The following is a 72,089-nucleotide window of genomic DNA, read 5'->3' on the forward strand; positions in this document are numbered from 1 at the left end:
AATCAATGGAACAATCTACTCTATTTGATTGGGCCAAGCCCAATGGAAGGTCCATAGGCAGAGCTTGGATCATGTGCTACTCAAGTTGGGTTGGGCTTGATACGGAGTTTGATACCAACTTTCTATTAGTATACGAGACATAATTTGATCATGGCAGCCCAATAAGATATTTATTTTCCTTATTTTGCGCTTTTATAATTTTTTTAATGTTTATAGTAATTAATTATACTATAACCATATCAATTATAACTATTTTTGTTATTAAATTTTTTGTCCCACTATTTCAGTATTTCTAATTTTATTTGATAAATTAATTCTTCTTTATCATCTATAAAATCTTTACTTAAACTTATTTTATTATAAGTTAATTTATCTATTTTTCTTCCTGTTTATTCTTAAAACTTTTGTGTCCTTATTTATGTTTTCCATAAATATAATAATAATTTAAACAAAAAAAAATTTTACTTGGAGATATACCAAACAAAACATACACTTTTTCAATGAAAAAGTGACACAAAATTAAAATATAAATTCTAAATAATTAAACTAAATTAAAATAAATTTAGAAAAAAATAATTGATACCAATGACTAATAGTTAAACCACTTAGATAATTTTTTGATAAATTTTATTTTATTTAGCTATTAAAATAAAATGAGAGTTTATCCCTTATTCTTTGATAATATATGAAAAATTATTTATATAATAATGAAAAAAACTTTGGGACATTTTCTTAGTTCTTTTATAAAAAAAAATGTATTGAAAATTATTAAGGTAATAATGAAAACTACAAATTATCATTCTTTCTTCTTCTTCTTCTTTACACTGCTGCAAGTTTTCTATCTTCATATCTAATAACTCAATTCTTTTGAAGGTTTTTCCTTGCATTTGACAGACTTTAAATTCTTTTGCAATGAGCAATGTGGAATGGGCTAGATGTGGGAAGAAGTTATGACTTTCTCAACTAAGCTTCATCTTTATGGAAAAGTAGGTAATGTATTTCCTGAAAGGGGAAAGAAATTTTTTTGGTTTTGTCTTTCTTCACTGACCATAAAGGCCACCAAATTGAAAAATGAAGCACTGTCTTTGATGATGGGTCATATTGAGGCCTTTTTGAAATGTAAAGGTTTGTAGGAAAAAGATAATGGGGAATTAAGTTAAATTTATCAAAACTTATATTCAAAGCTTAAATCCCGATCTTCCTATGATCAAATAATGTTTAAGGAAAACAATTTTCTTATATTTGATTTCATTATAAAAAAATATATGAAAAAAAATCAAATTTAATTAAAATTAATTTAAAAATTATTATATAATTTTAAGTTATTTAATCATTACATAAAAAAGAAAAATATGTAAAATTAATTTGAAGTAACACATAAATAGAATTTATTAACTTTAAATCTATTTTTTTTTCTTATATTTTATTTTTCTTCATTTTTTTTTCATCTGTTCTCTCAATTTTTCTAAGAAATTAATTTTTTCATCTGCTGCAGAAGTGAGGCAAAAATGAAAGCTGAAGCCCCAGAAGCAGGTAATCTTGCAAATCTGACATGGAAAGATTGCTGGACTCTGGAAGTGCTGATGGTGCAGGAATACGGCATATCTACCACGGACACGTATTCTCCGACTATTGCATAAGAGTATGTTGGTGATGAGGAAGAGGAATAGCCTGTCGTGTTGCATGGAATAATAGGAATGTAGTTGTGGTCGCTGATTGACTGCTCACAGTTCATCGAAAGTATTGTATAGAATATCCGTCCAGAACCCGAAAACCATAATAAAAAGTTTTCCATGCGTAAGGCAAATAAGATCGAAATCCATTCATCCTGTAATATCCACCAACGGAATGAAGAGGACTGGAGATCAAACAGTTGCCCTTCTTTAGCCCAGGATCCACTATTCTGGTATTTGATATCTGCAACGGAGTATTTCCCACCGTACAGGTTTATCATAGTACGATTGTTTTCACAAATCAATTGTGATCGAAAAGAGTAGGTAATGTTCCAAATATCACCGTACAGGTTTATTTGCTCTGTAGGAATTCTTCAATGCTATCATCTGATGATAGATGTCTCTTGTGGAACTCGTAAACCAAATAGGCAAATAGGCACAATATCCCGACTAAACACAAATCAATTGTCAAAGCAATGAATATTTTCAAAAAAGAAACAAGATATCACAAATAAAGTTAAATCCATCATATACAAGTGGTAGGAAAAATTCATTCTACCTTCGTACCAAGTAAAACATGTGGTAGTGTTGTTAGAGAGCCAAGTGAAGTAACTACTTTAACAATCACTTAATTCACCTAAAACGGATTTTTCACCAAGCTTTTACAGCGTATTATTGCTTGGGGAGCAATTTGATGGAATTACTAGTGGATTGAGTGGCAGAAAAAAATAATATGTTGTTGAATGCATAGGACTGGGGCCTTGGATAATAAGACCCCAATTTCAATTCAATTATTTTGACTTCTTTAGATGTTAGTGGAGTTGAATTACACTTAAATTAAGTTCATCCTAGTCAATATATAAAAACAGTTTTGAAGCAGAATTTGAATTTACAAATTTAAAAATTGAATTCACATTCAAATTAATTTGTACGGTCAAACAAAGCAAATTTAATTTAGAGATCACTGAACATCCTTTGAATGAAAGAATTCCAAGAATTTTCATATCAACTCTTTATAATATTACTTCATGGAAAATTAGTAGTGGAATTTGGTAGCCTTACCAATAATACGCAGTAAGCAGCCTCCTAGCAAGGAAGAAATGCAGCAAATTAAAAAGTGGGCCAGTATAAGTGAGCGAGACAAATAACAGTAACTTTTTATATGCATTTTGTCTATTAAATTTATTTTTTAAAAAATAAAATTTATTAATTAAACTTTATAAGAAAAAGTTATATTTATAAGGGTATGAAATTTAAAATTAATGATGATTTAGTATATTTATATATCAAGGAATAAAATTAATTCTTTGAAAATTATTAAGACTGGTAAATTCTTTCAAAAAATAAAAATAATTTTTAAAAACTATTGTATGATGTTTTGTAAAATAAAAATTTATTTGAGAATTTAAAATATTTTTAATGTTTTATAAATAAATTTTATCTATAATATTTTTATTTTTATTATTTTTTTATATTTATATAATTATTTTATAAAATGGTCATAAAAGACAAGTGATTTAAAAAATATCTTAAGACTTATTTGATAACTATTTTTTAGAACAATTTCTATACTTTTAAACAAAAATATTTAAAAAAAAATCGTATTTGACAACAAAAAATTATTTCATGTTTTATGTTCTTAGGAGGTAATTTTAGATAATATTTTTTAATTATTTTCTATTATTTATTTATGATTATTTTAAAAAAATAATTATATAAATATGTGAAATAATTAAAAAAAATGTTATACATAAAAATTATTTTTAAAACATAATTAAAAATATTTTAAATTTTTAAACAAATTTTTATTCTATAAAAATTAAAAAATAATTTTCAAAAACGTTCCCTTATTTTTTTAGTTCTAAAAAGGGAATTGTTTTTTTTTTCTCAACTCCTTATCAAACTCTTTTTTTTTTTTTTTTGTGTTTTTTATTGTCAAAATCAAAAACGTTTTAAACATATTTCAAGTCCGATAGTACAACACGTGTCGATGGATAACAAAGTGGGTAAGATAAGAGGGTTATATTGTGATGTGACACAAAGATTCCCCTCTCTAAAAGCACTACCATCATGAAGAGAGACATTTGTATGCATGGTTTGGTTTAGTTTGGTTGATAATGCTGCCAACTATAGTATTGTATATGAAGGAAATGCCACTGAGGTGGTCGTATTTCTTTCAATTCCTTCTTTAATATACTCGAGTCACAAAGCTTCAGTCCAAAGTTGTATGTTTTTGCAAATCAGCAGAACATTGTATAATGTTTTTGGGATAATATCATTAACTTACTTCCACCAGGAACACTTATTTTAGTGTCATAAATTAAACTAGGTTGTGAAAAGTTGTTTTACAGAATAGATGTTACAAAACTGTATCAGAAGAAATGAGCTTATTCTACCTAAAGCGATTGACAATGGAGAGGAAGTAAATAATAAATATCATTCCGTTCTATTTTTTACTGGCATGTTTATTATTGAAAATATTCTTAAATTTAACTATTTTGACAAATTTTAATAAACACGTGTATAAGGTTTTTTTTTAATTGAAATAATTTGATGGTTTAAGAGGCTTTTATAATGCCATAATATATATATTTATTTAATTATTTATATAACATAAAAATAACTAAACTTACAAAATTAAATAATTCATAAAAATATTCAAAAATTAAAGACACGATTAAATAAAAAGAGTTAAAAATTCAAGAGTGACGTAAAGAAAAAAAATGTTAAAATATTTATCAAAAGTATAATAAAAAGGTAAAAACTATTGACAGTATTTTTACTTGATAGCTTTTTATTTTTTATATTTTATTATTATTATTATTTTATTTTTTATTATATATATATATATCTCTATATATCTATATTAGTAAATCAAAAATTTTAATTAATTAATGACATAATTTAGAATAATTACGTCAAATATTTTTGTTTGAAATAATTTCTTCAAAATAACCCTCCTTTTGTTTGATTACTTTTTGCTTATTAATATCATACAATTGTTGAATTTCTAACTGCAAGTCTTTTTTCCTTTCCTTCGACACGTAATAGCAATGCGTCATGTAAGATGTAGCAAAATAAAAATAAAAATAAAAATAAACATGATTATTTTGTGCTTGTTAAATTCTTTATAAACCATCTATTTATGATAAATATTTAATATGTAAAGATTATTCTAGAATTATCATAAAAAAATTAATTGTCTTTATTAAAACGAAAATTATCATATAGTTTAACATTAATATAAAAAATATTGAATCAATAAATAATTTAAATATAGATTATATAAAATTTTAAAATTAAAGTATTTATTAAATTTGTGAAATCGAAACCGGAGCATTGATTGAAAATTGGACCGGCCCATGTGCAGCCTCTAACAATTCGAGTTAGAAATCAGCCCAGTTTCAGCCCAAATGTTCAAAATTAGGCCGCCCCATGGAGCCCATAACTTCCCCAATGAACGTAGTCCCAGTCCGATCGGCATTTGTCACTTGTCCAGGGCTCTGCGTTTCAGCACTCAATCGTCCCCTTCTCCAAACGCTGCGTCTCACGCCGCGTATCGGTCGATCTCTCGGTTCAAGGTACTGTTCCAATTTATTTTCCCAATTCAATCAGTCAATCGATTTCTGCGTTATATGCAATCGTTTGGGTGCTGAGAAAATGAAAGAAAATTTTGAATCGCAAAATTTTCATCATCCAGGGTTCGAGAATACTGAAATTTGCATTTTACCTGTAACTTATAATACACTTTGGCTGAATTTTTTAATTATTTGATTTTTTTTTTTCGGATTTTTGGCAGCAAAGAGAGTGAGAGAGATAACATAGTAAACAAAATGTGGTTTTCTTTTTTCATTTTTTTTTCTCTCCATTTTCCTGGTAACCGAACAGAGGGTCCGATTTCATTGGATATGTTGCTGGAAGTTTTCAATTCTAGGGTTTCTCTTTGAACACCTGTGTAACTATTGATAGTTTGTACTACAGCTCAGACTGAAAGTTTTGTTAGATTAATGGTCTTTGCTGGTTGGGAATGTTTTCTTCTACCAAAATATTTAGTTTAGATACAAAGAAAATATGAAAAAAGTAATTAAAATTTTGAATGCTTTTAACCTGTCAATGCCGATGAAGATTTGGAATTTTAGGATTTCATCGTGGGCAGCTCAAGCTAGAATTTAAAAAAAAAAAATCAACTTTTTTAATCAATTTATTTTATTAAAATAGGAATAGAATTTTAGGGACTTCAATGAATAGCCAACAAGGATGAATAGATTTTAGGGACTTCATGAAATTAAGAACTAGTCACTTCACGTTGTTGCAAGGCTTTCTGAAACTTCCTTGTGTTGCTTTGCTATAACGAAATGTTGTGTAAGGCTGCCTGCCAATCTGCTTCTGAGCTCTCTCCAGATTTGGCTTGTGAAGCCCCTTTTTCTACTAGACTTGATTGATGCCCAAACTTGGTTATCATTTCCAAGTTTTGATTTTCAAAACCTCTGCTCTAATTACTTGGTTTAAGAGATACTTCTGCAATCTATTAATACGAAAGGCGGCACTAGTGGACAGCCATTTATATTCCCAGTATTGATATGGTTTATGTATTGAAATTTGAAAGTGGGTCTGAGCAATTTTTGCCTTTGGGAAGGAGTGTGAAAATTGAGAGATTTTGGTATTATCATATGCTGATTAGGGTATTTTGACAAATTGGGGTTTCCTTTTAACCCAGCTTCTTGTTGACTGTTGTTTTTTTGCATCCCTTTTCTCAATGATTCAATTACTGACTTTGGATTATCTTTCCCTTGGAAAGAAGATGTTATTTGGATTTACTGTTGTAAGTTTTATTCCCAACTTTCAAAGGAATTTGCTGGTGGTGATTCCTACTTGATCCTGCAGATTGTTCATCCATTGGGCTGGATTTGGTTGCTTGGATTCCCAGAACCCTATTGTCTCTACGAAAAGCCCCACTTCCTAGGCTCCTCCTCAATAATGTGTCTTGCATGAGGAACGGGCACCAAATCCTGCGGCATACAAATGTCTCTCTTCATGATGGTAGTGCACTGGTGCTGTCTGGTTATCCAAATAACAGTAAATTAGATTTGCACAATATACAAATCACGCGCTTTTAGAGAGGGGAATCTTTGTGTCACATCACAATATAACCATCTTATCTTACCCACTTTGTTATCCATCGACACGTGTTGTACTATCGGACTTGAAATATGTTTAAAACGTTTTTGATTTTGACAATAAAAAATAAAAATAAAAAATAAGTTTGATAAGGAGTTGAGAAATAAAAAACAATTCCCTTTTTAGAACTAAAAAAATAAGGGGACGTTTTTGAAAATTATTTTTTAATTTTTATAGAATAAAAATTTGTTTAATTATGTTTTAAAAATAATTTTTATGTATAATATTTTTTTAATTATTTCACATATTTATATAATTATTTTTTAAAACAGTCATAAATAAATAATAGAAAATAATTAAAAAATATTATCTAAAATTACCTCCTAAGAACATAAAACATGAAATAATTTATAAATGAATTTTTTCAAATCTAATTATAAATATAAAGTAGGTGAGAAACAGTGCAAATTTAAAAATTAAAATAATAATAATAATAATAATAATAATAATGCTTTAATTATTAGAATTTAGTTCCTAATAAATCAACACATTTTAAAGTATTCCACCGGTGAAGAGCAAACCATCCTTTTCCTAAACGCGACATTTTCAACAAGCGGTATATACTATGATACTACTTGAAAATAAACCAAATTCACAACCTTGACCAAGTTTAAATCAAAAGGCACATTAGGTTCCCCTTTCGTGAAAGGAGTCCATTTGCTTGTTGGGCCTAGAATCATAGCCAATTGGGCCAAGTTTAAATCAACACAAACCTATCTGGGCTTGCTATATTATAGCAAGTTATCTGGACCCAATTAATGGGAGAGCCCAAATGGGTCTTTATTGCATGTCGTACTTACTCTTGAGAAGTTGCTTAAGAACCACCATCAGATCTTCAGACATCATTTTTCCATGTTCGGACAGATTTGTGCAGAAATTTTAAAAACACTATAAAGAATATTATAGTGATCACTTTTATATTAATATTTCGATTTTATTTAAGTTTGAAGTCCACCAGGTCATTTGCACAAGAAAGATGATTACAAGTAGTGTACTTGGGACTGACATTATAATTAAATATGGATATAATTTTATTTTCCAACATGCTTCTTTCCCATGAATTTATTTATTTATTTTTTTATTTTGATACCACAGGACTGACATTATAATTAAATATAAGAAATATGTCCAACATGAATATAGTGATTATTTTCTGTAATCAACAACCTTGAATATAGTAAATGTTTTGTTTTTCTACATCGATACGTAAATATTAGTCTAACAAAATAAATAATTTATTTTTTATTCTAAAAAATTGACAAATAAATAAACATGTCACATGGTGTTGTCATTGTTTTCTCTTGGGGTACATAGTTAACATGATATTTTGTTAATTGTGACTTGCGATTAGCAGAGTAGGTAACATAATATTTTATCTCCTAAAGTATGAATACAATTTTGTAAGATGGCGTATTTTTCTATGCAATTATTTTCTTGCTAGAAACAAACTACTTTTCATAGTTTTCCCTTTGGAATTCACTTCAGAAAAAAAAATAATAATAATAAGAATTTACTTCACAAATAAGAAGATGTATGATGCCTCATTAGCATTAAGCAAACTCCTCCTTGCATCTTGTTTTCTTACTTTTAGGTTCTCCCTTCCGACTCCATTTTCCCTACTCCTTTGTTGAACAGACCCAATTTCAGTTTCTTATGATGATGTCTCTAGAATTGGAATGCAGTATTATGTCGACCCATAGGCTAGCTTGGATTTAGCCTAGCCTAGCACGTTTGAGACCCAGTATCAGAGCCCAATGGGGTAGAGGAAGCAATTCTAGGCCTAACGCAAAGCTATTTGGCTTATAGCTTTTTGTTTATATGAATTGCTATTATTACTATGTCTATTTGTGTAATTAGAGATCTTGTGCGTGAGATTGATGAAGACTTGATCATTGTTGATATTGGAATATTAATTGAATTTATAGATAAAATAGAAATTTAATGTTGGGGATAATTACTTAGAGCACCTGTTCATTCTTCTCTAGGTAGTTCCATATATTGAGTAAGATTAAAATATCTGAAATTAGATAAATATTGGTTGTTGAAATCTATGCACAAAAATAAAAAGTATTTTTAGTAATTTTGTTTAATTTTAGATAAATTTTGATAATTAATTTTTTATATTTACAAATGATATTTATATTAACTCAAGAAAAAAGAACAAAATACAATACCAATGGCTATGATGTTAATTTCTTATTTTAAACTTAAAAATAATTAAAAAGACAACTTAACTCTACAACATTAAGTTATTGGAGAAATACTCAATTTAAAAAATAGCTTTCAAACAAGTCTTTCATTTTCTTGTTTTATAAAAAGCAAAATAGGGTAGTAGAGCATATGAATGAACTTTGTCAGAAAAAGTTCCATGTATGTTGTCAAATGGTAAATTGAGCAAAAAAAAAAAAAAAACAAACATTATAAATTCTGCATCATTATGGCTGAGGGAGGAATGGATCGCTACTATAAAAGCTCATATAGCTGGGAAGGAATGGGTTGCTGCTATAAAAGCTCTTAAAGAATATATGGCCCAATAGACACAACCACATGGGCTGGGTTGCTGCTATAAAAGCTCTAATAGCAATATATGGCCCAATAGGCAGAATCACATGGGCTTGTCCGCGACCATAGAGCCACATATAAGCAATATAAGCACTATTCTCCTGCCGTTTAGACTGCTGATCCACTGAGAGCGATGTCTTTTATCCTTCACTCTTCTTAGCCACCATTGAGACCATTGAACTCTTCTCCCAAAGACATAATACCCATCCTCATCACTGTATTTTCTCCGACTAGATTGTTGTCGTCACTGACATCCTCATCACTGAGGGGGCTTAGATCAATGACCAACTCGCTCAACGACCAATTTCTTTAGCCACTTCATCGCCCACATCTTCCAGGTATTCTTTTGATTCCTTCCATGGCTTCACACTGTTATTCCTTTCTTTCTTTCTTTGATTTCAAATTAGGTTTCTTTTCATCACTTCTATTTCCTCCATCTCTCTTTTTCTGGTTAGGTAGGTTAGGGTTAGGGTTAGGTTAGGGTTTGTGTTTGGATTCCTTGGTATATATTTACTAATTATTATGAGCATCAATCCCTCACCATACTTTAACATACCTCATCTCTGCACTCTTCTTCTTCTTTCCATTTTCATGTACATTGAAGCTCAACTTGGAAGCAATGATTGCTTGTGTCCCTTCTTTTTTGTGTTTTTTTGTCTTCCGTGCATAAGATGAAGTTGAAAATTTTAGTGATATGAAATTCAATGCAGTCTGCTATTATTATAGTGCCTTGTATGCATCTAATGAAATCAAAGGCTATGGAAGCTTTGGATAGAGCAAAGCTCTTCATTTTCCACCCTAATTAGGATTCTACACTTTGACTCATCTTAATCTTGTTTCCTTTTTTTTTTCATTTTATTTATCTATTTATTTATTTTTTATTTTGAATCCATCAAAGTAGTAACCCCCTTGGACTACTTTTGTTCTTCATGTAAACACTAAGAAGAAGGGGAAAAATGAATATTAAGTTTATCGAAATTAATGGGTATGGACTAGAAGCATTTTGTCAAAAATCTGAAAATTCAGATGTTGAAAATCATGTCATTTGATCATATTCATCTCATGTACAATTGCTATTCAGGAGAAACATTTGAGAGGTTTTGGGGTTTATGCAATTTTGGAGGGAAAAGGCTTCCTAATTTACCTTCCTCAATTTTCATTTCTTAGGATTCAAGTGGTAATCTTAAATGGACTTCAACATTTGTTTTTCACCAACCATTCTTTTACTTCTATACAAATCCTGTTATCTCATGTATGGGGCAAATGCAATTTAGTGATTTTCTAACTTCTTAAAAATCAGGAATTGATTTTTTAGGCTCATTTTTTCATTTTTAATTCAGCTGATTGACATAAGCTTGATATTTGTTCTTTGAGTGGAAATTTTGATGCTTACAGGAGAGACACTTTACTAATTTTATCTACTAGGTTGAAGGCATTTGCTTTTTCTTCCTGCCAATTTACTAATTATCAAATTCCTTTTCTTTCTGGTTGGTTTTTCCCTTTCCTTTTTGTTTTCATTTGAGGCCACCATATCTCAGGCAATTCATATCCTGAGAGAGTTAGCTACAAATCAAGGTATAATAGCCAAGATTGGCTTATAAATATCTGAGAATGATAATCTTACCATTCTTTCATTCTCTTTTGTTGAACACCCCTTTTCCTTAATGTAGAATATTTGAAACTCAATGGTACAAAGAGATACAAAACTCATAAGCAATTTTATATTTCACATATGTCATAGAGGTTTAATTGAAAGACCTATTGAAAGAATCAAACTTTGAATCTTAGGTGTTCAGTTATATGTTATAACATGTCTGACAGGTCTAATCCGCCTAATTTGGCAAATTAGATGTTAGCAAGATGAGGGTTAGCTTAGGAGGTCCCACAGTACAAGGCAAGCCATTTGTGAGATTAAGCATTCTGATTTGGAATACATTATTTGGCTTCACAAGTCAATACAAGGCAAAATTAAAACATTAATAATTTGATTTTAACCAAAATTGATGTCTTAACCACCATGTTTCCTTTCTAAATGAGTTAAGATGGTTCAATTTGAATGGATCCTAATTAATTGGGAGATTCAAATAAGGTCACTTGCTGTTAGAAATCGTTGCGAAGAGGAACTAACACAAACTTTTGATCAAACTTTGCCCTGCATCATGTTTGGCCCTCGAACCCATATTTCACCTAATTGATTTGGTGGAAGAGGCTTCAATGTATCTATGCTAACTATTTGGGGTTCATCTTTTTTTCTTTTGGTAGATCATTTTCTTTTTTGCTTTTTTTTTTCTTTGTTCCTTTTTGGTTTTCAAGTTACAAATCATTTAATCAAAGAAATGATAACCAAAATTTTTTTTACTTTTATTTTAATGTACCTTCATTTTTGGGTGCTAGGAATCTTGTCTAGTGTTTTTTTTTTTTTTTTTTTTTTTTTTTCCAGTTTTTCATGTTTTTGGGTTTTCTAAAAATATAATGTAACTTCAAAGTTACATCAGAGAAAAAGAAAAAAAAATTCAATCCCCATCAAAGAAACAAAGATTCATTTAATGATTTCATCTTACTAGTCCCTCTAGCCATATATCTGAAAGGGGTTTACTATTAAGCTTCTTGTTTAGCTATTTGCTAACATCAGCCAATTGCCAATTGTTTAGCAATTGGGGCTGCCATTTCTCCAACCTCATCATACAAAGGTGGACAATTTGATATCGGCTTACTGGTCTAGAAGAAACTTAATTTTTTTTTTCCCTTTTGTTCCTTTTTTTCGTTTTTGATATTGAATATGCTAAAGTTAAATGTGATTGCTATGAAAGTGCATTACTTACAATAAGCATAAGAAAATTTAAAAAATGAATTTGTTTATGAACTTAATCTGTTCTATAGAGCAATTTTATCATGCAATGATTTTTCCTTTCTTTCTTTCTTTCTTTTGATCATTGTATGAATTATTACAATAATAATAGTAATAAATAACAAGTAATAGTTTTTATAATATAAAGTTTTATGTGAAAAGAAATGCTTAAGAAATTAAGTTTTTTCTAAGAAACAAATGAAAAAAATGAGTGAAACAGAAAATACCTTTTTTTTTCTTGTATTCACATAATTGAAGTATCCTAAAATGATAATTAAGTATATAGAGCATCTTCTTGAGTCAATTTTGGTCTTCAAATATTGAACTTATGAATTTACTTGCTGGCTTTGTATTTAGACTGCCCTGAACTCAATGATTTGAATTCGAAATCCTGTTCAAATTTCCATGTAGGTAGTAGTCTGATGCATTTCTCTGAGGTTATGATCTTTCCAAAATCCTCCCTAGTTAGATCATAAGTAGAATGAAAATTTTAGAGTCCTAAGGATGGCCTTTCTAAGGTTCTCTTTTAAAATACAAGTTAATAGGTTCATTATGTTGCATCACTAGTTTGTTATCTCTTAAATTCTATTATTATTATGCCCGCATTCCCTATTTTGACAAATTGAAAAATACCAGTAGACATTGCTTTATATTTTTATTATAAAGCAACCAAATTTTTTATTATACTAAAAACAATCTTTATATTTTGGTTTTTTAAATTAGGTGTTTATTACATGTTCCAGGCCTAAGCAGTTCAGTAATTTATTCTTTAAAGATGGTTTGTACTTATAAGTAGTTATCCAAGTCAAATAATCAGCAAATTAAGCTTAAGGTGAAAATTTTCAAATTACGAAAATTTTACATTTGTCAAAAGAAATGAAAAAAACCAAGTTCTTATGTGGAATGTTTATTTTTATTGATCTTAAAGGCTAAGTTCTTGGCCTGACTGCTGAAGAAGTTGATGGACGGGTCTAAGTAGGTGAAGTTTGAAGCATTTAAAATAAATTAGAAGACCTGTAGAATGATAATTATTTGCTAGTAATAATAGTTGTAGCCTCAACCTTCTTTTGTTTATGATATTAAGACAATCAGTTTTTGTTGATCAATAAAAACTTCAAACTTAATTTACAAATTTAAGGATTGGCCAAAATCTTTGGGAAAGTAATAATACACTTGGAGACTTAGTTATCTCCTTACAAGGGCTGTAAATGAACTAATTATCATTCTTAGTCTATTTCATGCTTCATTGCAGATCTGAATTTTTCTTACTTGCTCTATTGTTGCCCAAATTTCTTTATCATTTTTCATTCTTTAATCATTTTGCCCAAGAATTTGAATAGAACCTCCAAATAATCATCCAAATTTTCAGCTCTTGACAAGCAACCACACTTGGACACTCATAGTTCCACTCTCCTTACAGTATAAGATTCTAAACTTAAGGAATTTTGATTTCTTGTTCAGTCTTATTGTCTACTTTGCATGTTATTGGTAAGATAATGGCAGGTCCACACAAGTGGAATGCCATGAGTAAGGTACATGTTGCTACAAGGATGAGATGGAGACCAAAAAAATACTGTCACGATTTGAATTGTTGCCCAAAGCAAGTTCTCTCATTGCCAGGATATAACTCTCAAATTAAGCTCATTTGTAATGTATGGGAAAATTATATGCTAATAATGTCCGAAAGCTGATGGCTAGTGAGGTTTGTGTCTATATGAATGTGCTTTTGAGTTTTGAACCTTAATTTACAATCTAGAGATTAAATATGGAATCTTGTGTTTTCTACAAATGTTGGAGATGTTACAATATTAGAACTGTTGATTTTCTATGATGCCTTGATGTCTTTTGATAAACTTAGAATGAATTGTGGACTTGGGAAGGGAGGATTTCATCAATAAGCATGTAAGAAAACACCATTAGCATATGTCAGCATGAAAATTACTAAACTGGGGCATGAATACCAAAAAATGTAAACCTTGTACCTATAGTAGAATAATGGATGTTCAAACTCTAGAAATCATGTGTTTTTCCTTTTTAAACTGATCCATGCATGGAAACATGAAAAAGATTGTTGAGGTTGTGGCCATTTACAATATATCCCTAGAGGGATAAAGCAGCATCATAAAGAGAAAATTTGGAAAAGGTACACCCTTGGGCTAACCTAGAACTACAAGCTAGGACAAGAATTGGTCACAACCATGTACCTACAAAATCTACTTATAATTTCTAGGGAACTTCAAAGTGCATACACATGTGTGTGTATACATGCTTGGATGTATATATATGTTTACAAGATAAAAACAGAACCTTGTACTAGATGTAGGCAAAGGTATTCACTAGATACAAAAATTTCCTTGTGTCACTTGTTGAGACCAGAGAAATACCTATTTGGATGTGGTGATTAGATTTCAACATAGCCTTCTTGATGGTTTGGTTCTTGAATTATGAGGCGGTGGTGTCTGTTGTACCCTTAAATTTTACTCCGTATCAAGTAATTACTAATTTATGGAGCCAAAAATTCCTTGTATCATGAAAGGAATAACAGTTTCTTGTTGATACTATTTTGTTTGGATGTTGGGTTCCTATATTGTTCAAAATGTGATTTTGATTGCCTGATTGTTGCAACTCACATTTCATCTGTTGTTTGTATTATGCTTGTAGGGTAATATGATACTATTGGATATTGGACTTGCTGAGAAACGAATATATCATTCTACTCTCAATGGTAATAATAGCCTGCCTAGTGTAACATGATTGATAATATCATGGCCTCATCCCCTAGTCCCAGTTGGTTTCTTTAGTTTTTGTCCATGAATGACACTTTATTCAAATAAGCATTGGTGTGCTGTTACTCGTGTAATCTTTTTTCTTATTCATAGAAAAAGTAACTATTTAAATATGTTGTTCTATGTACTCATGGATCTCTATTAACAAAACATCAAATCTCAAAGCTTCTTGGCCTTTCTTTTCGAGTGTCAAGTCATTTTCTCAATATGTTGATCTAAAAAATCTCTTTTGTGTTCCTGCAGGTTTGTTTTGTAGATGCTAATTGGGACTCACCATCTGTATATATCCATTGTATGATTCTATTATTTTTTGGCTGGAAAAAAGGTTTATAATGGATATCATGTTCAGGGGAAGGATTTTTGTTGACCTATGAGTTTTGTATTTCTCCAAATTTTGGAATATTACCATGAAACTTTTGTGTCAATCTTGAAGGGGTTAGCCCTTTCTTTTTTCTGTTTACCCAATCTACACTTGCTATTGGTGTTGAAAGGGATCTAGAAAAAATTGCCATTCAGTTATGAGGTGGTTAGGATAAGGTCAAGCTGCTATTGTAGCATGAAATTGAATGTAATATCAAAAGAAAGATTATGCTTAACTCAAATTCTCAGAAGAAAAATGTTTTTGATCCACACCATTTTTATAGTGTTTTGAAGGATTTAATAGGGAACCTCACAAATGAGCCTCACAAAAAATTAATAACGATAACCTATAGCTGTGACCAATTCCAAAATGCGACTATATGCCTTTTAGCGGGGGCCAAAAACAAGATGCAGCTGTAAGAACCATTTGTTGCACTTTACTGTGGTTGCTACTATTACTTTAACTTGTGTTTACTGTCACCTTCACAACTGCAACTATAAGAAGTAGTTGCACCACCTATGGCTACACCATGTGGTGGTCAGCTTGGTGTGCAACCATAATTTGCAGCCATACCATTTCTAACCTCTAATGAGGGTCACTAGCCGTTGCTATAAGACATTATTCCTGTAGTGCTCCCTCTTACTATTTGGCCTTGGTTAATATCCTACAAGTTTGAAAATTTTGGGTATATGGTTTCTAGAGATGCATTTGAAGTTCATTTGTTAGAGAATATTTGAATTTTGGGAGTTGGTAGTGGAGTATTAATTTTCCAAGGTTGAGATTTGTTGGTTTTTGGTGTAAGTAGTATTCGTTAGTTTAGGGATTCCTTATCCCACATGGATTATGAATTGGTTTGGTCAATGCTTGGAGGCTTATATATAAGCCCATGTCCTTTTAGCTATCTTAGTGGCTTTAACCAATATTAGTATAAAGAAAGCTCTTTGCCAAGTAAGAGCCTCCTAGTTCGATATTCTTCCAATTTTGTAATTTTCTAATTTAAAAGTTAATGAATTGATTGCTATTTCCCAAGGACATAGGTAAGACACTCTTATGGTACATCATAAATATTGTGTCCTTTCTTTTATCTTTATTAATCTTGTTGCTTTTCTTTCTACTTAGAGTTAGTTTACTTTGTTTTCTATTATATATATTTGGTGTTATTTAAGTCATGTGAGACTATGCAATACGACAATAATCATTTGAGTCCTATGGTGTGCATTAAAGCAATAATCAGTTGAGTACTATGGAACTAGGCCTTAAAACATTAATTGGTATTCTTGTTTGGTGCTATTTGAATCATATAGGACATAGGTAATAATTATTACATGTTTATATGTTTGTTGCTAGGGTACCATGCCAATGCCTCAAGACAATATTACATTATATGGACCTTGCAAGAGGAGTTATAACCCATACATCTAATCCAAATTACAAACATATGATATCATAGGAGATAGCATGCATGTGGAAAAATGCTACACTACCTTCCATCTAATGTAATTGTACCCAGGGAATTGCACAAGGAAATTGGTGCTTCTATTGGATTGCTCATATGATCCTCAACTAACATTTCCTCAGAGTATAGAGTAGGCTTCGGAGGCATTTCTAATAACTCAACCTCTCCTTCCAACATCTCCAAGGCTTTGCTCATTGAAGGACGGTTTATGGGCTTCATCTGTATACACCATAGTGCAACTATCACCATTTTCCTAACCAACTTCTTTTCATCTTCAGTGGCATCTCCCAAGTCTATGTTATCCCCTTGATCATATCTGTCATAAATCCATGATGGAAAATATATTTGACTCGAGTGCTCTGCATTTGCATTCACATTCTTTCTTCTCCCCACCATCTCCATTAACAACATTCCAAAACTATAAACATCAGCTTTGTAGGAGACACCTCCAATATTTTTATAGAATAATTCTGGAGCAATATATCCCAGTGTTCCTCGTGCGGCAGTGAGAGACACCATACTTTCATCTGTTGAATACAATTTTGCAAGGCCAAAATCTGAAACTTTTGGTGTAAAGTCTTCATCAAGAAGAATATTGTGTGGCTTGATATCAAAATGTAGAATTTGCATGTCACAACCTTGATGTAAGTATTCAATCCCACGCCCCACCCAAGTGCAACCTTATACAACCTTCCCAGCTCAAAAAAGTGTTATTTTCTTCTTTAAGAAAAATAAACTTATCAAGAGAACCATTGGGCATGAAGTCATATATAAGTGCCGATTTTGATCCCTGTACACAAAATCCTACAAGTCTCATCACATTAACATGATGAATTCTTCCTATTGTTGCAACCTCATTGATGAAATCTTGTCCATTAGCTTTTGACATGACCAACACTTTCACAGCTACAATGCGACCACTTCGAAGTTTTCCTTTATATACATAGCCAAAGCCTCCTTGACCTAATTTATTCGCAAAGTTATTAGTCATCTTCTTTATGTTTGAATACGAGTACTTGATTGGTTGGAGATTTTTGTGACTCCGTAAGAATTCTTCAATATTATCATCAAATGATAGATGTCTCCGGTGGAACTTGTAAATCAAATAGGCAAATAGGCACAACATCCCGAGCATAGTCCTTCCTATGACTAAACACAAATCAAATGTAAAAAAAAAATGAATATTTTAAGAAAAAAGAACAAGATATAAAAAACAAAGTTAAATCTAACAAATACAGATGGTAGGAAAACTATTCTACCTTCATATCAAGTAAAACACTAAGTTGTTGTGTTTTTAGAGAGCCATATGAAATAGCTACTTTAACAATCACTCTATAGTGTACTGTTGCTTGGGGAGCAATTTGACGGAAGTATTGGGGCCTTGGATAAGAAGACCTCAGTTTCAATTCATTGTTTTGACTTCTTTATATGTTAGTGGAGTTGAATTACATTTAAAATTGGGAGAAAATTTTGAATTACATCTAAATTGATTTTGCTTTGTACAGTCAAACAAAGCAAAATCAATTTGAAGTTCACTATACAACCTTCAAATGCAAGAATTCCAAGATTTTTCAATCAACTCTTTACAATATTGTTTTTGCAAAAAATTAGTAGTTGAATTTAGGAGGCTTACCATAATACGCAGTATCCAGCCACCTAGTAAGGAAGAGATGTAACAAATTAAAAATATGGACTAATATAAGTGAGAGACATAAATAAACTAGAAAAGGAGACATGTAAGTGAAGAAAGCCTTACCAATCATCGAGGTTTTGCAGGGATAGTGATTTTCGCAATGATCAAATAATTCTTCTTGAAGTCCTATATCAAACCATCCGTGCCATGTTAGTCACAAGGAAGAATGCCCTTGATCACCTGAATTTTAAATTTTTTGAGAAGCAAGAAATGGAGAGATTTATTAAGATGAAAGAACTCTAAATAAATCTTTTGTCTTATTCTCATGAGAAAATAATAATTGCAAGTAGCAACCTTACCTTGGAATTTTAAGTGTAGGGAGAAAGTAACCCCCCTGTTAACAATGAAAGTTTGATTTGTAAAAAATTAGGAAAAATGACAAAAATAAAGATTTTATTTGAAAGAAACTTCTAATTGAAGCCTTACTAATAAAGGGAAGCAATAAATCATTGGTTTTAAGCTTCCAAAGCCCTGCAAGATTAAACCAAACCAGCGAAATTAGGGATAAAAATTGAAGATCACTTCTGCAAGGAAGATGGTTAGTATAAAATCACATTTCCATGAAAGCATGCACTGTAATCCCAACTCCAAAGATCAAGTATGAAAGCAGGCACTATAAGATTATAAGATGGTTATCTTATAATTTCTTTACTCACAATTTTTCTCTGAAGTGTCCGGACTATATTCGTTCCTTGACTCCTGGCATTTAAAGCCGGCATTCCCAAAGAAATGTTCATAGCGGCAATATAGCCCTTCCATTTTGCATTGGTGGTCGCAGAAGTGAGACAAAAATGAAAGCTGAAGCCCCAGAAGCAGGTAATCTTGCAAATCTGACATTGAAAGGTTGCTGGGCTCTGGAAGTGCCTTCAATGGTTGAATAATCATATATGTGCCGATGGTGCATGAATACGGAATATCTCCCAGGAACACATTGTATCCGACTACTGCATAAGCGTATGTTGGTGATGAGGAAGAGGAATAGCCTGTAGTGTTGCATGGAATTATAGGAATATAGTTATCGTGGGTGTTTGACTGCTCACAGTTCATCAAAACTATTGTATAGGATATTGGTTCAGAAGGCGAAGGAGAATAAACAGCTCTCCATTTAAAAGGCCAATAATATGGAGATTCATAGTTATACTCAGTGTAATATGCACCAATGGAATGAAGAGGATGGGGATCAAACAGTTGTCCTTCTTTCGCCCAGGATCCACTACCCGAATTGTATAATTATGGTAGTTGATCTGGGTAACTAAGTATTTCCCTCCGTACAGGTTTATCATAGTACGATTGTTTTCACAAATCAATTCATACTCAGGGTAACCGCAGCTGGGGGGATCGTCTTGTAATCGAAAAGGGTAGGAAATGTTCCTCATATCTCCGCAGGAAGAGGGGCTGCATCTCTGGTACTTGTGATGCTTAGCAACACAAACTGAAAGGAAGCAGGCATGGATGACTACTGTCATGAGGCCTACTCCCACGAGTTGTGCCTCCCTTAACATTATCAACTTAGAGAGAGAGAGAGAGAGAGAGAGAGATGCTCTGTTTTGGGTTGTGAGTTCCAGAGAGAGTGAAATACTCTGTTTTAATTGCAGCTTTCTTCAACATATTACTCTTCCTTCAACATGGACCACACTTTCATCCAGCCAACTGTGAGCTTCCCATTATTTAGAATCACTCTATTAAATATTCGAATTGTTTATGTTTTAAATATTACATAATTTTTAGGTTTCAACGATGGGAAAAGGATAAAGAAGTATCATTTTTATCACTTACCTTCTTTCTTTACTCATACGGCCTGTTAGTAAATACTGATAGACCAATTTTCTACAATTTGTTCAAGTAAATTTTAAATTCTGAGATAAAACTAAACTTTTATTGTAGCAGTCCTCCATCTTTTTTGTATCCCCTAAAAGCACCTGCTTCCCAAACAAACAAAGTTCTTCTCCCTTTGTACAAAATTTTCAAATCTAGTTACATATATATAAAGTAGGTGAGAAGCAGGGCAGATTAAAACTATAGAGATAAGCAGTCGCTTAAAAATGGGCATCTCTTTATTCTTCTTCTTCTTGTTTATGGATTGTTTGCAGAGATTAATGGAAGGAGCCAAGATGAAGAGTGCAAGGCGTCAAGGTGCAGTCACCATGGTCCAGTCATCCGGTTCCGTTCCGGCTAAAACACCAGTCAGACCACTGTGGATATCCGGTGTTTGAGTTATCATGCTCAGAATAAGCAGACCATACTAGAGCCCCCATATTCATTAAAACTCTCCGTGGAGAAGATAAATTACACTTCTCAGGAAATTATAGGCCGACCCGATTATTGCCATCGCAGGAAGTTTCAAAACTTTAATTTATCTGCCTCTCCCTTCCAGTTCACGAAGTCCTACTTAAGGAGCTTCTCCTTTTTCAGTTGTTCAGAAAATAAAGCAAAGTCATATGGGCTTAAGTCTATCCCTTGCAGTTTTCTCTCAAGTGACCCAGTTTATGCCATTGAGTCCAGCTCTTCTCTCGATTACACCAACTTATCCTCTTGCCGGAAGGTTTTCAAGGCTACACTCCCACATTATATATTTTATGGGGAAAACCATATTTCTATGAACTGGTCAATCCCAATGTGCGGAAATTGTGAAGCAAAAGGAAAGAAGTGTCAGCGGAAGAAGAGTAATAGCACAGAACCCGAAATCGAATGCATTGATAAACCAGCAAAAGGTAATAAACCCTGCTTCTTCATCATTTTCGCCTTTCAAGCCCGTTCATATCTCCTACTATGATTTTAATAGACTTGTTTTAGGGATTATGCTTGTTATAGATCTACCATATGCAAAGGATATTTTATTTGGTATTTCTTATGTATGCTCTGTTTGTACCATATTTGGTATTATTTATTCACTACAAGCTAGCTACAACAGTTAGGCTTGGCTAAAACAATTGAACCTCCAGAAAGGATTGCAAAGCCTAAGGCTAAAATCCAAAAACACCAACAAAAATTAATGTTACCTCATGATCATCATACAATCTATTGTGATTTTATTAATTAAAAAAAAATATAAGCTAATGAGTTTATCATCTTTTACAGGTGCTCCGATAGATTATAAAATGGTCCTTACAGGTGATTTTCTATTCACCTATATATATTCATCTTTTTGTCACGATGAGGGTGACATTATGATTCTTAATTTGTTTCTTCTTTTTTCATTTGCTTACAAATAACCATTTTTCCTACTTGCAGAAGTAATCCTTGGTTTCCTTCACCTCTCGTTGGGAATATTTATAATCTTTATTGTCTATCGCTCCAATAAATTAAAAAGAGAGCATAAAATAAATATTCAAAGGTTTTTGGAAGATTATAAAGCGCTCAAGCCCTCAAGGTATTCTTATGCTGATATTAAGAAGATCACAAATAATTTCAAGGACAAATTAGGTCAAGGAGGTTACGGAACTGTTTATAAAGGAAGACTCTCAAATGAAGTTTTTGTTGCAGTAAAGATTCTTAATGATTTCAAAGGGAATGGGGAAGAGTTCATTAATGAAGTGAGAACAATGGGTACTATTCATCATGTTAATGTGGTTCGTTTGGTCGGGTTTTGTGCAGATGGATATAAACGAGCTTTAATTTGTGAATTCTTACCAAATGACTCATTAGAAAAGTTCATATTTTCAACATTTGGTAACAATCGTTCACTTGGTTGGTGTAAGCTTCATGATATTGCTATAGGCATAGCTAAAGGAATTGAGTATCTTCACCAAGGTTGTGATCAAAGAATCCTCCATTTTGATATCAAACCTCATAATATTTTGCTTGATCACAACTTTAATCCGAAGATCTCTGATTTTGGTTTGGCCAAATTATGTTCTAAGGAGCAAAGCACAGTATCTGTGACAGCAACAAAGGGGACCATGGGCTATATTGCACCAGAAATGTTATCCAGAAATTTTGGGAGTGTGTCTTATAAGTCAGATGTTTATAGTTTTGGTATGTTATTGCTTGAAATGGTAGGAGGAAGGAAGAATATTGATGTTACGGTAGAAAACATTAGTCAAGCATACTTCCCGGAATAGCTCTATAATCATTTGGATCAAGAGCAAGAGGTACACATCCGAATTGAGGAAGAAAATGATACTAAAATAGCAAAGAAGCTAAGTATCATAGGACTTTGGTGTATTCAATGGTATCCATCAGATCGCCCTTCGATGAAGGTTGTGGTTAGAATGTTGGAAAGAGAAGAAGACAATTTAGTCATGCCTCCTAATCCTTTTGCATCTATGGGACAAACAAGCACAAGTGTTAAAAGACGCAAAGCATCTGTCCAACCAAGGTTGACAATCATATCAGAAATAGAATAAAAAATTGTCGATTATATGTGTGTAATTTAGGGAATAATCATGTTGTAATAAAGAGTTGTAATGTTCACCATTTTCCTTACATACCTTTTTTCATCCTCAGTGGCATCTCCCATTTTCATGTCCTCTTCTTGATCATATCTATTATAAATCCATGATGGGAAATATATTTGACTAGAATGTTCTGCAAATGCATTCACATTCTTCCTTTTCCCCACCATTTCCAATAACAACATTCCAAAACTATAAACATCGGCCTTAAATGATACACCTCCAATGTTTTTGTAGAACAATTCAGGAGCAATGTAGCCCAAGGTTCCTCTAGCAGCAGTGATGGATACAATACTATCATTTGTTGAATATAATTTGGCAAGACCAAAATCTGAAACTTTTGGTGTGAAGTCTTCATCAAGAAGAATGTTGTGTGGCTTGATATCAAAATGGAGAATTTGCATGTCACATCCCTGATGTAAGTATTCAATCCCACGTCCCACTCCAAGTGCAATCTTGTATAATCTTTCCCAATTCAAGGGAATGTTGTTTCCTTGGTCAAGAAAAACAAACTTATCAAGAGACCCATTCGGCATGAAGTCATATACAAGAGCCCATTTTGATCTCTGTATACAAAATCCAACAAGTCTCACAACATTAACATGATGAATCCTTCCGATTGTAGCAACTTCATTGATGAAATCTTGCCCATTAGCTTTTGACATAACTAACATTTTTACAGCTACAATGCGACCACTTTGGAGTTTTCCTTTATACACAAAGCCAAAACCTCCTTGACCTAATTTATTCTTAAAATTATGAGTCATCTTTTTTAGCTCCGAATATGAGTATTTGATTGGTTGAAGATTTTTATGGCTATGTAGAAATTCTTCAATACCATCATCCAATGATAAGTGTCTTCGTCGAAACTTGTAGATTAAATAGACAAGCAAACACAAAATACCAAGTATGGCCCTCCCGATGATGATCATGCCTATAAATTCAATGGAAGTGCGTTTTCTTTGAAGTGGCCGAAATCAATATGTGGAAGCTGCCTACGAGGAGGACACATATGCAGACTGAAGAAGAGGGAACCAGAAACTGAATGTATTAAAGGTACTATATGTATCTCAATTCCCTATTCATCTTCTTTTCATCTTTCATTCCCGCCTCATATCCTCTACAATGATCTAATAAACAAATACTCCATTTTGGAATTAAAAAGCCATTGCAAAGGATATGAGCTGATAAATTCTACTGATCGAGTTTCTAAGCTATGGAAAGTAGAACTAAAATCTTGGATGGAATTTACTTTTTATTGGGATTCTGAAAGTCTGAAAGATAAAAAATAAAAAATAAAAAAAGAAAAAAAGATCAATTTGATTACAACCAATCGAAGTACTATATGTTTACTTACTATTTACATGAGGATTTTTTTTAAGTTCTAATCATTTTGCCTCTTTCACCGAAATATTTTTGTCTATATTAGGTCATAATTTGAAATAATAATTAATTAGTGAAAATAATTTTATACATTTTTAAATTATTGTCTTTATGCAAAAATGGTAACAAGAGTAAAGAAATCATCAATCATGAATTTTTGGGCTAAAGTTTTATATTGTTTCTTTTCTTTCTTCAAATTTTTAGAGCCCTGAAAAGTTATAAGGAAATAATTGGACAAAGAGCTAAATGTTTATTTTGGAGTTAATTTTTTGAAAAATTAAAGAAATATAACAACAATGTTAAAAGTTCTTTTGTAATGGATTCTTTTCTAACTACTTATGATAAGTACTTTTTTTTCATTTCTCCATACTTTTCCAACGATGTGAATGTAAAAATGCAAAGTAATATAATTGATATTCAAGTATTCATTTTGGATTTTGGAGATGTTTAAGGAACTAAAAGAAAATTACTAAAGATTGTTTAAAATAGATTATTTTCTCATTTATTGTTTCATATCCAAGTAGAGAATACTAACCTCCCAGGTAATCCATCTTTGTTGCAACTCCCAATAATCACAGTTGTGTAAAAAATTTCATAAATATCATTTTCCTAATTTTAATGGGTATCCACATGCATGGATACCTTTGCCCTCTTATCTAACATGAGAAGTTATATGTTAATGGTCAATCAAATTGCCAAGTGTCAATTCACCAATTGGAATCTCACTATATATAATGTCATAGGATAAGGATAGAGATTTGTTTGAGATAGAGTTTTATTTTTATTTTAGTTTTTGTAATAAAATAGGGTGAATTAGTGTTGAGGGCTTCATTATGACAGTAGGTTATTATGAAACATAATAGTCTAACTAAGATGCATAATAGAGATTAGAAGGGTAAGTTTTAACTACAAGTTGGAATGGAGTCACCAGTAGAATTGGTACTAGCTAAACAATGAACATGTAGAGTACAAGAAAGAGACCCAAAAAGATAGGGTTGAAGTCTAGAATAAAATTAAATTAAAATCATATCATATGCATGTAATTTAGCATGATTTTGTTAATTCCAAGAGCACAACAAGCTAATTATTATTATTTTTTAATATTTTACAAGTGTATCAAAGCAAACAATGGTAACAGGTAATATTTTATTTATGCATTTTTATTATAGAAATAAGGATTCTTAACTTGGTTATTCTATCTATTTATTTAAATAAAAAAAGTTTAAGTTTTCTTCTTTTTATGTGTGCAGGCACAATCTTTGGTTTCTTTCTACTTATGTTAGTAATTGCTATGTTTTATCGTCTTTATAGCTCAAATAAATCAGAAAGAGAGAATAGAATAAAGGTTAAAAGGTTTTTGGAAGACTATGAAGCTCTCAAGCCCTCAAGATACTCCTATGCTGATATTAAAAGGATTACAAATCAATTCAAAGATGCATTAGGCCAAGGAGGTTATGGAACCGTGTACAAGGGAAAGCTTTCAAATGAAGTTTTTGTTGCAGTAAAAATCCTTAATAATTCTCAGGGAAATGGGGAAGAGTTCATTAATGAAGTGGCAACAATGGGTACAATCCACCATGTTAATATAGTTCGCTTAGTTGGATTTTGTGCTGATAGATTTAAACGAGCTCTAATTTATGAGCACTTACCAAATGAGTCATTAGAGAAGTTCATATTTTCAAGAGTTGTTAAGAACTATTCACTTAGTTGGAAGAAACTTCAAGAAATTGCTATAGGTATAGCGAAAGGAATTGAGTATCTTCATCAAGGTTGTGATCAAAGAATCCTCCATTTTGATATCAAACCTCATAATATTTTACTTGATCACAATTTTAATCCAAAGATTTCTGACTTTGGTTTAGCCAAATTGTGCTCTAAGGAACAAAGTGCAGTTTCTATGATAGTTGCAAGGGGAACAATAGGCTACATTGCTCCAGAAGTGTTGTCTAGGAATTTTGGGAATGTGTCTTATAAGTCAGATGTTTATATTTTTGGAATGTTGTTACTTGAAATGGTTGGAGGGAGGAAGAACATTGATGTTAGTGTGGAGAGTACTAGCCAAGTATACTTCCCAGAATGGATTTATAATCATTTGGATATAGGGGAAGAATTGTATATTCGGATTGAAGAAAAAGGAGATGTTGAGATTGTAAAGAAATTAGCAATTGTGGGACTCTCATGTATTCAATGGTATCCAATGGATCGTCCTTCCATGAAAATTGTAGCTCAAATGTTGGAAGGTAAAGGAGGCAAGTTAACCATACCTCCTAATCCTTTTGCTTCAACAACTCCAACAAAGACAAACTTGAGCAAGCCAAGAAGTGCTTTTCAACAAGAGTTGGCAATCATTTCAGAAGTAGAGTAAAATAATTGTCTATATGTTCAAATTATCATGAATGTGTAAATTTGATACAAATTCATATTGTAGTTGTTCATCATCATAGCATTTTTATTTATATTTCTGTTAATTGAACAAATGATTGTACACAATCATTATACCAATTGCTCATTTGATGTTAGATTCTAGAAGTTCTTGTTCCCATGTAATGTATTTCTCATGCATGATAATTTAATGATATGTCCAAGAATATTCTCACAACCCAATTTATAGTTTAGCTACACAACTCTAGAGATTACCTTTCAATCAAGTAAGAGTAACTAATGTCCATCACATTCAAGATAGAGAGTATTGCACAAAATAGCAATAGAATAGATCTAGGGAACTTGAAAATAAGAGTCTCATCCACTAAGCCTATATAGAGTTTCTTTTGTTTTTTCTTCTTTTTTTTTTTCTTTTTTGCCTTTACCACTTTTTTATTGGATTGAGAAGTAAGATGAATTAGTTATGTATTGACTAAATTAAGTTGCTCCTTAAGCTAGATCATATTACCCAATAACTCGATAAAGTATATAATCTTTTGCTTTGCACTAAGAAGCAAGCAAGAGTTTTCAAATAAAAACTTGGCCTTTAATTTATGACTACAATTTTTAAAAAATTAAGCTTAATTCTCTACCATCCTTTCCTTACAAACCAAGTGGCTTTACCTTTAGAAAGGTCTCATATGGATGCATTACCAAAGACAAAATTCATTAATATTGAAATTTTTGGGGAGGGTTGGTCATCTCCTTACGCCTATCACATTTCTAATGCGAATGGATTATCCTCGGAAGGCAAAGGATCAACCTCTTTTTAATGCTAAGAAAATTTATTTAGTGGTTATTTAAAATGAGATATTTAGCCAATACAAATTACGAATGGATCATGTGTACGATAGACCATGAAAAATATTAAATTGTGGGAGAAATTAACCAATGAGAAGAAAAAAAAATGGACTCAATAGATTATGTAATAATAATAATAATAATGGACTCAAACTCTCTCAATATATGGTATATATTGTTTAACCCAAACAATAAAAAGTTCAGTGGCTTAGGACGTTGATGCAAACAAGCTTGTCTTAGCCGAGGGGTTTGAGGGTTCCTCCATGTGTTTAAGATCAACTGCATTTAGGCCAGAACATCAAATCAATGGAACAATCTACTCTATTTGATTGGGCCAAGCCCAATGGAAGGTCCATAGGCGGAGCTTGGATCATGTGCTACTCAGGCTGGGTTGGGCTTGATATGGAGTTTGATACCAACTTTCTATTAGTATACAGGACATAATTTGATCATGGCAGCCTAATAAGATATTTATTTTCCTTATTTTGTGCTTTTATAATTTTTTTTTTAATGTTTATAGTAATTAATTATACTATAATCATATCAATCATTATAACTATTTTTGTTATTAAATTTTTGTCCCACTATTTCAGTATTTCTAATTTTATTTGATAAATTAATTCTTCTTTATCATCTATAAAATCTTTACTTAAACTTATTTTATTATAAGTTTATTTATCTATTTTTCTTCCTGTTTATTCTTTAAAAAAAAATTACTTGGAGATATACCAAACAAAACATACACTTCTTCAATGAAAAAGTGACACAAAATTAAAATATAAATTCTAAATAATTAAAATAAATTTAGAAAAAAATAATTGATACCAATGACTAATAGTTAAACCACTTAGATAATTTTTTGATAAATTTTATTTTATTTAGCTATTAAAATAAAATGAGAGTTTATCCCTTATTCTTTGATAATATATGAAAAATTATTTATATAATAATGAAAAAAACTTTGGGACATTTTTTTAGTTCTTTTAAAAAAAAATTATTGAAAATTATTAAGGTAATAATGAAAACTATAAATTATCATTTTTTTTTTCTTCTTCTTCTTCTTTACCCTGCTGTAAGTTCCTATCTTCATATCCAATAAGTCAATTCTTTTGAAGGTTTTTCCTTGCATTTGACGCACTTTAAATTCTTTTGCAATGATCAATGTGGAATGGGCTAGATGCGGGAAGAGGTCATGAGTTTCTCAACTAAGCTTCATTTGTATGGAAAAGTAGGTAATGTATTTCCTGAAAGGGAGAAGGAAATTTTTTTGGTTTTGTCTTTCTTCCCTGACCATAAAGGCCACCAAATTGAAAAATGAAGTACTATCTTTGATGATGGTTCATATTGAGGCCTTTTTTTAAATGTAAAGCTTTGTAGGAAAAGGATAGAGGGGAATTAAGTTAAGTTTATCAAAAATTATATTCAAAGCTTAAATCTGGATCTTCCAATAATCAAATAATGTTTAAGGAAAACAATTTTCTTATATTTGATTTCATTATAAAAAAATATATGAAAAAAATCAAATTTAATTAAAATTAATTTAAAAATTATTATATAATTTTAAGTTATTTAATCATTTCATAAAAAAAAGAAAAATATGTAAAATTAATTTGAAATAACACAAAAATAGAATTCATTAACTTTAAATCTATTTTTTTTTTCTTATATTTTATTTTTCTTCATTTTTTTTCATCTGTTCTCTCAATTTTTCGAAGAAATTAATTTCCCAACATTTATTTTCTAAAACAAATCAACTGAAAAAGGTTTTCGTCAATGAAAAACTCCTAACCATTTCCATACACTCTCCACCCCTCCTACCCTTTTTGTATCTCTGCATGAGGTACGACATACACGAGCAGGAAATATAGCTCAATATTCAGACGTTATTCCCTTAAAAAATGCACTAAAACCATGATGTGGAGGTTGAGACACTCTTGCCAGTATTTAAAAATGCTTAATATTTCTGTATTGGAACCTTTGTGGGCCTTCATGTCTCTATAGTTACGCCAGCAAAAAGTAGAATAATATATTCACACCAAAAATGATCACACCAATTTGTTAACGAAACTTTCAAATAAAACATTTTATATGAAAAATTATTTAAAATCTTGAATGACTTAATTTTTCTATCAAAATGCAATAAAAATACTTTAATAAAATTAATAATTTTATGGGGTATTTTTAATTTTTTTAATAAATTAATATAAATATATTATAGGAAGCTATGATAATTTTAAATCATTTGAATTTGATAAAAAAAAACTTATATTTTCCGATAATTTGACCACATAAGGTTTTACCATTTCATGCTTTTTATATAAGGGGGTCCTTTAGGTTGTCTTATTTCCATGAAAAGACTATCAATTAAGCTAACTCATCTAACACTACCTACAAGTGACTTGGTTTGAGAATTTTCAACACAAGTACAATTTAATTAAATCTAGAGCTACGTACTTATTAATTGGACCTCCTCGTGAAATACTTAGAACTCACACTCCCCATTTGCTTGCCAAATTGTAGAATTGAGGGCTTAATAATGGATGTCTTAAGTCAAAATAGTTTTAATTAAAAATGAAAAGGTCCAACTTACAAAATGATTAAATCATTAATTACCCAAAATGAGGGGATCATTTTTAGGGTAGAAAAGAGGTCCAAAGGGCCCCCTTTCCTTAGCCTAATCCACTACTCAAAAGGCATGAAGTTAGAATCACAATTAAGAGCATAACAAAATGAGTATTAAAACCTAATTTAGGTTCCAATTCAATATCGCTTAAACCAAAGCTTATAAACAAGTATGTTCAAACACAATAAAAGAAAAGGAGTTTAGGACATTAAAAAACAATTACAAAGTCTAAAAAAAAGTAGGCAAATGAGTGTGGCAACCCAAGCTCTAGCTGCAACAAGGTTTTCTTCCCTAAAGCTCTCCCAAAGAAGAAGGAGCAACCCATGAACAACTGCAAAATAGCTTTTTATAGGTTCTCCAATGATGACCTAGGTAGTGTACCACATGGAGACATAAAAACAAAATGAGAGATCCAATGGAGGGGCTTAGGAAAGATATTACATGTTAGTGCCTCAAAACAATACTACATTATATATTGGACCTTGCAGGAGGAGTTACAGCCCATGCATACATCTATGCCAAATTACAAACATATGATATCACAGGAGAGAATGCAAGTAGGTAAAATGCTACATATCCATGGAATTGTGCAAGGAAATTGATGCTCCTATTGGATTGTTGATATGATCCTCAATTTACATTTCTTCAGAATATAGAGTAGGCTTAGGAGGCATTTCTAACAACTCAACCTTTCCTTCCAACATCTCCAAGGCTTTGCTCATTGAAGGGCAGTCTATCGACTCCATCTGTATACACCATAGTGCAACTATAACCATTTTCTTTACAAACTTATTTTCATCTTCAGTGGCATCTTCCAAGTCTATATTCTCTCCTTGATCATATATGTCATAAATCCATGATGGAAAATATATTTGACTTGAGTGATTTGCATTTGCATTCACATTCTTTCTTCTCCCTACCATTTCCAACAATAACATTTCAAAACTATAAACATCAGCTTAATTTGTACGAGACACCTCCAATGTTTTTATAGAACAATTCTAGAGCAATATATCCCAATGTTCCTCGTGCAGCAATGAGAGATACTATACTTTCATTTGTTGAATACAATTTGGCAAGGCCAAAATCTGAAACTTTTGGTGTAAAGTCTTCATCACGAAGAATATTGTGTGGCTTGATATCAAAATGCAGAATTTGCATGTCACAATCTTGATGTAAGTATTTAATCTCACGCCCCACTTCAAGTGCAATCTTATACAACCTTTCCCAGCTCAAAAGAGTGTTATTTTCTTCTTTAAGAAAAATAAATTTATCAAGAGAGCCATTGGGCATGTAATCATATATAAGTGCCCATTTTGATCCTTATACACAAAATCCAACAAGTCTCACCACATTAACATGATGAATCCTTCCTATTGTAGCAACTTCATTGATGAAATCTTGCCAATTAGCTTTTGACATGATCAACACTTTTACAGCTACAATGCGACCACTTCGAAGTTTTCTTTTATATATAGAGCCAAAGCCTCCTTGACCTAATTTATTCGCAAAATTATGAGTCATTTTCTTTATATCTGAATATGAGTACTTGATAGGTTGGAGATTTTTGTGACTCCGTAGGAATTCTTCAATGCTATCATCTGATGATAGATGTCTCCCGTGGAACTTGTAAACCAAATAGGCAAATAGGCATAATATCCCGAGTAGAGTTCTTCCTATGACTAAACACAAATCAATTGTCAAAGCATTTGATATTTTCAAAAAAGAAACAAAATATCACAAATAAAGTTAAATCCATCATATACAAGTGGTAGGAAAAATTCATTCTACCTTCGTACCAAGTAAAACATGTGGTAGTGTTGTTAGAGAGCCAAGTGAAGTAACTACTTTAACAATCACTTAATTCACCTAAAACGGATTTTTCACCAAGCTTTTACAGCGTATTATTGCTTGGGGAGCAATTTGATGGAATTACTAGTGGATTGAGTGGCAGAAAAAAATAATATGTTGTTGAATGCATAGGACTGGGGCCTTGGATAATAAGACCCCAATTTCAATTCAATTATTTTGACTTCTTTAGATGTTAGTGGAGTTGAATTACACTTAAATTAAGTTCATCCTAGTCAATATATAAAAACAGTTTTGAAGCAGAATTTGAATTTACAAATTTAAAAATTGAATTCACATTCAAATTAATTTGTACGGTCAAACAAAGCAAATTTAATTTAGAGATCACTGAACATCCTTTGAATGAAAGAATTCCAAGAATTTTCATATCAACTCTTTATAATATTACTTCATGGAAAATTAGTAGTGGAATTTGGTAGCCTTACCAATAATACGCAGTAAGCAGCCTCCTAGCAAGGAAGAAATGCAGCAAATTAAAAAGTGGGCCAGTATAAGTGAGCGAGACAAATAAGTAAATAACAGTAACTTTTTATATGCATTTTGTCTATTAAATTTATTTTTTAGAAAATAAAATTTATTAATTAAACTTTATAAGAAAAAGTTATATTTATAAGGGTATGAAATTTAAAATTAATGATGATTTAGTATATTTATATATCAAGGAATAAAATTAATTCTTTGAAAATTATTAAGACTGGTAAATTCTTTCAAAAAATAAAAATAATTTTTAAAAACTATTGTATGATGTTTTGTAAAATAAAAATTTATTTGAGAATTTAAAATATTTTTAATGTTTTATAAATAAATTTTATCTATAATATTTTTATTTTTATTATTTTTTTATATTTATATAATTATTTTATAAAATGGTCATAAAAAACAAGTGATTTAAAAAATATCTTAGGACTTATCTGATAACTATTTTTAGAACAATTTCTATACTTTTAAATAAAATATTTAAAAAAAAATCGAATTTGACAACAAAAAATTATTTCATGTTTTATGTTCTTAGGAGGTAATTTTAGATAATATTTTTTAATTATTTTCTATTATTTATTTATGATTATTTTAAAAAAATAATTATATAAATATGTGAAATAATTAAAAAAAATATTATACATAAAAATTATTTTTAAAACATAATTAAAAATATTTTAAATTTTTAAACAAATTTTTATTCTATAAAAATTAAAAAATAATTTTCAAAACGTTCCCTTATTTTTTTAGTTCTAAAAAGGGAATTGTTTTTTTTTTTCTCAACTCCTTATCAAACTCTTTTTTTTTTTTTTTTTTTTTGTGTTTTTTATTGTCAAAATCAAAAACGTTTTAAACATATTTCAAGTCCGATAGTACAACACGTGTCGATGGATAACAAAGTGGGTAAGATAAGAGGGTTATATTGTGACGTGACACAAAGATTCCCCTCTCTAAAAGCGCGTGATTTGTATATTGTGCAAATCTAATTCACTGTTATTTGGATAACCAGACAGCACCAGTGCACTACCATCATGAAGAGAGACATTTGTAAGCATGGTTTGGTTTAGTTTGGTTGATAATGCTGCCAACTATAGTTGTGAAAAGTTGTTTTACAGAATAGATGTTACAAAACTGTATCAGAAGAAATGAGCTTATTCTACCTAAAGCGATTGACAATGGAGAGGAAGTAAATAATAAATATCATTCCGTTCTATTTTTTACTGGCATGTTTATTATTGAAAATATTCTTAAATTTAACTATTTTGACAAATTTTAATAAACACGTGTATAAGGTTTTTTTTTTAATTGAAATAATTTGAAGGTTTAAGATGCTTTTATAATGCCATAATATAAATATTTATTTAATTATTTATATAACATAAAAATAACTAAACTTACAAAATTAAATAATTCATAAAAATATTCAAAAATTAAAGACACGATTAAATAAAAATAGTTAAAAATTCAAGAGTGACGTAAAGAAAAAAAAATGTTAAAATATTTATCAAAAGTATAATAAAAAGGTAAAAACTATTGACAGTATTTTTACTTGATAGCTTTTTATTTTTTATATTTTATTATTATTATTATTTTATTTTTTATTTTATATATATATATATATATATATATTAGTAAATCAAAAATTTTAATTAATTAATGACATAATTTAGAATAATTACGTCAAATATTTTTGTTTGAAATAATTTCTTCAAAATAACCCTCCTTTTGTTTGATTACTTTTTGCTTATTAATATCATACAATTGTAGAATTTCTAACTGCAAGTCTTTTTTCCTTTCCTTCGACACGTAATAGCAATGCATCATGTAAGATGTAGCAAAATAAAAATAAAAATAAAAATAAAGATGATTATTTTGTGCTTGTTAAATTCTTTATAAACCATCTATTTATGATAAATATTTAATATGTAAAGATTATTCTAGAATTATCATAAAAAAATTAATTGTCTTTATTAAAACGAAAATTATCATATAGTTTAACATTAATATAAAAAATATTGAATCAATAAATAATTTAAATATAGATTATATAAAATTTTAAAATTAAAGTATTTATTAAATTTGTGAAATCGAAACTGGAGCATTGATTGAAAATTGGACCGGCCCATGTGCAGCCTCTAACAATTCGAGTTAGAAATCAGCCCAGTTTCAGCCCAAATGTTCAAAATTAGGCCGCCCCATGGAGCCCATAACTTCCCCAATGAACGTAGTCCCAGTCCGATCGGCATTTGTCACTTATCCAGGGCTCTGCGTTTCAGCACTCAATCGTCCCCTTCTCCAAACGCTGCGTCTCACGCCGCGTATCGGTCGATCTCTCGGTTCAAGGTACTGTTCCAATTTATTTTCCCAATTCAATCAGTCAATCGATTTCTGCGTTATATGCAATCGTTTGGGTGCTGAGAAAATGAAAGAAAATTTTGAATCGCAAAATTTTCATCATCCAGGGTTCGAGAATACTGAAATTTGCATTTTACCTGTAACTTATAATACACTTTGGCATGAATTTTTTAATTATTTGATTTTTTTTTTTTTTCGGATTTTTGGCAGCAAAGAGAGTGAGAGAGATAACATAATAAATTAAAAAATAAAAACTTCACGTTGTTGCAAGGCTTTCTGAAACTTCCTTGTGTTGCTTTGCTATAACGAAATGTTGTGTAAGGCTGCCTGCCAATCTGCTTCTGAGCTCTCTCCAGATTTGGCTTTTGAAGCCCCTTTTTCTACTAGACTTGATTGATGCCCAAACTTGGTTATCATTTCCAAGTTTTGATTTTCAAAACCTCTGCTCTAATTACTTGGTTTAAGAGATACTTCTGCAATCTATTAATACGAAAGGCGGCACTAGTGGACAGCCATTTATATTCCCAGTATTGATATGGTTTATGTATTGAAATTTGAAAGTGGGTCTGAGCAATTTTTGCCTTTGGGAAGGAGTGTGAAAATTGAGAGATTTTGGTATTATCATATGCTGATTAGGGTATTTTGACAAATTGGGGTTTCCTTTTAACCCAGCTTCTTGTTGACGGTTGTTTTTTTGCATCCCTTTTCTCAATGATTCAATTACTGACTTTGGATTATCTTTCCCTTGGAAAGAAGATGTTATTTGGATTTACTGTAGTAAGTTTTATTCCCAACTTTCAAAGGAATTTGCTGGTGGTGATTCCTACTTGATCCTGCAGATTGTTCATCCATTGGGCTGGATTTGGTTGCTTGGAATTCTACTATAATGTCCAGGTTCTAAACAATTGGGCTGGATTTGGTTGCTTGGATTCCCAGAACCCTAATGTCTCTACGAAAAGCCCCACTTCCTAGGCTCCTCCTCAATAATGTGTCTTGCATGAGGAACGGGCACCAAATCCTGCGGCATACAAATGTCTCTCTTCATGATGGTAGTGCACTGGTGCTGTCTGGTTATCCAAATAACAGTAAATTAGATTTGCACAATATACAAATCACGCGCTTTTAGAGAGGGGAATCTTTGTGTCACATCACAATATAACCATCTTATCTTACCCACTTTGTTATCCATCGACACGTGTTGTACTATCGGACTTGAAATATGTTTAAAACGTTTTTGATTTTGACAATAAAAAAAAAAAAAAAAAAAAAGTTTGATAAGGAGTTGAGAAAAAAAAACAATTCCCTTTTTAGAACTAAAAAAATAAGGGGACGTTTTTGAAAATTATTTTTAAATTTTTATAGAATAAAAATTTGTTTAATTATGTTTTAAAAATAATTTTTATGTATAATATTTTTTTAATTATTTCATATATTTATATAATTATTTTTTAAAACAGTCATAAATAAATAATAGAAAATAATTAAAAAATATTATCTAAAATTACCTCCTAAGAACATAAAACATGAAATAATTTATAAATGAATTTTTTCAAATCTAATTATAAATATAAAGTAGGTGAGAAACAGTGCAAATTTAAAAATTAAAATAATAATAATAATAATAATAATAATGCTTTAATTATTAGAATTTAGTTCCTAATAAATCAACACATTTTAAAGTATTCCACCGGTGAAGAGCAAACCATCCTTTTCCTAAACCCGACATTTTCAACAAGCGGTATATACTATGATACTACTTGAAAATAAACCAAATTCACAACCTTGACCAAGTTTAAATCAAAAGGCACATTAGGTTCCCCCTTTCGTGAAAGGAGTCCATTTGCTTGTTGGGCCTAGAATCATAGCCAATTGGGCCAAGTTTAAATCAACACAAACCTATCTGGGCTTGCTATATTATAGCAAGTTATCTGGACCCAATTAATGGGAGAGCCCAAATGGATCTTTATTGCATGTCGTACTTACTCTTGAGAAGTTGCTTAAGAACCACCATCAGATCTTCAGACATCATTTTTCCATGTTCGGACAGATTTGTGCAGAAATTTTAAAAACACTATAAAGAATATTATAGTGATCACTTTTATATTAATATTTCGATTTTATTTAAGTTTGAAGTCCACCAGGTCATTTGCACAAGAAAGATGATTACAAGTAGTGTACTTGGGACTGACATTATAATTAAATATGGATATAATTTTATTTTCCAACATGCTTCTTTCCCATGAATTTATTTATTTATTTTTTTAAGTTGATACCACTAGGACTGACATTATAATTAAATATAAGAAATATGTCCAACATGAATATAGTGATTATTTTATGTAATCAACAACCTTGAATATAGTAAATGTTTTGTTTTTCTACATCGATTCGTAAATATTAGTCTAACAAAATAAATAATTTATTTTTTATTCTAAAATATTGACAAATAAATAAACATGTCACATGGTGTTGTCATTGTTTTCTCTTGAGGTACGTAGCTAACATGATATTTTGTTAATTGTGACTTGCGATTAGCAGAGTAGGTAACATAATATTTTATCTCCTAAAGTATGAATACAATTTTGTAAGATGACGTATTTTTCTATGCAAATATTTTCTTGCTAGAAACAAACTACTTTTCATAGTTTTCCCTTTGGAATTCACTTCAGAAAATAAAAATAAAAATAATAAGAATTTACTTCACAAATCAGAAGATGTATGATGCCTCATTAGCATTAAGCAAACTCCTCCCTGCATCTTGTTTTCTTACTTTCAGGTTCTCCCTTCCGACTCCATTTTCCCTACTCCTTCTTGTTGAATAGACCCAATTTTCAGTTTCTTATGATGATGTCTCTAGAATTGGAATGCAATATTATGTCGACCCATAGGCTAGCTTGGATTTAGCCTAGCCTAGCACGTTTGAGACCCAGCATCAAAGCCCAATGGGGTTGAGGAAGTAATTCTAGGCCCAACGCAAAGCTATTTGGGTTATAGCTTTTTGTTTATATGAATTGCTATTATTACTATGTTTATTTGTGTAATTAGAGATCTTGTGCGTGAGATTGATGAAGACTTGATCATTGTTGATATTGGAATATTAATTGAATTTATAGATAAAATAGAAATTTAATGTTGGGGATAATTACTTAGAGCACATGTTCATTCTTCTCTAGGTAGTTCCATATATTGAGTAAGAATTAAAATATCTGAAATTAGATAAATATTGGTTGTTGAAATCTATGCACAAAAATAAAAAGTATTTTTAGTAATTTTGTTTAATTTTAGATAAATTTTGATAATTAATGTTTTTATATTTACAAATGATAGTTATATTAACTCAAGAAAAAAGAATAAAATACAATACCAATGACTATGAATGTTAATTTCTTATTTTAAACTTAAAAATAATTAAAAAGACAACTTAACGCTACAACATTAAGTTATTGGAGAAATACTCAATTTCAAAAAATAGCTTTCAAACAAGTTTTTCATTTTCTTGTTTTATAAAAAGAAAAATAGGGTAGTAGAGCATATGAATGGAATTTTCTCAGAAAAAGTTCCATGTATGTTGTCAAATGGTAAATTGAGCAAAAAAAAAAAAAAAAAAAACATTATAAATTCCCGCATCATTATGGCTGAGGGAGGAATGGATCGCCACTATAAAAGCTCATATAGCTGGGAAAGGAATGGGTTGCTGCTATAAAACCTCTTATAGCAATGTATGGCCCAATAAGCACAACCACATGGGTTGGGTTGCTGCTATAAAAGCTCTTATAGCAATATATGGCCCAATAGGCACAATCACATGGGCTTGTCCGCGACCATAGAGCCACAATATAAGCACTATCTCTCCTGCCCAATTTAAACTGCTGAACCCACTGAGAGCCATGTCTTTTATCGTTCACTCTTCTTAGCCACCATTAGAGACCATTGAACTCTTCTCCCAAAGCCATAATACCCATCCTCATTACTGTATATTTCTCCGACTAGATTCTTGTCGTCACTGACATCCTCATCACTGAGGGGGCTTAGATCAATGACCAACTCGCTCAACGACCAACTTCTTTAGCCACTTCACCGCCCACATCTTCTAGGTATTCTTTCGATCCCTTCCACGGCTTCACACTCTGTTATTCCTTTCTTTCTTTCTTTGATTTCAAATTGGGTTTCTTTTCATCACTTTTATTTCCTCCCATCTCTCTTTTTCTGGTTAGGGTTAGGGTTAGGGTTTGTGTTTGGATTCCCTGGTATATATTTACTAATTATTATGAGCATCAATCCCTCACCATACTTTCACATACCTCATCTCTGCACTCCTATTCTTCTTTCCATTTTCATGTGCATCGAAGCTTAGCTTGGAAGCAATGATTTCTCGTGTCCCTTCTCTTTTGTGTTTTTTTGTCTTCCGTGCAAAAGATGAAGTTGAAAATTTTAGTGATATGAAATTCAATGCAGTCTGCTATTATCATAGTGCCTTGTCTACACCTAATGAAATCAAAGGCTATGGAAGCTTTGGATGGAGCAAAGCTCTTTATTTTGCACCCTAATTAGGATGCTACACTTTGACTCATCTTAATCTTGTTTCCGTTTTTTTTCATTTTATTTATCCATTTATTTATTTTTTTATTTTGAATCCATCAAAGTAGTAACCCCCGTAGACTACTTCTTTTTCTTCATGTAAACACTAGAAGTATTTTGTCAAAAATCTGAAAATTCAAACGTTTTCATGTCATTTAACCATATTTATCTCATGTATAATTGCTACTCAGGAGAAACATTTGATAGGTTTTGGGGTTTATGCAATTTTGAAGGAGGGAAAAGGCTTCCTAATTTACCTCCCTCAATTTTCATTTCTTAGGATTCAAGTGGTAATCTTAAATGGACTTCAACATCTATTTTTCACCAACCATTCTTTTAATTCTATACAAATCTTGTTATCTCATGTATGGGGCAAATGCAATTTTGTGATTTTCTAACTTCTTAAAAATCAGGAATTGACTTTTTAGGCTCATTTTTACATTTTAAATTCAGTTGATTGACATAAGCTTGATATTTGTTCTTTGAGTGGAAATTTTGATGCTTATAGGAGAGACACTTTACTAATTTTATCTACTAGGTTGAAGGCATTTGCTTTTTCTTCCTGCCAATTTACTAATTATCAAATTCCTTTTCTTTCTGGTTCATTTTTCCCTTTCCCTTCTGTTTTCATTTAAGGCCACCATATCTCAGGCAATTCACATCCTGAGAGAGTTAGCTCCAACCAAATTGGCAAGAGAGTTAGCTACAGATCAAGATATAATAGCCAAGATTGGCTTATAAATATCTGAGAATGAAAATCTTACCATTCTTTCATTCTCTTTTATTGATTACCCCTTTTCATTAATGTAGAATATTTGAAACTCAATGGTACAAAGAGATATAGAATTCAGAAGCAGTTTTATATTTCACATATGTCATAGAGGTATAATTGAAAGACCAATTGAAAGAATCAAACTTGGGATCTTAGGTGTTAAGTTATATGTTATAACATGTCTAACAGGTCTAATCTGCCTAATTTGGCAAATAAGATGTTAGCAAGATGAGGGTTAGCTTAGGAGGTCCCACAGCACAAGGTAAGCCACTTGTGAGATTAAGCAGTCTGATTAGGAATACAATGTTTGGCTTCACAAGTCAATACAAGGCAAAATTAAAACAGTAATAATTTGATTTTAACCAAAATTGATGTCTTAACCACCATGTTTCCTTTCTAAATGAATTAAGATGGTTCAATTTGAATGGAACCTAATTAATTGGGAGATTCAAATAAGGTCACTTCCTATTAGAAATCGTTGCGAAGAGGAACTAACACAAACTTTTGATCAAACTTTGCCCTGCATCATGTTTGGCCCTTGAAGCCATATTTCACCAAATTGATTTAGTGGAAGAGGCTTCAATGTATCCATAGTAACTATTTGGGATTCATCATTTTTCTTTTGGTTGATCATTCTTTTTTTTGCTTTCTTTTTTTCTTTGTTCCTTTTTGGTTTTCAAGTTCCAAATCATTTAATCAAAGAAACAGTATTAATTTTTTTTTTTTTACTTTTACTTTAATGTACCTTCATTTTTGGGTACTAGGAGTCTTGTCTAGTGTGTTTTTTGTTTTTTGTTTTTCGTTTTTTTTACTCTACATAATATGGTGTAAATCCTAGTTTCCTTTTACTCAGAAAGCTCAAAGCAAGGAGGAATAAAGCGATGGTAAGACATAAGAAATGGGCACTCACCATGAATTTGTTTGTGTAGAAGAGTTTCAATGAAAAGAAGTGATGCAGGTACCCCATTCATATTAAAAGAATACAAGAAGCTAATAAGTTTATTATGTTTTACGAGTGCTCCAATAGATCAGATGGTGCTTACAGGTGATTTCCTATTCACCTATATTCATCTTCTTTTCAATTATGAGGGTGACATCATGATGATTCTTAGTTAATTTTCTTCTTCTTTTTCATCTACTTATGCAGAAGTAACCCTTTGCACATAATTTTGTACAAAAACTATATCATATTTCATTAATATTTTATTCTACTTTATACCATCCATTAAATATGACATTAATTTACATAATTTCATTACTTGCATGTGTTTAACATTCATGATACATAATATTTGGCTTTTTCTCGAGATGATAGTACAAATTAAGAATCTTAAAGATTGAATTTTCTTGGCTACTTGAAGAAGCTGCCAAGGCACCTTCACAAACAAGATCAAATAATATCTTATTTGGTCAAAAAAGTTATTTATTGTCTTCTTGAAATATAGAACACACTTTTTCAGAGAAATCTATAATTGAAAAGTTCATAACTTCTTCCCTTCATCACATTTCTTAGTAAGGAGTCAAAGCCTTCCAAGGCAAGGACAAATATTCATTTATTGCTAAGAAAATTCACATGGTAGGGCATCGTTTGAAATGTTGGACACATGTACCTACAAGAAAAGTGAGATATTGTGACATAGTTTTAATTGGGCCAACAAAATCCACAACCAAAACATATATATAGTATCATACTTGTATAAGCCGCAACAAATTAGAAATTTCCGCATCATTATGGCTGAGGGAGGAATGGATTGCTACTATAAAAGCTCATATAGCTGGGGAACGAATGGGTTGCTGCTATAAAAGCTCTTATAGCAATATATGGCCCAATAGGCACAATCACATGGGCTTGTCCGCGACCATAGAGCCACTATATAAGCACTATCTCTCCTGCTCGGTTTAGACTGCTGGACCCACTGAGAGCCATGTCTTTTATCATTCACTCTTCTTAGCCACCATTGAAGACCATTGAACTCTTCTCCCAAAGCCATAATACCCATTCTCATCACTGTATATTTCTCCGAGTAGATTCTTGTCGTCATTGACATCCTCATCACTAAGGGGGCTTAGATCAATGACCAACTCGCTCAACGACCAATTTCTTTAGCCACTTCATCGCCCACATATTCCAGGTATTCTTTCGATTCCTTCTACGGCTTCACACTCTGTTATTCCTTTCTTTCTTTCTTTGATTTCAAATTGGGTTTCTTTTCATCACTTCTATTTCCTCACATCTCTCTTTTTCTAGTTAGGGTTTGTGTTTGGATTCCTTGTTATATATTTACTAATTATTATGAGCATCAATCCCTCACCATACTTTCACATACCCCATCTCTGCACTCTTATTCTTCTTTCCATTTTCATGTGCATTGAAGCTTAGCTTGGAAGCAATGATTGCTCGTGTCCCTTCTCTTTTGTGTTTTTTTGTCTTCCGTACATAAGATGAAGTTGAAAATTTTAGTGATATGAAATTCAATGCAGTTTGCTATTATTATAGTGCCTTGTCTGCACCTCATGAAATCAAGGCTATGGAAGCTTCGAATAGAGCAAAGCTCTTCCTAATTAAGATGCTACACTTTGACTCATCTTAATCTTGTTTTTTTTTTCATTTTATTTATCTATTTATTTATTTTTTATTTTGAATCCATCAAAGTAGTAACCCCCTTGGACTAATTTTGTTCTTCATGTAAACACTAAGAAGAAGGGGAAAAATGAATATTAAGTTTATCGAAATTAATGGGTATGGACTAGAAGCATTTTGTCAAAAATCTGAAAATTCAGATGTTGAAAATCATGTCATTTGATTATATTTATCTCATGTACAATTGCTATTCAGGAGAAACATTGGATAGGTTTTGGGGTTTATGCAATTTTGGAGGGAAAAGGCTTCCTAATTTACCTTCCTCAATTTTAATTTCTTAAAATTCAAGTGGTAATCTTAAATGGACTTCAACATCTGTTTTTCACCAACCATTCTTTTACTTCTATACAAATCCTGTTATCTCATGTATGGGGCAAATGCAATTTTGTGATTTTCTAACTTCTTAAAAATCAGGAATTGACTTTTTAGGCTCATTTTTACATTTTTAATTCAACTGATTGACATAAGCTTGATATTTGTTCTTTGAGTGGAAATTCTTATGCTTATAGGAGAGACACTTTACTAATTTTATCTACTAGGTTGAATGCATTTTCTTTTTCTTCCTGCCAATTTACTAATTATCAAATTCCTTTTCTTTCTAGTTGGTTTTTCCCTTTCCTTTCTGTTTTCATTTGAGGCCATCATATCTCATGCAATTCACATCCTGAAAGAGTTAGCTCCAACCAAATTGGCAAGAGAGTTAGCTACAGATCAAGATATAATAGCCAAGATTGGCTTATAAATATTCAAGAATGAAAATCTTATCATTATTTCATTCTCTTTTATTGAGCACCCATTTTCCTTAATGTGGAATATTTGAAACTCAATGGTACAAAGAGATACAAAATTCAGAAGCAGTTTTATATTTCACATATGTCATAGAGTTCTAATTAAAAGACCAATTGAAAGAATCAAACTTTGGATCTTAGGTATTCAGTTATATGTTATAACAGGTCTGACTGGTCTAATCTGCCTAATTTGGCAAATCAGATGTTAGCAAGATGAGGGTTAGCTTAGGAGGTCCCACAGCACAAGGCAAGCCACTTGTGAGATTAAGCAGTCTGATTAGGAATACATTGTTTGGCTTCACAAGTCAATACAAGGCAAAATTAAAACATTAATAATTTGATTTTAACCAAAATTGATGTCTTAACCACCATGTTTCCTTTCTAAATGAATTAAGATGGTTCGATTTGAATGGAACCTAATTAATTGGGAGATTCAGATAAGGTCACCTGTTGTTAGAAATCGTTGCGAAGAGGAACTAACACAAACTTTTGATCAAACTTTGCCCTGCATCATGTTTGCCCTCGAACCCATATTTCACCTAATTGATTTGGTGGAAGAGGCTTCAATGTATCCACACTAACTATTTGGGATTTTTTTTTTTTTTTTCTTTTGGTTGATCATTCTCTTTTTTGTTTTTTTTTCTTTGTTCCTTTTTGGTTTTCAAGTTACAGATCATTTAATCAAAGACACAATAACCAAAAAAATTTTACTTTTACTTTAATGTACCTTCATTTTTGGGTGCTAGGAGTTTTGTCGAGTGTTTTTTTTTTCTCCAGTTTTTCATGTTTTTTGGTTTTCTCAAAATATAATGTAACTTCAAAGTTCCATCAGAGAAAAAGAAAAAAAAATGCAATCCCCATCAAAGAAACAAAGATTCATTTAATGATTTCATCTTACTAGTCCCTCTAGCGATATATCTGAAAGGGGTTTACTATTACGCTTCTTGTTTAGCTATTTGCTAACATCAGCCATCCTCTTCATCCATTGACTGCCCTATGTATCAATAATTTAAAAAACTCTCCTTTCAATGCTTCACTATGTTTCGCTATCATAAAAACAAGTTTATAGCCTAACTCTCCACATGATACAATGAGCTATAATTCATTGAATTCCAGTCTCCAAACGTTTTACTATCTTTTATGTCATGTTCATTTGATTTTTCTTTTTCATTCTTTGACTGGGTGGGGACAATAGGCATCTCTCTCATTTGGCCCCTGCATTTTGAAGATAAGGCATTTCCTTTTTCTTTCTTTGTGTGGATGCACGTTCTATGGCTAGGTTTCTCTTAAGTTGGATAAAAATCTAGTCCCTAGTAGGGCCAATATCATCACCCCAATGGCATGTTTGCTTATTAGCAGGGTGGACAAAGTGAGACTTTGGCAAGACAACAGTAAAGAGAAAGCATAGAAAAGTTGAAACCTTTGGAGTAGCTCCATTGTTATCTTGAAAAAAAGAAGGAAACAACAAGATATTAATGAATTTTTTTTCCTATTTTTCTTAGAAAATGTGATAGAAGTTTGATAAAATTAATAATTAATAGTTTCTTATTTTCTTTCTGTAGAAAAGGTAACAACATAAAATTATTTCATAAGTTTTACCATTAAGTCTAGATTTTATCATGCAGGGGATTAACCTTAAGCATGATAGATAACAAGTAAACCCTTGACCAAAACAATAGGATTGCAACTGGGGCTGCCATCTCTCTAACCTCATCATACAAAGTTGGACAATTTGATATCAGCTTATTGGTTTGGAAGAAACTTATTTATTTATTTATTTACTTTTTGTTCCTTTTTTTTTTTTTTTCGTTTTTGATATTGAATATGCTAAAGCTAAATGTGATTGCTATGAAAGTGAATTACTTACAATAAGCATAAGAAAATTTAAAAAATGAATTTGTTTATTAACTTAATCTATTCTATAGAGCAATTTTATCATGCAATGATTTTTCCTTTCTTTCTTTCTTTCTTTTGATCATTGTATGAATTATTACAATAATAATAGTAATAAATAACAAGTAATAGTTTTTATAATATAAAGTTTTATGTGAAAAGAAATGCTTAAGAAATTAAGTTTTTTTCTAAGAAACAAATGAAAAAAAGAGTGAAATGGAAAATACTTTTTTTTCTTGTATTCACATAATTGAAGTATCTTAAAATGATAATTAAGCATATAGAGCATTTTCTTGAGTCAATTTTGGTCTTCAAATATTGAACTTGTGAATTTACTTGCGAGCTTTGTATTTAAACTGTCCTGAACTCAATGATTGGAATCTGAAATCTTGTGCAAATTTCCATGCAGGTATTAGTCTGATGCCTTTCTCTAAGGTTATGATCTTTCCAAAATCCCCCATGGTTAGATCATAAGTAGAATGAAAATTTTAGAGTCCTAAGTATGGCCTTTCTAAGGTTCTCTTTTAAAATACAAGTTAATAGGTTCATTATGTTGCATCACTAGTTTGGTATCTCTTAAATTCTATTTATTATTATGTCTGCATTCCATATTTTGACAAATTGAAAAATACCAGTAGACGTTGCTTTATATTTTTATTATAAAGCAACCAAATATTTTATTACACTAAAAACAATCTTTATATTTTGGTTTTTTAAATTAGGTGTTTATTACATGTTCCAGGCCTAAACAATTCAACAATTTATTCTTTAAAGATGGTTTGTACTTATAAGTAGCCATCCAAGTCAAATAATCAACAAATTAAGCTTAAGGTGAAAATTTTCAAATTACGAAAATTTTACATTTATCAAAAGAAATGAAAAAAACCAAGTTCTTATGTGGAATGTTTATTTTTATTGATCTTAAAGGCTAAGTTCTTGGCCTGACTACTGAAGAAGTTGTTAGACAGGTCTAAGCAGGTGAAGTTTGAAGCATTTAAAATAAATTAGAAGACTTGCAGAATGATAATTATTTGCTAGTGATAATAGTTGTAGCCTCAACCTTCTTTTGTTTCTGATATTAAGACAATTAGTTTTTTTTGGAAATGGAGTTTCCAAAAAATGGAGTTGGTGCTTCGCGGAAGAAAATGGGACTCTTTGGAAACAAGTGATAAGTAGGAAGTATGTGGTAGAAGAAGGGGGGTGGTGTGGGGGTTTTGGAAGGAAATTAGGAAGGAATGGCCTTTAATGAGGGGCAATTTCGTTTTCTCCATTGGGGATGGAAGAAGAGTGAGATTTTGGGAAGATAGGTGGTGCGACGACGACACTTTAAGCCGTTCCTTCCCTTCGTTGTTTGAGCTGACCGCTTCTAAAGAGGAGTGGGTGGCTGAGGTGTGGGTTGTTTCAGAGGAGGAGGGGGTTGGAATCCTCGCTTTTCTAGGCCATTTAATGATTGAGAGATGGAGACAGTGGAGAGATGGATTTCAAAAAATAAAAAATGTGGAAGACTCTTGTCCTCCAAAGATAGTAGGCTTTGATGTTAGGTAAGCAACTATAAGGGAGTTTATTAAACAACTAGCCTCGAACAAATAACCTTAGTCATTATGTCTTACTTTCTTGGAAGAAGCTTCAATACTATTAAGGTGGCTAGGAGGAGTTGAGAAAAAATGGAAAATTTTATGTGGACAAGTTTTCATCTTGGAAACTAGAGCTTTGCATCATGGAAAGAATAAAATGAAACATTGAGAAGTTTTCATAGACTTGTTCTCATGTGATTTGTTGCCTTGTTACTTGTAAAGATCTCGCAACATTATTTTGCATCTTGCAAATTAGACCTGGGAAACTGCAAGGTTAGGTTCTCATAAGAAAATTTGAGGCATGTTAGATAATATTTTAAAAAATGATTTTTAAAAATAAGTTTTTGAGAACAATTCATAAAAACAAATTTATATCATTTTTAGGAATAAAATTCTATTTGAAATTCTAAAAAATGGTTTTCTTCATTAGTTCTTGGTGAATGTAATTTACCATGCAAAATAAAATAATACAAAAAAAAAAAAAAAACCAACCACTTTATTTTCATGATATTTTTATTCTAAAATTTGTTAGATATATTTTTGAGATTGGAAAATTATTTTTGTTTTAAAAATAAAAACTAATTTTAAAAATATTTGTAGACAAACCTTAAATGTTTTAGTTGAAAGTAAGTGTTTCCTTATCGGAAACCACTTAGATTAGTTCTTTGGGGGTTAGGGTTTGTTATTAAAAAGTTTCCATATCGATGGTGGATTTAATTACATTATTGAATCATGTAAACCCTATTGCCATGTGTCTATTTTCTTTTAAAAAAAAAAATTTAAAATTTTAAATCATTCCCACAAGCAGCATCATTTCAAGGAGTCTGAATTTTTATAATTGACTATTTCTTAGTAATGGTCGTGGACCATATAGTCCATTGTATGTATGTGACGGATTTCTCACTATGTTTCATTCTTTGTGTGGTCCATTATAAATAGGGTCTATTTTCAATTTGTGTGGTTCATACAACTATATAGTCATTATATGACTATTGTCTCACTATGATTCATTCATTGTGTGGTCCATTGTATATTGAGTCTATTTTCAATTTTTGTGGCCCATTGTATATATGGTCCACTATAAATGGGGGTACTTGTTGAGTTCATTTTCTTGGCACTAAATGGAGATTTTCCATGCACTTGGAGGGACTTGATTCCTTTGCCTTTTGAAATATCCAATGAGTTGGATGAGATAAAGGGAAGAACCCATGAAACTCTCAATTATGAATTTGTATGAAAACATAGGACATGAATTTCAGGAAGAGGATAAATTAATTGATTTTTTGGTTTTGTCTTGCTTGATTGACATTAAAGCCACCAAGCTAGTTCATAATATAACTAATTTTGATGAATTTCCAAACCTCCAAGCTAGTTTAACGGGTTCTATCTTATCTATACAACTTTTTCTATGGAATATTAGGTACCAATCAATTCTTTTAGCAACATGTTGTCATCTCCATGGAATATCTCAGTCATTGTGTTATGAATCTTATCATATTTTTTGGATACTGATTATGACAATGAATGGCAATTGGCGTTCAGCCTCTCAAACTTGACTAGTTTAGCTCCTTTGTCCTTATGAGTCCAATCACGAAAGAAACTGATGCATGTATCATTTTTTAGGGAAGGGACTGCAACTTGGACTCATGAGAGATCATTTTTTGTTTGTAATTGTATATCTTTCTCTACATGCCTACCTTTAGAGTAATTTAGATCAAGTGACTTTAAATTATTCTATTTTTGTGAGTTTCAATTAGCATTCTAGTTACCTTCATGGAATTTGCTTTTAATAGTGAAACCTAACTTGGTATCTCTTGCATTTTCCAATTTGGAAAAGGATGCCTTTAGTTAATTAATGTAAGGCTGTTCAAAATCTAATTTTAATTTTTATTAATTTCCTCATAAATTGTATGATTAGTTTATTTTTTTATTTTTTTATTTATGAATTTTCTCTTAATAATAAAGAAATAATAAGCTCTCTAGAGCATCTCATTACTTAATAGGAAAATTAATGGCAAAAAAAGGAAAATTGATGTTGTAAGCCTGAATTTTTCGAATGAGATTTGTTTAATTTATCTTAAAACTAAATAAATTGTAATTTGACTTAAGTCTAAATAGAACTTAATTTTATTAAATATTTTATTATATTTTAAGATTTATGTTAAAAGATACGCATGACCTTAATTCAAAAGTGAGCCTCAAAAGTAGTCTATTGTACAAAAATCCCATTCATCATGAACCACTGATTACAACATTTGCTAACTACACGTTCATAAATAAAAATAGAAAAGAAAAATATTTTTTTAAGTCTAATTATGAAATGATTATGAAATTAATTTGTAAACAGGTGAATATTAGCCTAGCTTGTTCTTGGTAGGTGAAATATTAATGATTCTTGTACATAGGTTATTAGTTTTAAGATTTTGTTGAAACGATTTGCTTACAAAGGGGGCGGCACCATGACCAAACAAAACGAAGGGAAGAAGGGAAAATTTTATGGAGAGAAAATCAATATAGAAAACCAGCTAATCAAGAGGTTTGGGTTTAGATTTTGCTTTAACAATTGTCTTAACTTGTTAGAGGTTTCAATGAAGGATTATACACTCATCACATAATATAATTTCATCTAGATTGATTTGAAGTAGGATATAGGATAACCATAAAATCCTAACAAAATTTATTTTACCAAAAAATATGTTTAGTAATTTCAATCCTAGCCTTAATCAACTTGCACGACTTATACTTTTTATGGAATAACAGGTTTCTAGGCAGATACTCCATGTTTTAATTGAATCATTACTTGTTCATGACTTCATAGAATAAGGCATTTGTTGGAATCTTGACACTAGTTTAATGCATTTGTCTTATGTATAGACTTTTTTTACTAGACTTTTTATTTATTTTTATTTTTTTTCTATTCATAGAATAACATGTATGAATGTGGCTTGTCTACTTTTAGTAGCATTTTTTTTAAAATTAATTTATGAGAACAGTCTTAACATATTTCTTTATTATTTCTAGAAAAAAAAGTATTTGTAAACTTAATTTAAAAACAATTTTCTTATTCTATGTTTCCTCAAAGTACCATACTTTTATGTGCATTGCAATGTTTTGAGTTCAATCTTTATATATATGTCTCTCAAAGTGGTTTTGAGTTTAGCATAATGATCTTTTGAGTAATAATTGATGGAAGCATCAGACAAATTATCTTTTATTTTATTTTTAGTAATTCTACATCTTTATGATATATATATATATATATATATATATATCCCATCTCAGAGTAATTATAATGATTTCCCTTCCTTCTTTGTATGTTTTCTTTCTATATCTTGCATTTTCTAACCTAAGACCACACTTTTGTATGTTAACCCTTTTCCAACTTACAAGGCATTGGAAATACTCATGGGCGCCATATTTTTCAAAATAATTGATTCAAATTTTAGTTTTACAAGCAAATCATGACAACCTTCTTATTTTCTGTTTACTTTATCTAAAGGTGCATGCTATGCTCTTAAGGTCATATTAACTTTATTAATTCTTTTTATCATATCGGAATTTAACAATCTCATGAAAAAAATGGAATCTACATAAATTTTGGATAATAAATTTATATCTTATATTTATTGGATCTCTTAGATATTTCTTTCAAAAACATTTCATATTAATCACTTTGAATAACCAAAATAAAAAAAAATTTAAAATGATAAATTTTGGTTTTATATATATATATATATATATAAAATATAATATTATATTATAATATATTATATTTCATTAATATTTTGTTCTAGTCTAGACTGTCAACTAAATATGACCTTAATTTACGTAATTTCATCATTTGCATGTCTTCAACATTCATAGAAAATGATAAATAACATTTAGTTTTTTCTCACAATGATAATGAGAACTAAGTAACTTTTAAGATTGAATTTTCCTGGCTGCATGAAGAAGTTGCCTAGGCACCTTCGCAATCAAGATCAATTAATATCTTATTTGGGCAATCAAGCAAGACAAAACCAAAAAAATTATTTGTCACCTTGTTGAAATATACTACCCACTTTTCCACGAAAATCCATATTTGAAAAGTTTATAGATCCTTCCCTTAGTCATAATTCTCAATGCAAAGAAGTAAAAGTCTTCCGAGGCAAGAACAAATATCCATTTATTGCTAAGAAATTTCATTGGTAGGTATTTTTTTTTAAACTGAGACATGTATAATGGACCATATGGTTTATGACAATATAGTGGTCAACGTTAACAAAATTGATCTCGTTGGAATTGTTGAAGGAATATGATGCTATCCATTTATTGCTAAGAAAATTCATTCGTAGGTCATTGTTTGAAATTGACACATGTATAATGGACCATATGATTTATGACAATGTAGTGGTCAATGTCAACAAAGCCAATCTTACTAGAATTATCGAAGGAATATGATGCTTGAAAGAGACCAACTAAAAAGTTTGATCCACATACAAGGGTTGTTGATGTAATAATGAGCATTCATAATCTTCAAAATAATTAATTTTTATTTTAGTCTTATTTGCAAATCATAATAACCTTTTTATTTTTTATTTTTTTGTTTATTTTACCTAAGATACATGCTATGCTTTTAAGATCATATCAACTTTATTTTATGTTTGGTTTTAAAATGGATAAGATAAATGATTATTCATTTTATTTATCATATCCCTTTATATGGGATTTAACAATCTCAGGAAAAACATGCAATATATATGGCTTTCAGATAATAAATTTATTTCTCATATTCATTGGATTTGTTAAATATTTCTTTTGAAAAATTTTTCATTTTAATCACTTTGAACAAAATAATAATAATAATAATAATAATAATAATTTATTCCAAAAAGAAAAAAATAAAAGCATATTTATACGTACTATAATACAAATTAAAATTATATATATGTATATATGAATTGCAAATTAATAGTTTATCCTAGTCTAAACCCTGAATTAAATATGACCTTAATTTATATAATTTCATCACTTTGCATGTGTTTAACATTCATGAGATGGTGATACATAATATTTCGCTACTTGATGCCTTTGCCTTTAGAAATATCCAATGAGCGGGAAGAGATAGAGGGAAGAAGCCATGAATTTCTCAATTATGGATTTCTATGAAAAGATAGACGATGAATTTCAGGAAGAGGATGAATTTCAAGTTGAAATGAATTTCATTAAAGCCACCAAATTGAAATGTCAAGCACTGTTACGAAAGTTTTTTAGTCTACCTATCCCTAGATTAAAAATTAATTAATTAATTGGTTTTGAATGCTAGTGGGGCTCAACCTTCTTGAAGTAGCCAATGAAATTAGATCTTTACACCTAATTTGAAAAATGTAACTTGAAAGATAAAGTCACTCGCTCTGGAGGAAAAGTCATTGACTCTGCAAGAAAAGGCTAATAGGGAATGAAGCTCAATTTCTCTATAACTAATATATATATATATATATATATATATATGATATTATTTTCAAGAAAATATGATATTTAAAGATGTGGATATATAGAAAAAAATAATATTTTTATATTTATTAAAATATATTATACTATATTAATATTTGAAGTATTGAAGGAGTAAATGATAGAATAAAAAACATATCCTATCCTAATGTTTCAAAATTTTTAAATAATATATGAATTGCATCCAACATTATTATTAAACAAGATATAATCTCTATGATTCAATATTATTTAGAGACTTCTCCATCATTTATTTTAAATTTGTTAAATATATCTCATCCTAATGTTTCACAATTTTTTTAAATAATATATGAATTGCATCCAAACATTTGTTTTTAAAAAAGATGTGATCTCTCTTACAATTCAACATTATTTAGAGACCTCTCCAATCTTTATTTTAAATTTGTTAAACAATCTCATCTTGATGTTTTACAATTCTTTAAATAATATATGAAATATTGCATTCTAACATTTATTATTAAAAAAAGATACAATCTCTTTTACCGTTCAACATTATTTAGAGACCTCTCCCTTGTTTATTTTAAAATTGTTATTTTAGAGTTTATACTTATGAAATTATTACATGTTGTTAAATGATATATATTAAGTTTACATATGATATATAAAAACATTTTTATATATGTATTACAAAAAAAAAATTATGATCCATTAGATATGCATCCCATTTTTTTTATGTGGTTGTTAAATATCATGTGGAGGAGATACGGGGAAGAGGATGAATGTATTATCTCACCTTTTATCTTTATTCTATATTCTATCCACCAATTTAAACATTAATTAAAGGGCATAGTATATATGGTTGAATAAAGTTAATAACAAGCCCTTTCAAGTAATATGATTGAAGGTTTAGCTCCTCCAAGATCAGTCTTGAACAATGGAAATGTGAGATAGAGATAAAGAAAGGCGTAAAACCAATCGAAAGTTAGAGAAAAAATTGTTTAGAGTGTTTGATTCTTCTATAGCATTGACTATCATAGTCAGTATTAAAGTATGATGGTGACTAGGTACATCAACTTGCCCACAATCTTTGATTTTCTATAGCATTGACTATCATAGTTAGTATTAAAGTATGAGGGTGACTAGGTACATCCACTTGCCCATTGTGTTTGATTTTTCTACAACATTGACTATCATAGTCAGTATTGAAGTATGAGAGTGACTAGGTACATCAACTTGCCTATATTGTTGATTCTTCTATAACATTGACTATCATAGTTAGTATTGAAGTATAAGGGTGACTAGGTACATCAACGTGTCCACAGTGTTTGATTTTTCTATAGCATTGACTATTATAGTCAGTATTGAAGTATGAGGGTGACTAGGTACATCAACTCGCCCACTATGTTTGATTTTTCTAAAACATTGACTATCATAATCAGTATTGAAATATGAGGGTGATTAGGTACATGAACTGGGTACATCCATTTGCCCACAATATTTGATTCTTCTATAGCACTAATTATCATAGTCAATATTGAAGTCTGAGAGCGATTAGGTACATTAACTTGCCCATAATTTTTGAATTTTCTATAGCATTGACTATCATAGTCAATATTGAAAAAAGAGGGTGACTAGGTACATATAGCACTGACCATCGTAGTTAGTATTGAAGTATGAGCGTGACTAGGTACATCAACTTGCCCACTATGTTTGATTTTTCTATAACATTGACTATCATAGTCAGTATTGACGTATGAGGGTGATTAGGTACATCAACTTGCCTATAGTGTTTGATTCTTTTATAGCATTGACTATCATAGTCAGTATTGAAATTATGAGGGTAACTAAGTACATCAACTTGCCCACAATGTTTGATTTTTCTATAGCATTGACTATCTTAGTCAGTATTGAAGTATGGGGGTGACTGGGTACATCAACTTGCCCATAATGTTTGATTTTTCCATATAGAATGTTTTGTAGCTAGCCAAGCATGGTGAGCTATTTAATTACAAGACATACCCACATGCTTGTGTGAAGGAAAGGAGGTCCTTGCAAGTTGTTATCCTATTTAATAGGTGAAGTATTAGAATTATTGAAAATAATTGTCTTAAATTATGCGTCTATGTAACTTTTTATTATATTAAAAACATGCTTTAGACATTGTTACTAAATATTGGATTAAAACATGAATTTCCTAAGTAATTAAAATGACTACTCTTGAACTTGAATTCCATTCTTTCTCATTTTAGCAAAATAAATAAATAAAATCCCTTTTATAGATGATAATTGCTGCAAATTGTTAAATTGTTGGAAAAGGCATATTATAGGGTTTTGCTTTGATATTTTGGTGCTACTAAATAGATTGAACCAATTTAGTAGGCTTTTACACTCTCCACATAAGACAATTATAGGTTATTTAATGGGGATTAAGGACGGAGATTTCACTTCAAGGCATGATGAAAGTCTTTTTTTTTCTTCAAAGAACTGACACAACTAAAGTTGATCTCAAAAGCAAATCCATAAATGTATTAAGGTCAAATCTGAAATTTCCAAAGGAGGGAAAAAAATAACAAAAAAAAAAAAAAAAACTCATATTTGGTATAAGTGTATAATATAATTGATTTTTATGAATTTCTAAACCTCTAATTTAGTTTAATAGGTTATATCTTATCTATACACCTTTCTCCATGGAATATTAGGTACCGATCAATTCTATTGGCATCATGTTTCCATCTCTACTTCAAGTCATATTTATGCCTAGACATCTGTGGATGGACCTTATACCAATGCAAAGCAAGTGGAGTAGAAAAATTTCTTAGCCATTGCATTACGAATCTTATCATCTTTTTTGGATTCTAGTTATGACAATGAATAGCATTTGACACTCAGCCTCTCAAACTTGACAAGTCCCTGTGGGACCAATGAGGAAAGAAATTGATTCATGCATCATTTTATTGTGGGGGACTACAACTTGGAACCATGAGAGATCATTTTTTGTTTGTAGTTGTATATCTTTCTCTATGCACTCACCTTCAAACTTTCAAATAATTCTCCTTTTGTGAGTTTAGATTGTTACTACTACATTTCTAGTGAAACCTAACTTGGTATCCCATGCATTTTTCTAATTTGAAAAAAGTATGCCTTTATTAACTAATGTAAGGCTCTCCAAAATCTGATTTTGATTTTGTTTATTTCTTTATGAATCATATCATCAATTTTTCTTATGAATTTTCTCTTAAGAATAAGGAAATTAGTAACTCTCTAAAAGTACCTCATTTCTTAATAAGAAAATTACTGGTAAAAAAGGACATCAACTTACCCACAGTGTTTGATTTTTCTATAGCATTGACTATCTTAGTCAGTATTGAAGTATGGGGGTGACTGGGTACATCAACTTGCCCATAATGTTTGATTTTTCCATATAGCTAGCCAAGCATGGTGAGCTATTTAATTATAAGACATACCCACATGCTTGTGTGAAAGAAAGGAGGTCCTTGCAAGTTGTCATCCTGTTTAATGGGTGAAGTATTAGAATTATCGAAAATAATGGTCTTAATTATGCGTCTATGTAACTTTTTATTATATTAAATACATGCTTTAGACATTGTTACTAAATATTGGATTAAAACATGAATTTCCTAAGTAATTAAAATGACTACTCTTGAACTTGAATTCCATTCTTTCTCATTTTAGCAAAATAAATAAATAAAATCCCTTTTATAGATGATAATTGCTGCAAATTGTTAAATTGTTGGAAGAGGCATATTATAGGGTTTTGCTTTGATATTTTAGTGCTACTAAATAGATTGAACCAATTTAGTAGGCTTTTACACTCTCCACATAAAACAATTATATGTTATTTAATGGGGATTGAGGACGGAGATTTCACTTCAAGGCATGATGAAAGTCTTTTTTTTTTTCTTCAAAGAACTGACACAACTAAAGTTGATCTCAAAAGCAAATCCATAAATGTATTAAGGTCAAATCTGAAATTTCCAAAGGAGGGAAAAAAACAACAAAAAAAAAAAACTCATATTTGGTATAAGTGTATAATATAATTGATTTTTATGAATTTCTAAACCTCTAATTTAGTTTAATAGGTTATATCTTATCTATACACCTTTCTCCATGGAATATTAGGTACCAATCAATTCTATTGGCATCATGTTTCCGTCTCTACTTCAAGTCATATTTATGTCTGGACATCTGTGGATGGACCTTATACCAATGCAAAGCAAGTGGAGTAGAAAAATTTCTTAGCCATTGCATTACGAATCTTATCATCTTTTTTGGATTCTAGTTATGACAATGAATAGCATTTGACACTCAGCCTCTCAAACTTGACAAGTCCCTGTGGGGCCAATGAGGAAAGAAATTGATTCAAGCATTATTTTATAGTGGGGGACTACAACTTGGAACCATGAGAGATCATTTTTTGTTTGTAGTTGTAGATCTTTCTCTATGCACTCACCTTCAAACTTTCAAATAATTCTCCTTTTGTGAGTTTAGATTGTTACTACTACATTTCTAGTGAAACCTAACTTGTTATCCCCTGCATTTTTCTAATTTGAAAAAAGTATGCCTTTATTGACTAATGTAAGGCTCTCCAAAATCTGATTTTGATTTTGTTTATTTCTTTATGAATCATATCATCAATTTTCTTATGAATTTTCTCTTAAGAATAAGGAAATTAGTAACTCTCTAAAAGTACCTCATTTCTTAATAAGAAAATTAATGGTAAAAAAGGACATCAACTTGCCCACAGTGTTTGATTTTTCTATAGCATTGACTATCTTAGTCAGTATTGAAGTATGGGGGTGACTGGGTACATCAACTTGCCCATGATGTTTGATTTTTCCATATAGCTAGCCAAGCATGGTGAGCTATTTAATTATAAGACATACCCACATGCTTGTGTGAAAGAAAGGAGGTCCTTGCAAGTTGTCATCCTATTTAATGGGTGAAGTATTAGAATTATTGAAAATAATGGTCTTAATTATGCGTCTATGTAACTTTTTATTATATTAAATACATGCTTTAGACACTGTTACTAAATATTGGATTAAAACATGAATTTCCTAAGTAATTAAAATGACTACTCATTAACTTGAATTCCATTCTTTCTCATTTTAGCAAAATAAATAAATAAAATCCCTTTTATAGATGATAATTGCTGCGAATTGTTAAATTGTTGGAGAGGCATATTATAGGGTTTTGCTTTAATATTTTGGTCCTACTAAATAGATTGAACCAATTTAGTAGGCTTTTACACTCTCCACATAAGACAATTATATGTTATTTAATGGGGATTGAGGATGGAAATTTCACTTCAAGGCATGATGAAAGTTTTTTTTCTTCAAAGAACTGACACAACTAAAGTTGATCTCAAATGCAAATCCATATATATGTGTGAATAGAAAATCACCAGTAATTGTTAGTTTTTCTTTTATGCACCTGTAAGAGATAAAATAAACTTAGTAGCTGGCTATGCTTTTGAAATTAATAAATCATAATCTATCACGTGATGATGCCATACAGATTAATTTTAGGCAGTGTTCTTGGACTGAAGCCTATGACTTTGTGTTCATTCCCATGGTTCCGACAGGGTTTTTTTTTTTTTTTTGGCAGTCTTTGATGTTTCCATATCAAGATACGAATAGATAAAATGAAATTATGTCAAATTTTCCGTTTCCATATCAGGGTGCAAAGGAATATGGCATGGGCTAATATTGTGTAGCACGTACCTTTTTCTGGCTTCTTTATGCACTTAATTTCAGATTACATGCCATTACTCATCTTCAGCCTGCATTTCTCACCTTCTGCTTCACAATTTCCACACACAGGTTTTGACCAATTCATGGAAAATCTAGATTCCCCATATTCTATATTTAATGGGAGTGAAGCTTCGGAAATCTAGCAAGCAAAATATATTCATAAATAAATTAAAATAGACATTGCTCATAGATACGTACTGAAATACAATGTATGATATTATCGGCATAATTCATGTAGTATTATGGTCCTATCACATCTAGCACATTTCACATTTCTAAAGACAAAAGAAATAGAGTCCTATAAATATAAGGACCAACTTACTTTTAGTGTCAAGAAAATTGACTCGATGGTTTTATTTGAAAAGTCATATTCAATAAATAAAGCATCAAAATTGACCACATGTACAATGGTCCACAGAAATTATTGAACGGTGTGAGTTGTAGGAGACCATTTTAAAATTTTGAATATTTATTTGCTCTTACAATTTTATGCTCATAATGAATTATAGTAATAGACATATATCAAGGAAAGGTTTGAGCTCTCAAATTGTTACTTCTTTGTTAATTCTCTCTCTATTAAACTGCAACTTTTGATTTGAGAGCCTGATTTAAAGTGCGAAGGGTAAGATCAAAGTCCTAATTAAATTTCAACAAGGCGTAGAAGTCTATGAATGGAGAAATCAAAGTGTCCATTAATTTGAAGAACCATATATGGAATGGTGCAATCCAATGTCCAAGAATGTAATTGTAACCTTTAGAGGGCCCAAGGACACTTCTCTAACAAAAGCTATATGGAATTACTTACCAAAGAAATGTTGTAATTGGCACTATTGATCCTTGAAAGCCTAGATTACTACTAGCAACAAGTTATAACAAAATAACTTAGTCGAACATCTACAACCCCAATAATTATTTTTGTAGAATACTTGAAAAAAAATAGAACTTCAAAGGAAATGGAGGATTTTCTTTGATAATTTTAAGGGCAAGCAAGAACACTATTCAAATATCTAAAATGATATTTTATTACTTGTACACAACCTTACTTACAAGGAACCAAACTATTGTTTGAAGAAGAAACTCTATTTTATTACATACACTGATCTCATAGAAACCTTACACATAAGACACAATCACACATTATTATTGGATTACAAAATAAGCAATTAGATGGAGTAGGACTACCTTCCATTTAAGCTTATTGTACCCATGGAATTGGATGATGAAATTGGTAACTCTACCATGGATTGCTCATGATTCTCGATAGACCATAGAGTTGGCTTAGGAGGCATTTTCAATAGTTCAATCTCTCCTTCAAGCATCTCCAATGTTTTGCTCATTGAAGGACGATCCACAGGCTTCATTTGTACACACCATAGCGCAACTATCACCATTTTTCTTACATACTTTTTTTCATCCTCAGTGGCATCTCCCATTTCCATGTCCTCTCCTTGATCATATCTATCATAAATCCATGATGGGAAATATATTTGACTTGAATGCTCTGCAAATGCATTCACATTCTTCCTTTTCCCCACCATTTCCAATAACAACATTCCAAAACTATAAACATCAGCCTTAAATGATACACCTCCAATGTTTTTGTAGAACAATTCAGGAGCAATGTAGCCCAAGGTTCCTCTAGCAGCAGTGACTGATACAATACTTTCATCTGTTGAGTATAATTTTGCAAGACCGAAATCTGAAACTTTTGGAGTGAAGTCTTCATCAAGAAGAATGTTGTGTGGCTTGATATCAAAATGAAGAATTTGCATATCACACCCTTGATGTAAGTATTCGATCCCACGTCCTACTCCAAGTGCAATCTTGTATAATCTTTCCCAACTCAAAGGAATGTTGTTTCCTTGATCAAGAAAAACAAACTTATCAAGAGATCCATTGGGCATGTAGTCATATATAAGGGCCCATTTTGATCTCTGTATGCAAAATCCAACAAGTCTCACCACATTAACATGATGAATTCTTCCAATTGTAGCAACTTCATTGATAAAATCTTGCCCATTAGCCTTTGACATAACCAACATTTTTACAGCTACAATGCGGCCACTTCGGAGTTTTCCTTTGTACACAGAGCCAAAACCTCCTTGACCCAATTTATGCTTAAAATTATAAGTCATCTTCTTTATGTCTGAATATGTGTATTTGATTGGTCGAAGATTTTGGTAGTTATGTAGGAATTCTTCAATATCATCATCTAATGATAAGTGTCTCCGTCGAAACTTGTAAATTAAATAGGCAAAGAGGCACAAAATACCAATCACAGCTCGTCCGATGATGATCATGACTACATATAAATCACATGTTAAAGATATGAAAAACGTCAGAGGAAGATTTATAATCATCTAACCACATTCAATCATCAAATGCAACAAATAAAATTAGTTTTGAAAAGGTAATTTCACCTATATCTTAGGTTTTGGATTTCCACTCAAACATAGTCATGTGACTCTTTTTCTTTTGGGTGACAGCATGATATACATAAAGGATGGAATAATCAATTGAGAAAATTTGTTTTGTTGTACAAAATTAAGGAATGAAATTAGATGCCAAATTCCAACTCTATTCTTCAATTTCCTTGTACTCTAACAAATCTGGGAATAATTTGAAATCAAATACATTACAAATTTTTTTAAAAATAATAATAATTTTATTTGAAAGAAAATTTCTGAATTTCACAAATTGGAATTTCAATTTATGATTCATTTTGTACAACCAAATGCATTGCCAAACTTGATTGTCGGCTTTTATCTTGAATGAAAGGATTCCAAAAGGCCAGGCAAAAAGAGGTATAAGACATGTGCAATTATAGACTTATTGAGATCTGGAAGCCTTACCCATGAGTTGAAATATCAAGATTGTCCCAGCTGCAAATATGAGAGGAACAAAAATTATTAAGTTCAAGAAAAGAAAGATTCATACATATGATAGATTTAAAATGAGCAAGAAACAAATACAAGAAAAATATTATTACTGCTATTGGTTTTGATTAAAAATTAGGAAGAGATGGATAGGATAGAAGAGAAAGGGTAATATTAATAATAATAATCATCATCATAGTTATTATTAGTTAAGTGGACGAAAAATCCAATCATTTATTATACTATTGATTAATTTAAATATATTTTCTTTATTCAGCTATGACCTCAGTCTCAAATGTCCTATAATATTTTTAAAATTTTTAGAAATTTATTATATATATTTAAATTAAAAATAAAATTAAGCACATACCACATATTGACTATTGTGGGATTGAATGTGTAATTTAGAATAACAGTTCTTTATTTCATTCATTTATCGTGAACTCCAAAAATAAATTATCATTTCATTTTATCATCAAATTAATAATTTTTTATTATTATTATAAAGAACTTCTCAAAGCCTTACCAATTATGTCTCCATCCAAAAGATATCCGAAGTCTGCAGGTTGAAATTCAGTAAATATGGTCAATGGTAAAAGTAGAAGAAGCTCTTGCATTTTGCTCTATGTGACTGCCAACTAGACAATCATATTAAGCAGCCCACAGGTACCATGTTGAAATTAATGGAATGAAAATAAAAAAAAATAAAATAAAAAAAAATCTCTTTCTTTCTTCTACAACAAATGGAACTAATAAGCCTTACTTTGGATAAAGTAGTCCACGTGTAATGTATATCCTGTTAACAGAAAAACAACATAAATTGAATTTAACATGAGAAAGATAATAGAAGTAAAAATGAACATGAAAGATAATAAAAGTAAACTCCCAAAGTCTCACTGATATAGAGAAAGCACCATGTCAGAAAGTTCCGACCTGCAAGATCAAACCAATTAAGCAAATATTATTAGTTATAAAATGTTGAAGCAAAATAAATACATGAATGGATAAAAATAAACATTGCTCATACGTTTGGTGCACTGTACGGTATAATTGCTATAATTCCGCTCGCAGTGTAGCCCTTTCACCTTGCATTCGCTTTTGCAGCGGAAGCTCAAAAATGAAAGATCAAGCCCCAGAAGCAGCACTTCTTGCAAATCTGACTTTGAAAGATTGCCGGGCTTCAAGAATCGAGTAGCAATAGTCCTGAGGATGGTGCATGAATACTTAATATCTCCCACACCCATGGATTTTCGTCCGACTAGTGCATAAACATATGCTTGTGAGGAAGATGAAGTCACATTGCTTCTGTTGCAAGGAGTGATAGGAATATAGTTGCCATCACTTATTGGCTGCTCGCAGTTCATCAAAACCGTTGTATTGGTCACTTCCTCCCAATTTGTATCATATGTACCCCAGATGTAGTGATAGGAATACAGAGGAGTTGAGAGACAGTTGCCCTTTTCGACCCCAGGATCCACTACCCGAATGGTAGAGTGATCGTAGTTGATATCAGCAACATAGTATTTCTCACCCTCCCGGACGTTTACCATAGTACGATTGTTTTCGCAGACCAATTCATAGTCAGGATCACCACACCCAGATGGATCACCTTTCAATCGGAAAGGGTTGCTGATGTTTTGAATCTCTCCACAAGAAGAGGGTCTGCAAGTCTGGTTTCCATTAGCAGCACAAATTGCAAGCAAGAAAGTGTGGAAGAGCGCTAACGCCACAAGTTTTGCTTCTCTAAACATCATAACATTTGAGAGAGATACGGAGTTGGAATTCTTCAGTTTTATGTTTAATTTAAGAGAGAGATCAAATTATCCCCCAACAGGCTTGCGGTCCCAATTTTCCTGCAACGTGAAAAGAGTGTGAAATGAGCCTTATTGACTGTTATAGTCAACTACTTTGATTTTTCTATGTATGGATAACTTCACATTGAAGAAACGCATACCCACCCTCTGTTCATGATCAGGTTCAATCATTAGAGGCTTCTGAATTAGCATAATGAAAATGAAAATCAAGAATCACTATATTTGAAATTAATTTTTTTTTTTTTGTTTTAAAAATGATCTTACTACTGAATTAGCAACTTTCCTCGACATGGGCCACAATGTATACCAAATTAACCTTGTACAAATAATGAATTATATACGGTATCATGCTAAGTTACCATTTTTCCAATGATTTAAACTTCTATATGTTTTATATAGTTTTTTATTATTTGTATTTTAAGTTTTATTTCTTCTAATCAAATGCCTACTTTAAATCAAAATTTGATTTTTAAAAACATACAAAATAAATTAAGGAGGACGGTCCATTTAGATTTAAATTATAATAAATGAAGTATTATTAAATTTTAGAGTAGGTAATGTGACTTACATAAAAATGTTTATATGTATAAATTAAATGGAATACTTACATTTTGAAAGAGAAAATAAACATATACATGTGATACAGGGTGAAAGGACATTGTTATAAAGTGAAAATCTATTAGTAAAATGTACCACCGCAGTAATCCTCCTTCCTACAATTCTTCTCTATAAATTTTCAGGCTAATCTCCTCGCGATATTTGTATCTCCCTTTCCACTTTCTTTCCTATCCCAGAGATTTCTGTCCTTGGCAAAAATCACAAATTCCTTCCATAAAAATGGATCGATATCTCTGTTTGTTTTTGTTCCTGTTTCTGACCTTGTTTGTGGAGATGAGAGGGGGTCGAGATGAGTGCATGACATCGAATGGTTGTGGCGACCAGGGTCCACTCATCCAGTTCCCTTTCCGTCTAAAAGACCAGCCATACCACTGTGGATATCCGGGATTTGAGTTATCTTGCACTGAGAATAATCAGACCATGCTAGACCTGCCAGTTTCGGTAAAGCTCTTGGTGAAGAAAATAGTTTACAAATCCCGGGAAATCATTGTCCATGACCCGGATAATTGCCTTGCGAGACAGCTTCGAAACCTCAATTTAGCTGCCTCCCCCTTCCACTTCAAATTTGAACGGGACCTCACCTTGTTCAATTGTTCCTCAGACAAAACAGAATCATATGGTTTTGATCAGTCCATCGCCTTTCTATCCCTGGTAACCCAGTTTATGCTGTTTATTCCTCCAGATCTGTCCAATCTACGGATCTATCCTCTTGCCGCAGGCTTTACAACGCTTCAGCTCCAGGTAATCGAGATTATGGGGATTTTATGTTCAATGGAAGTGCATTTTCTTTGAAGTGGTCGAAATCAATATGTGGAAGCTGCCCAGAAGGAGGAAAAATATGCAGACTGAAGAAGAGTACTAGCAGGGAACCAGAAACTGAATGTATTAAAGGTAAAGAGACTCTGCATCTTAATTCCCCATTCATCTTATATTCATCTTCTTTTCATCTTTCATGCTCACCTCATATCCTCTACTATGATTTAATATACAAATGCTCCATTTTGGAATAAAAAAAAAACCATTGTAAAGGATATGAGCTGATAAATTCTGCTGATTTAATTTGCGTTTTATTGGGATTTTGAAAATCTGAAAAAAAAAGAAAAAAAAAAGAAAGGAGAATAATTTGGTTACAAGGGATAAAATAATCTCTAAATCTGAAAAAATAATTTAAAATAATTAGTGAAAATAATTTTTTACATTTTAAAACTCCTGTTAGATGAATTTTTGGTTAAAGTAATATATTGTTTTTCTTGCATTTCACCTCAAAACATCGAGCTAAACTAATGGATCCAAACTAAGGCCTTTTCTTTTCTTTCTTTGAATTTTTAGCGCTCAATAAAATTAAGGGAAATTATTGAACAAAGAGTTAAATGTTTATTTGGATTTAGTTTTTTGAAAAATTAAAGAAATAAAAGAAAAATGTTAAAAGTTCTTTTATAATGGATTCTTTCCTACCTACTTACAATTAATATTTTTCTTTATTTTCTTCTTATTTTTCCAAGGATGTGAACCTAAAAATACAAAGTAATACAATTGATATTCATTTTCTAGTTTTAATGGTTATCCACATAGATGACTTTTCCCTTATACCTAACATGAGAAGTTCGATGTTAATGGTCAATCGAATCGCCAAGTGTCATCGTACCTACCAATTGGATCACTGTACATAATGGTATAGAATAAGGATAGAGATTTTTTCACATTCCTTTTACATAGAGTTTCATTTTTATTTTTATTTTTATTTTTGTCATAAAATTGGATGAATTTGTGTTTAGGGAGTCATGAAGACAATACGGTATTATGAAACATAAAACTATGATACATAATAGGGATTAGAAGGGTATGCTTTAATTTCCACTACAAGTTAGGATAGAGTTAGTAGAAGAATTGGTATTGCCTCAAAAATGAACCATAGAATACAAGAAAGGGACCCAAAAAGATAAGGTTGAAGCCTAGAATAAAATTAATTAGATTAAAATCATATCACATGAACATGTAATCTAGCATGTTTTTATTAATTCCAAGAGCATAACAAGCTAATTACTTTTTTTTTCTTAATTTTTTATAGGTGTATCGAAGAAAATAATTGTGATAGGTAATATTCTATTTATACATATTTTATTATAGAGATAAAGATTCTTAATTTGGTTATTTTACCTATTTATTTAAATAAAAAGTTTAAGTTTTCTTCTTTTTATTTATGCAGGTGCAATCTTTGGTTTCTTTCTTCTCATGTTAGTAATTGTTGTGGCTTATCGAGCCTATAGCTCAAATAAAGTAGAAAGAGATAATAGAGTAAAGGTTAAAAAGTTTCTAGAAGACTATAAGGCTCTCAAGCCCTCAAGATACTCCTATGCAGATATTAAAAGGATTACGAGTCAATTCAAAGATAAATTAAGCCAAGGAGGATATGGAACAGTGTACAAAGGAAAGCTTTCAGATGAAGTTTTTGTTGCAGTAAAAATCCTTAACAATTCTCAAGGAAATGGGGAAGAGTTCATTAATGAAGTAGCAACAATGGGTACAATCCACCATGTTAATATAGTTCGTTTAGTTGGATTTTGTGCTGATAGATTTAAACGAGCTCTAATTTATGAGTACTTACCAAATGAGTCATTGGAGAAGTTCATATTTTCAAAAGTTGTCAAGAACTATTCACTTAGTTGGAAGAAACTTCAAGAAATTGCTATAGGTATAGCAAAAGGAATTGAGTATCTTCATCAAGGCTGTGATCAAAGAATCCTTCATTTTGATATCAAACCTCATAATATTTTACTTGACCACAACTTTAATCCAAAGATTTCTGACTTTGGTTTAGCCAAATTGTGCTCCAAGGAACAAAGTGCAGTCTCTATGACAATTGTAAGGGGAACAATGGGCTATATCGCTCCAGAAGTGTTATCTAGGAATTTTGGGAATGTGTCTTATAAGTCAGATGTTTATAGTTTTGGAATGTTGTTACTTGAAATGGTTGGAGGAAGGAAGAACATTGATGTTAGTGTGGAGAGTACTAGCCAAGTATATTTCCCAGAATGGATTTATAATCATTTGGATATAGGGGAAGAATTGCATATTCGAATTGAAGAAGAAGGAGATGTTGAGATTGCAAAGAAATTAGCAATTGTGGGACTTTCATGTATTCAGTGGTGTCCAGTGGATCGTCCTTCCATGAAAATTGTGGTTCAAATGTTGGAAGGAGAAGGAGACAAGTTAACCATGCCTCCTAACCCTTTTGCTTCAACAGTTCCAACAAACTTGAGCAAGCCAGGTAGAGTTTTTCAACAAGAGTTGGCAATAATTTCAGAACTAGAGTAAAAATAGTTGTCTATATGTTCAACTTATTATGAATGTATAGTTTAATAAAAACCCATATTGTAGTTGTTCAACATCATAGCATCTTTATTTATATTTCTGTTAATTGAACATATGATTGTATAAAATGATTATACCAGTGGCTCAATTGATGTCAGATTCCAGAAGTTCTTATTCCCATGTAATGTATTTCTTGTGTATTAAATTTTAATGAATATGTCCAAGAATATTCTCGCAACCCAATTTATAGTTCAACTACACACAACTCTATAGATCACCTTTCAATCAAGTAAGAGTAACTAATGTCCATCACATTCAAGATAGAAAGTATTGCACGAAATAGTAATAGAATTAGATCTAGGAAACTTGGAAATAAGAGTCCCATCCACTACACCCATATAAAGTTTCTTTTGTTTCTTTTTTCTTCTTTTTTTTTTTCTTTTTTACCTTTACCACTTTTTTATTGGACTGAGAAGTAAGCCTAATTAGTTATGTAATGACTAAATTATATTGAATGGTGAAGGCTCGTTGGAGAACTTTGCATCGAATAAAATGGAGATCGATTTCAATGTGTTTACTCCTTGCATGAAACACTGGATTTGCTGCTAGCTAAGTAGCACTTTGGTTATGACACCATATCAATGGTGAAGATAGGGCAGGTATCTTAACAATAAAGGAGTTAGAGAGTCAGGTGAATGCTTGATCTTGAACTTTATCAATACAAATTACCAATGGACCATATGTACTAGACCACGAAAAATATTAGATTGTGGGAGAAATGAGCCATATGATATGTGACCATGTAGTAATTGTTGAGAAAGGAAAAAAACATGGACTCAATAGATTATGTAATAATAATAATAATAGACTCAAACTCTCTCAATATATGGTATATATTGTTTAACCTAAACAACAAAAAGCCAAGTGGCTGAGGAGCTTGATGCAAACAAGCTTGTCTTAGCCGAGAGGTTTGAGGGTTCCTCCATGTGTTTAAGATTAACTGCATTTAGGCCAGAACATCAAATCAATGGAACAATCTACTCTGTTTCACTGGGCCAAGCCCAATGGTAGGTCCATAGGCGGAGCTTGGATCATGTGCTAGTCAGGCTGGGTTAGGCCTGATACAGACCTAATTTGATCATGGCAGCCCAATAAGATAATTATTTTCCTTGTTTTGTGTTTTTCTAATTTTTTTTGTTTGTAGTAATTAATTATATTATAAGCATAGCAATCATTGTAACTATTTTTGTTATTAAATTTTTTTGTTCCATTATTTCAGAATTTCTAATTTTATTTGATAAATTAATTCTTCTTTATCATCTATTAAATCTTTACTTAAGCTTATTTTATTATAAGTTTATTTATTTATTTTTATTCCATTTTCTTCTTACAACTTTCGTGTCCTTATTTATGTTTTCCATAAATATAACAATAATTTAAACAAAAATAATAATTACTTGGAGATATACCAAACAAAACATACACTTCTTCAATGAAAAAAGTGACACAAAATTAAAATATAAATTCTAAAGAATTAAGACTAAATTAAAACAAATTTAGAATTGTAGGATTTTAAAAAAAATTATTTGATAAATTTTAGCTTTTTAAGCTATTAAAATAAAATGAGGGTTTATCCCTTATTCTTTAATAATATATGAAAAATTATTTATATAATAATGAAAAAAACTTTGGAACGTTTTCTTAGTTCTTTTAAAAAATTTCTAGTTGAAAATTATTAAGGTAGTAATGAAAACTATAAATTATCATTCTTTCTTCTTCTTCTTCTTCTTTACCCTACTGCAAATTCTTTATCTCCATATCCAATGAGTCAATTCTTTTGAAGGTTTTTCCTTGCATTTGAAGGACTTTAATTCTTTTACAATGAGCAATGTGGAATAGGCTAGATGAGGGAAGACGTCATGACCTTCTCAACTCAGCTTCATCTTTATGGAAAAGTAGGTAGTGTATTTCTAGAAAGGGAGAAGGAAATTTTTTTGCTTTTGTCTTGCTTAACTGACCATAAAGGCCACCAAATTGAAAAATGAAGCACTACGTTTGATGATGCATGTAATGCCGCTAGCCGCTAGTTTGCAGGAAAAGGATAGCAAAGAATTAAGCTAAATTTATCAAAAATTATATTCAAAGGTTAAATCCTGAATATCATGTCTTTATCTTCGTGTAGGAAAGGAAAAATATGTAAAATGAATTTAAAATAACATATAAATATAATTTATTAATTTTAAATTTTTTTTCTCGATTTTCTTTTCATCTTGTTCTCTCAAATTTTCTAAGAACTAAATATTGCTTTAGTTTTAGGAGTTTCTAACTTTAGTTTTTATCCAAAAACCTTAGAAGAAATTAAGCACATGAAATAATGTTTTTCTTAAAAATTCCTCATATATACTAAGTGGTCATCATAGAAAATAAACTATGACTTGTAACTAAAGCATAAGCATTCCAACAGTAGAAATGAGCAAAAGAGGGGGACGGAAATTCCCAACCCCATCCTCCCCACAAAAAAAGAAACAATAACAATTGTCCAATTGCTTCCTGCTTTCTTACTTTTAGGGTCTGCTTTTCCTGAAAGGGCTCCATTTGCAGACCAGATTTTCTGTTTTTAAAGACAGGGTCTCTAGAATTAATATGCAGTATTTGGTCCTTAAAGGCCTAGCAGACCAATGGGCTAGCTGGCAGGGGCAGGGCTAGCTAACTTGGATTTGGGCTAGCCCAGCACGTTTGAGGCCTTCCATCATCAGAGCCCAATTTGGCCGAGGAGGCAACTTTATGGTCAACACAAACTATTTGGGCTAGAGCTTTTTGTTTATATGAATTGCTATTATTACTATGTCTATTTGTGTAATTAGAAATCTTGTGCGTGAGATTGATGAAGACTTGACCATTGTTGATATTAGAATATTAATTGAATTTATAGATAAAATAGAAATTTAATGTTGGGGATAATCACGTAGACCACTTGTTCATTCTTTTCTAGGTAGTTCCATATATTAAGTAAGGATTAAAATATCTAAAATTAGATAAATATTGGTTGTTGAAATCAATGTACAAAAATAAAAGTATTTGTAGTAATTTTGTTTAAATTTAGATAAATTTTGATAATTATTTTTTTTATATTTAAATGATATTTATATTAACTCAAGAAAAAAGAACAAAATACAATACCAATGGCTATGAATGTTAATTTCTTATTTTAAACTTAAAAATAATTAAAAAGACAACTTAACTCTACAACATTAAGTGATTGGAGAAATACTCAATTTAAAAAAATAGCTTTCAAACAAATCTTTCATTTTCTTGTTTTATAAAAAGCAAAATAGGGTAGTAGAGCATATCAATGGAACTTTGCCAGAAAAAGTTCCATGTATGTTGTCAAATGGTAAATTGAGCAAAAAAAAAAAAAAAACATTATAAATTCTCGTATCATTATGGTTGAGGGAGGAATGGATCGCTCCTATAAAAGCTCATATAGCTGGGGAAGGAATGGGTTGCTGCTATAAAAGCTCTTATAGGAATATAAGGCCCAATAGGCACAACCACATGGGCTAGGTTGCTGCTATAAAAGCTCTAATAGCAATATATGGCCCAATAGGCACAACCACATGGGCTTGTCCGCGACCATAGAGCCACGATATAAGCACTATCTCTCCTGCCCAATTTAGACTGCTGAACCCACTGAGAGCAATGTCTTTTATCATTCACTCTTCTTAGCAACCATTAGAGACCATTGAACTCTTCTCCCAAATCCATAATACCCATCCTCAACACTGTATATTTCTCCGACTAGATTGTTGTCGTCATTGACATCCTCATCACTGAGGGGGCTTAGATCAATGACCAACTCGCTCAACGACCAATTTCTTTAGCCATTTCATCGCCCACATCTTCCAGGTATTTTTTCGATTCCTTCCACGGCTTCACACTCTGTTATTCCTTTCTTTCTTTCTTTGATTTCAAATTGGGTTTCTTTTCATCACTTCTATTTCCTCCCATCTCTCTTTTTCTGGTTAGGGTTAGGGTTAGGGTTTGTGTTTGGATTCCCCGGTATATATTTACTAATTATTATGAGCATCAATCTCTCACCATACTTTCACATACCTCATCTCTGCACTCTTATTCTTCTTTCCATTTTCATGTGCATCGAAGCTTAGCTTGGAAGCAATGATTGCTCATCCCTTCTCTTTTGTGTTTTTTTGTCTTCCGTGCATAAGATGAAGTTGAAAATTTTAGTGATATGAAATTCAATGGAGTCTGCTATTATTATAGTGCCTTGTCTGCACCTAATGAAATCAAAGGCTATGGAAGCTTCGGATAGAGCAAAGCTCTTCATTTTGCACCCTAATTCGAATTCTACACTTTGACTCATCTTAATCTTGTTTCCTTTTTTTTTTTTTCATTTTATTTATCTATTTATTTATTTTTTATTTTGAATCCATTAAAGTAGTAAACCCCCTTAGACTACTTTTGTTCTTCATGTAAACACTTAAAAGAAGGGGAAAAATGAATATTAAGTTTATCGAAATTAATGGGTATCGACTAGAAGCATTTTGTCAAAAATCTGAAAATTTAGATGTTGAAATTCATGTCATTTAACTATATTTATCTCATGTATAATTGCTATTCAGGAGAAATATTTGATAGGTTTTGGGGTTTATGCGATTTTGAAAGAGGGAAAAGGCTTCCTAATTTACCTCCCTTAATTTTCATTTCTTAGGACTCAAGTGGTAATCTAAAATGGACTTCAACATTTGTTTTTCACCAACCATTCTTTTACTTCTATACAAATCCTGTTATCTCATGTATGGGGCAAATGCAATTTTGTGATTTTCTAACTTCTTAAAAATCAGGAATCGATTTTTTCGGCTCATTTTTTCATTTTTAATTCAGCTGATTGACATAAGCTTGATAGTTGTTCTTTGAGTGGAAATTTTGATGCTTACAGGAGAGACACTTTACTAATTTTATCTACTAGGTTGAAGGCATTTGCTTTTTCTTCCTGCCAATTTACTAATTATCGAATTCCTTTTCTTTCTGGTTGGTTTTTCCCTTTCCTTTCTGTTTTCATTTGAGGCCACCATATCTCAAGCAATTCACATCCTGAGA

The 72,089-nt window shown here is 31.0% G+C and overlaps 4 protein-coding genes, 2 long non-coding RNA genes and 1 pseudogene across 6 annotated transcripts; 5 read left to right on the forward strand and 2 right to left on the reverse strand.

The window, feature by feature from the left end:
* The first annotated feature begins 1,552 nt into the window (after positions 1-1,552).
* On the forward strand, positions 1,553-6,870 carry LOC117933426. Its single transcript, XM_034854782.1, has 3 exons — positions 1,553-1,642; positions 5,140-5,254; positions 6,558-6,870. The coding sequence occupies exons 1-3, from the start codon at positions 1,553-1,555 to the stop codon at positions 6,788-6,790; spliced, it is 438 nt and encodes a 145-aa protein (XP_034710673.1). The 3' UTR covers positions 6,791-6,870.
* A 10,018-nt stretch (positions 6,871-16,888) lies between these two features.
* LOC117933428 (rust resistance kinase Lr10-like) lies at positions 16,889-23,851 on the reverse strand. The gene is made up of 2 exons (XM_034854783.1): positions 22,972-23,851; positions 16,889-17,110 (listed from the first exon to the last, which is right to left on the reverse strand). The coding sequence occupies exons 1-2, from the start codon at positions 23,716-23,718 to the stop codon at positions 16,889-16,891; spliced, it is 969 nt and encodes a 322-aa protein (XP_034710674.1). The 5' UTR covers positions 23,719-23,851.
* Positions 23,852-25,462: 1,611 nt separating this feature from the next.
* On the forward strand, positions 25,463-26,767 carry LOC117933429 (rust resistance kinase Lr10-like). Its single transcript, XM_034854784.1, has 2 exons — positions 25,463-25,472; positions 25,585-26,767. The coding sequence occupies exons 1-2, from the start codon at positions 25,463-25,465 to the stop codon at positions 26,697-26,699; spliced, it is 1,125 nt and encodes a 374-aa protein (XP_034710675.1). The 3' UTR covers positions 26,700-26,767.
* Positions 26,768-34,780: 8,013 nt separating this feature from the next.
* LOC117933669 lies at positions 34,781-36,086 on the forward strand. The gene is made up of 2 exons (XR_004654350.1): positions 34,781-34,868; positions 35,720-36,086. It is a non-coding gene; the product is annotated as an uncharacterized LOC117933669 (long non-coding RNA).
* A 6,224-nt stretch (positions 36,087-42,310) lies between these two features.
* LOC117933670 lies at positions 42,311-46,255 on the forward strand. The gene is made up of 2 exons (XR_004654351.1): positions 42,311-42,362; positions 45,962-46,255. It is a non-coding gene; the product is annotated as an uncharacterized LOC117933670 (long non-coding RNA).
* A 13,128-nt stretch (positions 46,256-59,383) lies between these two features.
* Positions 59,384-63,068, reverse strand: LOC117933660 (rust resistance kinase Lr10-like). The gene is made up of 6 exons (XM_034855137.1): positions 62,255-63,068; positions 62,125-62,160; positions 61,991-62,023; positions 61,754-61,786; positions 61,204-61,233; positions 59,384-60,653 (listed from the first exon to the last, which is right to left on the reverse strand). The coding sequence occupies exons 1-6, from the start codon at positions 62,979-62,981 to the stop codon at positions 59,530-59,532; spliced, it is 1,983 nt and encodes a 660-aa protein (XP_034711028.1). The 5' UTR covers positions 62,982-63,068; the 3' UTR covers positions 59,384-59,529.
* Positions 63,069-63,863: 795 nt separating this feature from the next.
* Positions 63,864-67,041, forward strand: LOC117933663 (annotated as a pseudogene).
* The last annotated feature ends 5,048 nt before the right edge of the window (positions 67,042-72,089 follow it).

The sequence above is a fragment of the Vitis riparia genome, chromosome 16, assembly GCF_004353265.1.
Source record: "Vitis riparia cultivar Riparia Gloire de Montpellier isolate 1030 chromosome 16, EGFV_Vit.rip_1.0, whole genome shotgun sequence".
Lineage (NCBI taxonomy): Eukaryota > Viridiplantae > Streptophyta > Magnoliopsida > Vitales > Vitaceae > Vitis > Vitis riparia.

Bases quoted from the DNA above. Each gene is read 5' to 3' on its own strand.
- LOC117933426 (XM_034854782.1), top strand. From the start codon at position 1,553: ATGGAAAGATTGCTGGACTCTGGAAGTGCTGATGGTGCAGGAATACGG. The intron at 1,643-5,139 runs GTATGTTGGTGA...CAATGAACGTAG, and splicing joins TCTCCGACTATTGCATAAGA to TCCCAGTCCGATCGGCATTT. The intron at 5,255-6,557 runs GTACTGTTCCAA...TTGATCCTGCAG, and splicing joins GGTCGATCTCTCGGTTCAAG to ATTGTTCATCCATTGGGCTG.
- LOC117933428 (XM_034854783.1), bottom strand. From the start codon at position 23,718: ATGACTCATAATTTTAAGAATAAATTAGGTCAAGGAGGTTTTGGCTTT. The intron at 17,111-22,971 runs GTGAACATTACA...GTTAGGAAAATG, and splicing joins AAAGGTATGTAAGGAAAATG to GTGATAGTTGCACTATGGTG.
- LOC117933660 (XM_034855137.1), bottom strand. From the start codon at position 62,981: ATGATGTTTAGAGAAGCAAAACTTGTGGCGTTAGCGCTCTTCCACACT. The intron at 61,787-61,990 runs GTAAGGCTTATT...TTCAACCTGCAG, and splicing joins CGTGGACTACTTTATCCAAA to ACTTCGGATATCTTTTGGAT. The intron at 61,234-61,753 runs GTAAGGCTTTGA...TCATATTTGCAG, and splicing joins TTTGGATGGAGACATAATTG to CTGGGACAATCTTGATATTT.